This window comes from Homalodisca vitripennis, unplaced genomic scaffold (genome assembly GCF_021130785.1).
Source record: "Homalodisca vitripennis isolate AUS2020 unplaced genomic scaffold, UT_GWSS_2.1 ScUCBcl_1544;HRSCAF=5289, whole genome shotgun sequence".
NCBI lineage: Eukaryota > Metazoa > Arthropoda > Insecta > Hemiptera > Cicadellidae > Homalodisca > Homalodisca vitripennis.
In genome coordinates, this window is record NW_025777661.1 from 2342 (window position 1) to 74430 (window position 72089).

General features: G+C 34.5%; 2 protein-coding genes across 3 annotated transcripts; one reads left to right on the plus strand and one right to left on the minus strand.

Moving 5' to 3' along the window:
* Positions 1–5402: 5402 nt before the first annotated feature.
* LOC124371509 (U2 snRNP-associated SURP motif-containing protein-like) lies at positions 5403–41221 on the minus strand. Of its 2 annotated transcripts, XM_046829861.1 has the most exons (10): positions 40993–41221; positions 33857–33973; positions 28348–28441; positions 27119–27317; positions 22346–22413; positions 20565–20656; positions 19459–19788; positions 17687–17752; positions 9325–9368; positions 5403–5537 (listed from the first exon to the last, which is right to left on the minus strand). In XM_046829861.1, exons 1-10 carry the CDS (start codon positions 41014–41016, stop codon positions 5429–5431), a joined length of 1143 nt encoding a protein of 380 aa, XP_046685817.1. In that variant the 5' UTR covers positions 41017–41221; the 3' UTR covers positions 5403–5428. The 2 variants fall into 2 exon arrangements, with proteins under 2 accessions (XP_046685817.1, XP_046685818.1); XM_046829862.1 differs by lacking the exon at positions 9325–9368 and having other exon boundaries at positions 5406–5537.
* A 19282-nt stretch (positions 41222–60503) lies between these two features.
* On the plus strand, positions 60504–71028 carry LOC124371508. Its single transcript, XM_046829860.1, has 7 exons — positions 60504–60644; positions 61735–61880; positions 62839–63118; positions 67244–67345; positions 67750–68030; positions 69716–69981; positions 70869–71028. The coding sequence occupies exons 1-7, from the start codon at positions 60504–60506 to the stop codon at positions 71024–71026; spliced, it is 1374 nt and encodes a 457-aa protein (XP_046685816.1). The 3' UTR covers positions 71027–71028.
* The last annotated feature ends 1061 nt before the right edge of the window (positions 71029–72089 follow it).

Consider the following 72089-nt stretch of genomic DNA (forward strand, 5'->3'; position numbering starts at 1 on the left):
ATATAAACATGTATCCAACTAGCTTAGTATTAAGTTCATATACACATGAAAAGATCAGGCCTTTAGGTAAGGTTATGGTCAATGTACAACATAAAGGTAAAGAGAAACAATTAGCTTTATTACATCGTAGCTAAAGGGGCTAATCCCTTGTTAGGGCGTGATTGGATGCAAGCATTAGATTTTAACAGTTAGAGTGCCTAGTAATGTAAACAATGTACAGTCAGCTGATCGCACGAGCATGGTGGGGGTTGTGCCAACTGCAGGCGGCAGCGCGGCAGACGCATGCACGCCTGTCAGTGGAAGCCACAACACACCTGTAGAGGTAAACAAACAAACATCTGTCAATCCGTCTGTTGTCAACAACAACAAACAAGTAGAATTACTGTACAATGAGTTTTCCAAATGTATTTACGGATAAGTTGGGATGTTTCAAGGGTGCACCAGTTAAATTAAAGTTAAAAGAAAATGTAAGTACCAAAATACTTTAAAACCTAGGACGTTACCTTTTACACTTAAAGAAAAAGTAGAAGCCGAGCTGACTAGACTAGAACAAGAGAACGTTATTTCACCAGTAGATACCAGTGAATGGGGGACTCCCATTGTACCAATTATTAAGGCTAATGGGAAAATAAGGAATTTGTGGGGATTATAAAATAACTGTAAATCCTTTCTTGGAGGCCGTGTAGACCGACACCCGTTACCGAAAATTGAAGAAATATTTGCCAGCCTACAAAACGGAGAAAAATTCTCTAAAATAGATTTATCTTCAGCTTATCAGCAGCTTAAACTAGATGTAGATAGTCAAACGTATTGTACAATTAGCACACACAAAGGATTGTATGCTTACAATCGCCTATGTTTTGGTATCAGTTCAGCACCGGGAATATTCCAGAGAATAATAGAACGAACATTACAAGGTATCCCGGGGGTAACTGTATTTTTAGATGACATTCTAGTAACAGGTAAAAACAATGAGGAACACATGCATAGACTTAGACTAGTGTGTCAAAGACTTGAAGACAATGGGTTCACAGTGAGCAAGAACAAATGTAAATTTTTCTGTGACAGTTTAGAATATTTAGGTTTTGTTATCAGTAAACAAGGGTTGCATACCGCACCTAGTAAGGTTGAAGCAATTGTCAAGGCACCTGAACCTCAAAATGTGACACAGCTTAAAGCCTTCCTTGGTCTTGTTAATTACTATTCACGTTTCATTCCTAGGATATCCACTATTTTAACCCCAATGTATCAGTTGTTAAGAAAGGATACCGATTTTTGTATTTAATTTAGCATGTAAGAAGGCACTACAAGAGATGAAGCAAAAGTTAATCTCTGCTGAAGTTTTAGCGCATTATGATCCTGCATTACCACTAGTGGTAGCCAGTGATGCTAGTCCATATGGCATTGCATCAGTTTTGAGTCAGATTCAATACGACGGTACAGAAAGACCTATATCATTCGCAAGTAGAGTGTTAAATAGCGCTGAGAAAAACTATTCACAAATAGATAAGGAAGCATTAAGCATTGTATTTGGTGTTAAGAAATTTAGTCAATATTTATATGGTACACAGTTTTTGTTAAAGACTGATCATAAGCCTTTAGTGGCTATTTTTTGGACCAAAGAAAGGGTTACCTGCTTTCGCAGCCAGTAGGTTACAACGATACGCTTTGTTTTTAAGTGGTTTCCAATATGAGATTGTGTATGTTAAGTCCCAAAACCATGGCAATGCCGATGGTTTATCTAGATTACCTGTAAATAGTGAGATTAAAGATGAAATCTCGGATGATGACCTTAATATTAATGTCATAGGTACCTATTTGCAGTGTTTAGCTGAAAATGACATACCATTAAGCTATGTAGACATAAAAAGAGAATCAATGGTAGATAGTGAAATCAAAAAGGTAATATCCTATGTAGAATTAGGTTGGCCTATTGTAACTGAACCAGATCTAAAGCCATTTGAAATTAGACAGTCGGAATTAACCTTGGAGCAAGGAATCCTAATGTGGGGGTACAGGGTGGTAATACCTAAAAGGTTCAGAATAAACATTCTGAACGAATTGCATACTTCACACATAGGTATTGTTCGCATGAAGGCATTAGCCCGTGCTTATGTATGGTGGCCTAATATCGACCGGGACATAGAACAACTAGCTAACAGCTGTGCAGCCTGTTTGGAGGAACGAGCAAAACCGCCCAAGGCTTTCCTGCATCATTGGAATGTTCCGGAACGAGTTTGGTCTCGAATTCATATTGATTTTTTTGGACCTTTTCAGTCCAAGCTATTTTTGGTGGTAAAAGATGCGTACTCTAAGTGGCCAGAGGTGTTGCCCGTTGCTTCAACGGCAGCTGTTCACACGATTGTGAAATTAAGGGAATTATTTAGTAGGTATGGTATTGTAGACCACATAGTGTCCGACAACGGACCACCTTTTACCAGTCAAGAGTTTAAAGAATTTTTGATGTCAAATGGTATCAAACACACGTTTTTCACCACCATACCACCCAGAAACCAATGGTTTGGCAGAACGGTCAGTCAGAACTATTAAAAATAAATTGAAAACAGCTCTTCATAATTCCAAGGATTTAGAATTAGCTTTGAGTAACTTCCTGTTCACTTATAGAAATACAGTGCATTCTACTACCAATCTATCGCCAGCTCAATTAATGTTGGGCAGATCGCTAAAGTCTAGGTTAGATTTAATCCGCCCAAATGTTAAAGCAATAATGTCAGATAATCAAGAAAAACAACGATTGTTACTATAGGGGTAGTAAAACTAGACAGTTAGCTATTGGACAACCAATCATAGCCAGAGATTACAGAGGTAGAAATAAGTGGATACCAGGTGTGGTAGTTTCACGATTAGGACCAGTCACGTATTTAGTTGAACTGAATGACGGGCATGAGGTGGAAACGACAATATCGACCAGTTGGTAGGTTTACAGTGTAGTCCGGAAATGTCTGAGTTGACAACAATGCCTAGACTCCCAGACGCAAGCGTGGCAACAGAGCACACGCAGGAAACGATCGATATACAGTCGCGGGACAGAGCGAGCGCAAGTGTCGCCAGTACTTTTAGCAACGGACCTTGCCCCCCCCCTCTCCGCAAAACCATAACAATAACAGAAAACGCTCAGGGGCAAAGCCCCAAGCCCACGTACAAATGTAAACAATAACAGTTCCAGCGTTTCACCCAAACAAATGACACCTGTTAGACGATACCCACTAAGGGATCGTAAACCTTTAGTCAAAATGGACTTGTAAATACAACCCAATTGTGACTTGTATATTAATTAATATTGTTTAAGCATTATTATTATCGATTTGTTAATTGTGTTCATTCAATGTGTTATTAATTGCTATATTCTGATTTATTGGTTTTGATTGAAGTGTTTGTGATTTGTGTTAAATGATTATATTGAGTTTGTATTTTGTTCTCTATAATCTATACTTACAAAAATAAAAGAGTATAATGTCAATTTTCTTATTCATTTGTAATTGATTTATTTAAAATTGGAGAATTGTAAAACCAAATTGTAATTGATTAAATTTCTAAAATTGTAGGGGACTTATGTATTTAAGGGGGAGGATTGTAGTGTATTTAGTGTGAGAAGTTACTAAGTTGGTAGGTATCCATAGTGATATTTAATGTCTGCACCAGTGATGTTGGCAGTATGTATTGTCAGGCGATGTAACATCGATGTGGTCTAAAAGAATAAAGAATGCTCATAGGCTGCTCTCCTGTGACGTCAACATCACGCCACTACCCTACAACCAACGGTCCAAGCTGGCCAGCCAGCAGTCCACCCAGAGTCCACCACCAGACACCGTCATGTAACCTCCGCGTCCCGTCCGTTCCTTTACGAGCGGTCCTAGAGCAATGTTACTCTAAATGTGTAGTTTAATTATTCTTCCCCGACCCATAGAGAGTACAGTGTCGACCCGCATACATTACAGATAAACCCCATTATAATTGTAAAAACATCAAACATATGCACATTTAATTATTATTAATCCTTACAGTACATTTATAACTGTTCATTTCCTGGTAAAAAACTCAGTCAGCTTTGGTTGTGCCAATGTCGTCCTGCCGCTTGCATGCTGTGCGATCCCGCAGTCTCTTCAACATGAGCAATTCAGCCGGCGATGTTTCTGCCTGCTGCTCGAAATAAACCATTAGTTCGTTTAGTTTGGTCACTGCATCTCCATGACCTCCGGAGCGAGGTAGGAACGGTACTGAGGGGCCAGGCGTGGCGCGGTAGCGTGGGGAGAGGATTTAGGGAAATACGCGTCTGTTATTGTTTCCGAGAACTCCGGGGACAATGACCGCCACTCGGCCCGCCGTGTGTGCCATGGAGTCACACACTCACTGTCCTTACAGTCCCATCAAATACTGAGGCAAAATAGATTCACGGATACTATACCACTCAAACATATTACGTTTTTTATTATTGAAATGTTTATCTGATGTTTTTTTATTTTTTAATTGAAAATCGGTCCGGGTTAGCCGGACTTCCGGGTTAACGGGGGCCGACTTATCGGGGTTGTACTGTACTTGCTTCATATTTCATGGACCCCTTGTACTTGCTTCAGATTCATCTGATTAAAACTTATCAACAACTACACTGCTGTAGTAGCTGATTGGTAGTAATTGCTTCGCATTTGTGGTCGTTCATATGCGTTAGTGAGCATTGCCATGTCTCTGATAAACAATTAAATTGTTATGGTTTGAGGTAAAATATGTAAAAAAGTTTAATTGTTCAGTTTCTGCCTGAAAGTGATATCATAAGACACAAAAATGGAAATTTTTTATATGCAGTGGCCAATGCTGGATTAAAAGTTGAAGTAGAAGATGATGGAGTCCAAGATTTTTTTGGAGGATATTACACTTAACATTTTTGACTACTCAATAAGTTTTATAAAGACTGAGTATTCCGTAAAATAAGAACAAACAATGATCTGTTCAAATGAGTACCATAAGGCAGACATTACAGCTTCATTATTGGACCGAATCGTCAAAACGTGTTTTGAACAGTGCTTCTCATCGGCAAATGAATCTTACACGCTTATGTTATCGCAAGGGAGTCAGGAGTCCACAAAAAAAGAGCAATTACTGCAGAGTATTAGATTGTAATGACGTAACAATTATCTTCTGTTCCAGACTGTCCACAATAGCAACTACCTACTGATATCAACTGGTATGACTTTGTAGTAGCTGTGACTATTTTAACTTCTTTTTTATCCACTTCACCCATTTAAGCACTTGATGTAACTGCGGGTGTTGACTATTTGCATTAATACTTTAAATTTGTAAAGATGTGATGGTAATTATAATTCTAGAAACATCCAATCCTAATTTATCAGACACGGAAAATTACATTTTTAACAATAATTTACCACATTACAAAATTAAATTAATAGCTTATTTACCTGAACATAGGGTTGTTGAGTTCACGGTTCATTATCATAGCCTCGAACATGGGTCCCTCTCGTATGACAAACTCGATGGTGTGGTGGATCAACATTAGCAGATTCCTGTAAAGAAGACAACAATCAGGGACCCCTCCCCGCTTGGGCTTTGATCAATATTACTTTAATGAAAATACAAACTAATAAAAAAGGAAAGAGCCATTTGCATAAAAATGAATTTTGGTGTTTGAAGTTAAAAATTTGAAAAGCTATTGATCACAAGCCTAGAGGGTGAAATTATTTTATGATACAAATCACAAAATTATGAGACGTAAAAACACTAGTGTGACATTAAAAACTTCACAAAATAATTTCACACCTCTTAAAAAGACGAAAAATATGTTACTTTCCCTCCCATGTCAAAGTAGACAAAAAATAACAAATAACCAACTTTATGTATTATATATATGTTTACAGCAGTTGTAATTTATTACCATAATATATCTTGAGATATTGTAAGCTTGGTAAAATACAATCAACTTACTTATATAACATAACTTAACTAAAAATTAATGAATAATTCATTCTGTTAACTTCGTAACTTTATTCTATTTAGAGCAGCTACGAAATAAAGAATAGTTTTAAATCTTGCTATTATTAGTGTACTGCAATAACGATTTCTTTAGACTTGAATGTGTATTTGATTGATTTAGCTGGAATCAAATATAATAAATGTGATACATTTATGTTGATAGAAACAATAAAGATAAATAAGAAAGTGAAAATACAGTGTATTTTAAATTTATTGAGAGTAAGACACTAAATTAAATTTGAATATTTCTGTGCAGTATGAATTTCTTATGCAACATTTACCTGTTCTTACATTACATAATTAATAGGAAAAAGTGTTAAATTACTTAAATAATACATTGCACCTATAGAAGTTAAAACTGCCTGTATTATGATATTTTAAACAATTTATTTTTTTAAGACAGAACAATAAGTTTACTATATCGTGTAGAACCAAATTCGTAAAAGATAACTAGTTGCTAAATAAACAAGTAGATTAAAAAAACTCATTTATTTTTACTTATAACCTACTCACGTAACTTCTTATGGTTTAATTTACCATCAATTCTAAATTTTTGAATTTTATGATACTAAATTAAAGTAACGCATTCTCATCCAAAAAATATGTGACATAGAAAATCAAAACTTAATACAAAAATTAAACTGATATTACCAACTTTTAATTACTTACTTGGGAATTATAACTAAGCTTACACTGTAGGGAAAAACAAGATACAAATTAAATTTCAGGGCGTGAAAATGAACTTTTTTTATATGTCAATGTAAATAAATCTTCTCTTTTTATATCTAATTTGAAAAAATAAAATCTCTTTTGCACAATAATTACTAGTTGACAATGTAAAAGTTAAAGCCAAAACGAAGTAAAAAAGATAAATGAAATTTAAAATTAAGATGGGTTTACAGTGTTTGAATCGAAACCATTATTTAATATACATGGGGTCGTTCAGACAGTAAGTTGATGAGCCATCTAATTGTCAAATGGGGGAGGGGGGTGAGAGGGTTTAGTGGTGTGATCTGGATGGCACTCTGTAGCTACATTCAGCGTGCATTTGGTAGTGTCACAGTAAAATTTGATACACCATTCTACACTGCACTACAATAGTGTTCTTATAGTGTACTACCAACACCAACTCTCGTACTAACTGCGAAGTGTCTTTACATAGTTATTGAAAACTTGAACCTAGATACAATAAGTTCTAAAAAATTGAAAAAGGTAGCAATGTTGAAAAAATAGGTTTAAGAGTTATTGTTTAAAATGTTTAGAATAAAAACGCTGTAAAATTTAGTATTTGTAGTAAATTTTATTTATTAATAAGCAACTTACTTTCTGAACGATCCTTGTGCTAAGTATTTTGATATGATGGATTAGGAATATTTTGTACCAGAAACCTCGGGTCAACATTAAGTTATTGGCATTCCCACAATTGTAAGTTAATAATAATAATAATAAAAAAAAAAACAATACAACTGTAATATACCTGCCAATCTGTATAATAACCAGAGGAACCAATTTAGTTAACCAAAACAGAAATTAAAAATAAATAATATTCCACTAAAATCATGTAACTAAAATAATAAAAATAAATATCTAAGCCTTTTCTATAAAGCTCTTTACTTTAAAACAGGTAATAAACGTATTTTAATATGTAATAAATGTTTACCACAGCTAATAAATTCATTACTTCACAGTAACAGAACATAAGTTAGTTGTACAGACTCACTTTTGGCAACTCAACTATTACAAACAGTAACAAATATTTATTATAAAAAAATTACATGACTAAAATGTGTAATTATAATAATTACTTTTTAATGCCAGAATATTTATTTATTCGGTCAAAATAGACATAGAAATCTTCAAAAAAATGCATCTATAAAGACACTTACATCCCATACATAGCAACTGTAACTAATTAATATATTTCAAGCTACTTAAAAGTTAAAAATATAAATAAAATTTAAACAAGTAATTAAATTTTACTCTAAATATATGGTAGACTGTAACATTTGAAAAGTATTTCAAAGAGTATTAATATGAGGTAGTCAATAATAAATTGGTAGACTATTTTTCTATACATTCCAGTAATATTAAAGGAGACAACGTTAGTTAATAATGAATAAAAGATACAATGAACATCCTGAGTTTAAAATAAAAGAATTCAATATCTAGTTAAAATGTCGTGTTTGAAGTGCACAGTTTTGTTTTGGTACACATATTATCAAAGGATTGGTACAAAAATACCATTAATAATTTCCCTAAATAACGATCTGCTTAAATGTAAAGATTATAAATCTCAAAAGATTTTTATGACAGTGATCTAACCTTATCGATTCAAGGACAAATTCTTGAAAAGCTCCATAAATTGATTGAGAAGTCTTACCTCTTCAATATAAGATATTTGAACATTTGATTCTCATAGTTAAAAAAATACTGCTTTTAATAATTAAGTGGTACAATAAAATGTTCAGGGTTGAAGGAACACTTAAAGATAAGCTGGAAGCAATTGAGATAAAAACTCTTCGCAATTATTCAATCCTTCAAGGCTCGTAGTACGTTAAGCATGTGCTGGAATATAGTAAAGAGAAGGAAAGACGAGAGGACATTTACAATTGATAGCTCCTTGACACCACAAAAGAAGTACAAGTATAACTAAAGTTTCAGGATTCCTCAAGTTACTTTTATATATAATATGATATAGTTATCTGATTTCCAATATTCCCGAATAAATGTTATTCTTTTACAATTTATGCCAATGTTCGCTATAAACAAGTCATATTTAGCTTAGTGTAATAAAAAGCATTAAATGGCAAAAAGAAACCGGTAATCTGCAACTAAAGAGTACTTGTACATTTAAAGCCTTTAGTTTTTCATTTTTCGCTGGACATGCCTAAATGCTGAATGATCTCAATTCATAATGAGCGAATTGATTTTCCTCACATGATGATCATTTACAATAATTATTGATGTACGTTTATAACTATACAAAACATCATGCATTCTTTAAATAGTTTCTGGGAATTACTGTACTTAAAACTAAGTGTTAGAAATGAAGTACTTACAACCAGAAGTGAACGGACTTCTTACAACAATTTTAGCAAAATGTACTCATCCGACTAACTTTGTAAAAGTTCTGATACATGTCAGAATTAAAGAGGGTTTCAAAATGTTTTTAGATAGTTATAGTTAAAGTACGAGTAAGAAACCCAAAAGACAAGTCGAGTTGAGCGAGTCCGGCCCCGACGTGGCGAGAAGGACCTGCAAATAGACGAGTCAACGGCATGAGAGCAGGTGCTTACTCACCTGAGTGACATTGGTCATTACCTTTCTGTCGGGATAACCACTTTGACGAGAGCCTGGGGTAAAATCTGTGACAAAAGCAGCAGAATTCGTCAAACAATGGCATCGACAAGAAAAAAACATACACAAATAATATAAACACACATTAACACTGATCGAGTAACAGTTCTAAATTGAATAAGACTAGATAAAAGCTGGTTATTCTGAGAAATGGAACAGGCAAACATCAATGACAACAAGATAATTTTTACAGTTTTAAAGCTGTGAAATGTTTAGGCCTAATAATAAAAGTGACAATTTGTTAGTAAATGAACAGACCTTACTGAGAAGATAATAACTCCACAAAATATTTTTTGAATCTTGTTGTATTTTAACTATTTATATGGTCATACAATAAATATATAACATAATATTCTTTTGGTTCATAAGACATATAAAAATATACCCATAAAAAAACTTGTACTTTTTGACGTTTAGAGTCTACTACTTTATTTATTTACCATTTAACCTTCTGACTGATAATAAGAAACTCCCAGAATGATACAATGGTTTTTGTCTTCGTGCAGTATATTTTTCAGATATTTAAAAAAAATATGTGCTTAATGCTAAGTAATAAGTGTTATATATAAATGTTTTGTTAGAAACCAGAGAACACATTAAAATAACAAAAAATATGCACTAACTAGAGTATTATTATTTTTATTTGTACAAATTAAAAAATGTGTATTGTAAATGCTTTGTTTTCTAAGTTTCATTCCATGTAACTTTCACATGACTTGAGACAGTAAGATACTGTGAAAGTACAAAATATACACAGTTTTGTAGTGAACAAAAGGATTAAAACACTTATACACTTATTTACAACAAAAAAAGTTTTTTGATAAAAATGTGAAGTATGTACAACTTTTTTGGGCAGTACGCATCCATATTGGTGTTTGACGAATTCTTTGGACAAGAGGAATATCAGATTATGATGAATTGTTATTACTGTCATTAATTATCAATTTGTTCATAACCAAACTCACATTCCACCGATTTATAATCATCCAGACTACCTGAAAACAAATCTGACAAAGAAATATCATCATGCACTCTTGCCGATATATCACTTTCATCATCGGAACTAATATTTTCATCATCCAATAGTTCACGTATATCATTTGAACAACAAGGATTGCCCATTTCACAACATAACAACAAATTATAAACAATTAGCCTACATAATAACCTAGCAACAGTAACAACAAAAATCGTCAAGGCTGTGCAGCGCGTCACCAGCTGCATACTCTGTCAGCTGTATGCTGTGCGGTCTTTCGATCGATATCAGCTTACAGAGTAATATTACAAATATAAACTATATAAAATGAATTAATATTTATAAGTAGAGGATTCAACTGGTGCAAGTTATGTCTTTATAACTTAAATGGTTTTCGCATAACAATAGTGGAAAGTTGACCAACCAGCAGTGCCGTCGGTCATCAGTTGGAGGGTTAACTAGTTTTAATATTGTTTTTAATGTTTTGGAGATTAAAAAATACTGGTAAAAAGATGGATGTTTTATTTTTCATATCAATGTAAACATGTAGATGCAAAATAAATTCCTAATAATTGTTACAAATCCAAAACTCAATAGTAATAAAACATCGCAGTCTAGTAATAAAATACAGTTTATAACTTATGAGGTCTGTTCAAAAAGTAACTTTATTATTACATTTTCAGCTGTATTCGTTGCTTACGTTTTCATTGGCAGCAGCTAAGGTAAGACGTATTTTAAGAACTCAGCAATTTTTTTTGTTACAAAAAATGGATCAAAGAATTTGTACCAAATTTTGTGGGAAAAATTCAATAAAGTTGAACAAAGTGTTAATCAAGGCTCAATCATCCAAGTAGAGGCATTATAGATCACAAAGACTGAAAAAGGCTCGACAAGTGCAGTTGAACACGAAAGTTATGCAGACTGTGTTCTTCAATTTTAATGGCATAGTGCATCATGAATTCTTGCCACAAGGTCAAACCGTCAATAATGAATACTATGTACAAGTTCAACGAAATTTGCATGAAGCAATTCAAAAAAGCCAGGATTTGTAGCAAAAAATGCATGGCTTTTGCACCACGACAATGCACCTACTCATACTTTATTGTTTGTTCGTGAATTTTTTGCCAAAAATGTTACTGTAACAATGCCCCAATCTCCATACTCTCCAGACATGACTCCGTGTGACATTTTTAATAAAAAAAAATAAATAAAGAGAACCTTAAAGGGCCGTCGTTTTACAAGCATAGACAACATTAAAAATCACTGAAAGAGCTAAAGGCTATCCCAAAGATCGAGTTTGAGAAGAATTTCGAGGATTGGAAGAAGCGTTGTTACAAGTGTATAATATCTAATGGGGACTATTTTGAAGGGTGACAACATTAATGTAGAATATTTTTTTCAAAAAATTAAAATTCCTATTACTTTTTGAACATACCTTGTATAGTATCCATAATCCATCATCCATCTCCTACCACTAAATTTATTTTTATTGTTGGAAAAGTAAAATAAAGTCAATTGTGACAGGAACAATAGAGTGATAGATTTATAGAATGATTTGTCAAAAAATGTTGTTCTTGTGTTAGAAGTTGATGATTCAACAGTTGTTAATACTGAACTATGTATTTGTTGTTCTTGTGTTAGAAGTTGATGATTCAACAGTTGTTAATACTGAACTATGTATTTAATGCTAATTCTCTGTTACGTGTAACGTACATACTCAGTTTAACAGCTCATGTTTCCAAGCGATTTGTTACGTATGAATGAGCACTAAAATGCTATGTTAAAGTTTGAAATTTTAATTTTTCAAGTTCAAGATGCTTGTCAGTATGAGTGGTATTTACTGTTGTAGTGTGACACGACTACATACACATATCCACCAATCTGCTAATCAGTTAATAAGAGTAGGTTTATAAGACATTATTACAAAAAAGGCTGTGCCATACTCGGAATAGTAGATTCAATTAATATGTTCTCAATATTAATACATAAAATTTAAAGCAGTATTGGAATTTAATATCAAATCCACAATAGAATTCATGGACACAAAATGAAATTCGAATAAGAAACAATCTATGGAGAAAAATTCATGACTGGAAATGTAAAAAAATTGTCAAATCAAGGAGAAAACTTCTCATCAATGCTAAGAAATGTAATAAAGAGACAGCATTGCAAATGTCTTGGTATATATGTTCATGGACAAAAACTTTCATAAAATCTAAAACTATACTTTATTGTGATCTTACCAATTACAAGTTGACCACAAACTTCAAATTACTGACACCATTATCCAATATGTTGATCAACTTTATTTTTTCACATGGAAAACCTTGATTTTTTATTATCACTGATAGTAAAATTCATTTTAAAACTTTATACTTGACAAATGTTTGAAGAGCTCCAAGTGTTGAAGTCCTTTTAAATTTTTTAAAATAAGCGACCATTTAAAATTTTAATATTCTAAACTGGAGATTTCTCTTTGTTTTCACAATATTTGTAATTGAGTAAACAGGAAAGGAGATTAATTCTTTCTTAACCCATTGTACTCAGGCGGACAACATATCGTCCTCCGAAAACTACATGAAGTATACGGGTGGACACGTTATTGCTCATCAAGTTACTCGCCGAACGTACGGGTGGACAATATACTGTCCGCTGTTTCAATTTTTTGAAATAACGTATATTGGCTCAAGAAATATACAATATTTAATTGTGTTTATAGTATTTTGTGTTTTAATAATCAAGACAAACCACAATACCCTGAGTAGAAATTGGAAAACTAATTTTTCATACGAAATCATATCAAAATAAAGCAGTGTATATGCAGCAGTTTTAGACTTTCAAAAAGTGGCGTACCAGTTTTAAGAGACAATAATTATTTCTTCCGGATTAAAAGGGTTGTCTTGTAAATAATTTTACTTAAAACATTTATTTTCCTGGAAACAAACATTATAAATTGGAAATTGTCATATGTACTAATTACAGAAAACATTATTTTATTACAACAATTTCGAAAAATCTGCAAACTTTGTTGATTTAGTTTACATTGATACAAAATTACACAAATGTTGCACCTCACAGAGTACAATTATTGCTAGTCTAAACAGACACATGAGCACATATACTTGGTGTCTTGGCCAGTGTAAGATAGCTGTTCATGAAAACTCGAGAGCAGAGAAGGACAATCATCTTTCAAGTCTTTTGTATCCTAGCAACGGTTTTCTGCTAGCACTGTCGCATTATCAAGCAATGGGAGATTTTTTGCAAAAGTTTTATTTAAGTCAGTCAATAGGCTAGATGGTCGTGAATTGTTGGAATAATATACAATTCTTATTTATAAATAAAATTACGTTTATTTTATAAATTTATAGAATCCGTGTTAATTGTAGATACTCTTATGACTTCTATACCTGAAATGTAATTCAAGCAGAACTGGCAATGCCAAATGATAAGCCACCAGTCTAGTTTTAAAATACCAGCGAATGGTAGGACCAAAACATGGTATGATTTCGATAGAAACAGTTGACTGCTTTTTCACTTGTAAAATAAGGTCTAGCACTTCAGGTACACACTTTGATGAAACTTTCAGTGTTACACCCTTCTATTCTTATCTCAAAATGACCATAATCATAATAATGTTTCTCAGTGTTTAACATGAATATTATACTCTTTTAAACATGCTATTTGGGTACTGATTCTAAAGCCAAAAAAAAATTATATTGTTCTGACATGAACAATGAGTTTGGTTTCAAAGAAGGAAGAAAGAAACATGTTTTTTTACAAATTTTAAGACACAAAAAATATACTCAGCTCAAATGTCCTTTAGCACAAGCAGTTGTGAAAATCTGTGTCTGGTCGATACTTCCATACTGCCCTTATATAAGACTCTTGGACTTGCCAACCCTTCCATTCAGATAATCTTCAATTCTTAATCGTTTGTATTGATTTTCCAAAAGCTCTGCCCCACATTACACTTAACAATCACATTGAAAACCGTGTTAATAGTGAGGAATGACCTGTCGCCAAGGTCTACGTCCAGGATCAGATATTCCGAACAGAGATGAGATAGTGTTTGTCTACCAAGGCTTGTAATTTAGATTGACTAGCTCTGCTCTGCCCCTCATTACCCTTAAAAATCACATTGAAATCTGTGTTAATAGTGAGGAATGACCTGTCGCCAAGGTCTACGTCCAGGATCAGATATTCCGAACAGAGATGAGATAGTGTTTGTCTACCAAGGCTTGTAATTTAGATCGACTAGCTCAGCTCTGCCCCTCATTACCCTTAAAAATCACATTGAAATCCGTGTTAATAGTGAGGAATGACCTGTCACCAAGGTCTACGTCCATGATCAGATATTCCGAACAGAGATGAGATAGTGTTCGTCAACCAAGGCTTGTAATTTAGATTGACTAGCTCTGCTCTGCCCCTCATTACCCTTAACAATCACATTGAAATCGGTGTTAATAGTGAGGAATGACCTGTCACTAAGGTCTACGTCCAGGATCAGGTATTCCGAATGGTACAGCGAGTTTCCTGCACGGTCAACACAGTCAGCCTGCCACGTGACCACCCATCAGTTCCAACACTGCTTTTGATTCATCCCAGTGAATTGATACGTATCTCGGTGATTACACAAGGGAGAAATTGAAAATGATAGGTTCTAAAAAATTGTCAATTTTTCATCACAAGTTGGTGTTGGATAAAATCTTGATGTAAGAATTAAGATGAATATATATATTTCATAGGTTGTCTTTGCTTAAATGAGCATTATGTTTCTTATTGATTGAGAATGAGAATATGTTCCACAAATTAACATTCATATAAATGTTCAAATTGCTGGAGATTTTCATTTAAAATTCGTTCAAGTCATTGAAATCACTGTCGTGCATGTTCTGCATTAACTTCTACAACAACCAAGAATGGCAGTTGTGAAAGTACTCTTGCAACTTTTCCCACCCGTATGCGTAGACAAAGCTTTATTACTGAATTATAAATTTTAAAGTTCAGTGAGGTTTCTTTCTACATTATTTAATTTTATACACATCAATATTGTACAAACACAGACTTGTAATCAATAGCTAAAACCTTACAATCATTAAATAACTCATTAGCTCAAAAGCTAATAGAAATCTTAAGTTTTATTAAATTACGAGATTAATAAAATGACAATAAAGATAACACTTCAATATTATTAAAAAATTTAATTAAAATTAGTTTGCTGAATACCAAAACAATTGTACTTAAAACTTTTCATACATTTAAATGTATGAAATAATAACAATATATAAATAATTCAATGTTGTAATTTTTTAAAACCCACTTTAAAATAGTTTTGTTTACACCTGTTTCTAAAACTAATCGTAACCACCAAACTAGACAAAATACCAAATTCAACAGCACCTTGTCCAACAATGTACCTACCTTTAGCATAACTAGTTGATACTTACTTGAGTGGTTTTGTTGTATGGGTGTAGTAAATTAAATAAGTACGGTTTACAACACTTTCAACAATGCAGTAACTTTCTGTCACTTCTAGTTTGGTAACATAAGACTACAAAATTTTTTACCCCTGATACAACAAAATAAACTACAAAGCTTAAAGACAACCAACATGCAAAAAACAAATCCAAGAGCTGAATGAAATTAACCCTTCCCACGCCTTAGACGGGTGCATTAGAATGAAAGACTTAAAAAAAAAGTATATCTAAAAGTTTGGAAAGTTTTTTAGTTCACAAAAGGCTTTCGAAATGCCCTGTGCACGCTCCTTATCGCGGTTGCTCAGGAAGGATTTATAAATGACCTCCGCAGCAGGGTGAGGGGAGCATCCTTTGTCTAACTCTGATAATCTGTTCTTCAGTTCCGCGTCTCCTACAGAGCCATAACCAAACATATCCGTGGCGTGTAACTGCCTTCTCATTATTATTCTTCATCGTGCGGTAGTGTTGTGATTAGTTTGAAATATTTATCTTGTTTTATAGTAAAATGTAATTAAAATTTTCAGTTTAGTTACATTTTACAATGAAATTAAAATTTATTTCAAATTAGTTGAAATTGAACAGTTTTTTAAATAGTTCTTTTTTTATTTGCATCAATAAATATGCTGTTTGTGCCCAACTTTATACTTTTATTCCTTTTATCTTTTATAGTTTAGCTATAATAAAAATCAGCTTTGAACTTAAAAGAAACAAACTTTTTTTAATTCTTGGCGTTATAGAAAAGTAAATGGATTTATTAGTGGCGTGTGAAGGGTTAATATAGAGAAAACATAGTAGCAATTGTCTATTCTATTTACAAATTTCATAAAATTAAGCTCTCAAGACAACAATTGCAAGAAACATTATACAATTTTAGTACACACCGAGTCACATTATAATTGAGTAAAAAGGAGAAAGTTGATTTTAGTGGTAGAAGAAATAATGAAAAATAGAACAACTTAAAATATTTTGCCCAGAACAATACAAAAAGGTACTTTTCAGGTTAAGCTTGAAATATCAAATTGAAAATCCATCAATAGCTTTGAAGGTCTTTGCAAAACAAGTCTTTGATGACTGGCATGTGAATATTGGAACATTTTACTACCCTTAAAACAATTAAGCAATTATTTTACAGTAATGTCTATAAAATATAAAATTGTAAAACTAGTTAATTTTTAAAACTAGGGATCACACACCACATATAAATATTGTGTGTAGATATGAAACTCTCATTATTTAAAACAATTTAAATTAATTGTTTACATTGTGAAATAAATAAGATAAAACACGTTCATCAAATTAATATAAACAAGCTACAATATTAAAACCTTTAATCGAATAGATATGATTAACAAATTATTTTAGGATCATACCAGGTTTGGTTGCAATCAATTAGATTTCAAGACAGAAGAATATTTTAATTACCTTCGGAGATGAATCTGTTGTCTTCAATTTTATTGTCATCATGGGCTTTGTATAATTCGTGATGGAAAGATTTCTCATAATATTTAATCAAAACAATTACAATTATCAGACAAAAGATATTTGATGACATTTACAATCCAATAATTAAAACTTTCCTTAACCCCAAAATTAATCAGCGATTTCCAAGTAAAATTTTAACCAGAATTCTTATTAAAAATAATCGTTGAGAAGTCACACTTAGTGATTGTTTTTATAAAAAAAAAAAAAAAAAAAACATTACATTTTAATTACTTCTATTTTGTCTGTGTCTATAATGGTGAGAGTAAAAAAAACACTGAATCATTGAATGGTTGTGAACCGAACTATAATACTATGGTATTAAACTTACCTGGTATAGCTGATGAGGTAATAAAATAAAATTAGAAAGCTTATTAAGTGATTTGTTCAGTACCTTCTCCATCTTCTCCATGTCATCAGGGTCTACTGGGTAAGGGCCATCGGAACGCATGCGTGGTACCTGCAACAATTAATAAACTATAGTAGAATTTATTACCATCTTTCTTTTACGTGAAAGATAAAATTAATTTCTCAAAACATCATTAGCTTAACAGACTAAACAGAATATCCGATTAATTTGCTATTGAATTAATTGTACTGTAGGATGAGACTGTACCAACCAAGACTTAGGTTCCATTTTCATTACAGGGGTAGTCATATGGAGAATTTCGATCATTAAATTGGCTTGCCCGTTTATGTTAATTTTCTGGAGGTCAAATCTGGTGTGATTGTTGTAAACACAAACATACAACTTCTTATTATTCCCGAGAAGCTGTCCTTGATCCCTACCTTCCCTAAATCTTGGTGTGCCCTAAGTGCAATTATAGTAAGTTGATTTGAGTTTCAGGCGAGAGGATATCTGCTGAATTGTACACAAGCAGAGAGAGATGACACAATAGAACTGTTCAGTTTAAATTATTAAATAACGCCCTGTGACCTCTGATATTCATAAACATTTGAATTTAAAAGATTTTTGTGAAAACATAACTAACTCTTTCAAGAATGGCACATTTTATATTTTTAAATTGGTTTATTGCTATACTATTTTATTGAATTATGGTTTTCATTACGCAGAAGACTTTCAAAGAAATTATAAAAATAAATTTTAAACGTGTAAAATTAAAATTAAAATGCAAAGCTTTTAGCCATTTTATTTCAAGATTTTTTGAGTCAGGAATGTTTGTAAAATTACATTGTCTCATTTTTATTTAAATAATTTATCATTTAAATACATTTCTAAAATCTAGTTGTTACTGGACGTTCGATTAGTGTTGAAAAAATGAGACAGTTCAAAATTCAATTGTTTTGGGAATTTGACACGTTTAAATACAAGGAAACCTTTTAAACAAGAAGAATTTTTACTAAAATGTTCAATAATTTATTTTTTAAACTGGAGGAAACAATTTGTGTTTCAATTTTAAAAATACAAATGTTTTGTAAATAGAAAAGTATTGTATCTATATATGTGATCAATCTTAAGGTGCTCACATTTTACACATGGTATCTGCACCACAGTATCTTGCAGGATAGGACAGGAATTATTCATGAACTTGAAATTCTACAGGATTTCAAATTCAATTGTTATTATTTTAAATAGAAATTAAAAGATTAATATTTGATTTGACTGTTCAAGTCTATAGGTATTGTATTAACTATCCTCCCTGACTACACTACAAACAGAACAACTCTGGTGGTGAACATCTTTTGCAAAATCACCAAAAGCTTTAAGAAATTGTTCGCAAAATAGCAATTAGAGGTACAATATTTTATTTTATTATTATATGACAACCCATAACATGATGAGGAAAGTTCATTCTTGTCTCACTGGATACCACACAATAATTCGCAAGGGGACTTAGAATTGAGGTGGTAGCCGGTTGTCTCTCATATGGTGGTGAGACATAGCAACATAGCACCACTCTAATACTCAAAACTGCTTTGCTCTAAATGGCTAAACACCTAAGCCGCTTTCCTTATAACTCGGTTCAATCCTATTCTGATTACAATTCTACTATAATAATGCATTTTTAGCTTATAATTCTTGAATGTTTAGCAAGAAAAATAATTTCAATGATAAATGCAGGTTTCTTATATATCTATAACTTGAACTGAAATTGTAGAGATAGATTAGAAAGAATAATCTTTTTTTCATTAAGTTTAACATACCTTATGTCTATCTCTGGGCAGTGGCTGGGCATTGAACGGCAGACCCGAAGGTGGAGGGGGCATTGTCAACTCCAACATTGCCGGCGGGATATAGATCGGGTGTGGCGGGATCGGCACTCCTTTGCCCCAACCCAACTTCATCTCATAGCCCATCACATCCTTGCCATTGAGATATCGCAGCGCGCGTTCTCCATCCTTGCGGTTCATAAAGGCCACAAATCCACAGTTCCGAGCCCTTGCCTTCTCTTCGTCTGACCTAGGCCACATAATCTTGATGCTGGCTAACGGACCATACTTGCCAAACACTTCCATCAATTGCTGTTCTGTTATCTTTAAAAAGTTTGAAAACAATTTAGCAATACAAAATATGCACTCATACACATTAATAGAAAAAACATCCAATGTATTATGTCAAAATTAAAAACTATTAATACTGTATTGAAATGTGAAAAATACAGTACTAATAAGAAGGGTGGACATTTTTAGTACACCACTGAAGAATAGACTAAATATATTTTTGGTAGATAATTTGAGCAATATTGTGTACAGGTCTACAAGATGGCAGCTAAATATTGATAATGCTGGAAAATAATTTATTGTACAACAGAGACAATTTTGTCACAGTCATATAAAGTTTTGACACATGTTTTATCATCAGTTATTTTCCATATATTTAGGCTAATATTAGCTTTTGCCAACTGTTTACACATTTTTTGAACTGTACAAAAATCATTTTCACAAGAATTGGAAAGGGATCTTTAAACATTAATCAAATTATAACAAAAATAACAGTCCTAACACAACTTATTTTTTATACTAATAACAATTTCCCACTTTTAGTAATAGCTTTGGAAAAAAAAACCCCCAGATTTAAGGGGTGAATAAGAAAGTGATAAAAATATACCAAAACCATAAAAGATGTTAAGTAAGCATGTCTTTATACAATATTTTCAATGATTGTGACACATCTGATGAATAATTTTAATTGTGCCTTGTAATCTACTTAGGCCTAAACAGTTTTAGTTTATTAATGACTAAGAATGAAATATTCCAGGATAGGCAAACTCAAACCATGTATTTTTTATACCACTTGCAGATAATCATACCTTTGGATGAAGGTTTCCCAAATATAAATTAGTGGTAGTGGGGTCACCACAGTCAAATGAACCAATTTTGGATTCGTCAATGATGACACCACCTGAAAATACAAATTTCACAAAATCAAGATCACACAATATTGTTTACATTTTCTTCTTAGACCTGTACAATGAATGCCTTCACAGTTATTGCATGCCAATTTGAAATAAAACCATTATGAAGTGATCTGTTAATAAATTATCAATTAACACGAATATAAAATGTATATAATGATATATCACAACTAAATAATACTTTTTTTTTTTTATTGAATTGACATATTCATGCCGACCACAAGTTTAACCATTCCCATGCATATGACGGGACATCTTGTGTGGTTAAATTTGGGCAAACTACGTATGACGGAAAATCTTGTAATCCAAGTTTTTGTTTTCTGTTGTAAATTGCAGTTTGTAAAACCGGTGATAGAATGCAGTATTGACTGAACATCAGACTACAGCTGTGCTCTATTCATTGTCCTGTTATCAATCCGAAATTGGTTTTTGTAGCTACTGACCGCCACTTTGGACTTGTCGCTGACATGTTCGACGGGTACGAGAAGAGTGCTAGCTTGCAACTCTTGAATTTGGCGTGTAAGCTTTGTTCCTGTGCAATGTTGCGACTAATAGATGTATATTTCTTTGAAATAGTGATTGTATCTGTGTTCGCAGTGAATTCTTTGTAGTTTTATATGAAACTGAAATGGTTAACCCAGATGATGGAAGCTTCGATTAAATTGTCAATCACATTATAAAACATATACAAAAATCAGGTTTTATATTTTTCATTTTACAACGAATTCAGGAACCTAAATTTAAATAGAACTTGAAAACAAACAAACAGATTTTTTTTATTGTATTAGCTAGCTAGGGGAAGGTACAGAAATTTATATTCAGTGTACTAAGGGTTAAAAGTTTTATTATTACAGTTATATTTAAAATATTTAAACTGTCAAAAACCTACATGGATTTTATGATAAAAAATATGATATTTAGTGAGTTATTACATGTAGTGACACAATTTCATAGCAAAAACAAACATTTCAATAGATTTGTCGCGTTTTATACATTTTTTATCGTGGACCATAAATGGTCCATTCCAATTTGGTTGAATATGTATTATTCATAGCTATCGTGTTCCGTAAATGGCTCACACTGTTCCCCATCTAATCTGAGTTTCCAGCGTAATTCTATGTCATTCCTTCAACTGGGCAACAAATTCGCACATCACACTTCTTTTGCCAGTGTCTTTTAAAAATTACAAGACATCTTAAAATTTTTTGTGATTTTCCTAGTAAAAAAAGTTTAAGAACCTTAAAAATTGTTTTACAGGACTGTGTGGTTTTTAAAACATATTTACCAATATTCCGACATTGAAAAAAAATGTAGAAATATGAAATGTATGTGGCTCACTGGTGCCCATGACAGTATTTCTCAACTGGCCATGGGCCACTAGTGGCTCATGATGGCCATCTGTACAGACCACAAGGGCTATAAATGGCCCATATCGTCATAAATGTGTTCAATAACTAAAGTAAATTGAAGCAATTAATTAAAATATGTACTTGAGATAAATATGAATATTGATAGTAAGTGATTTATGATAGCAAAGTTTGAACTACAAAAAAAAGGTTGAACTGATTGTGTAACTTATGTAAGTTACAATTGTCACAAGTTATTGTTAAAGTAGAATTGTATTACACAGTTTTAGGATTGTTCCATATGTCAATAACTAATTCTGTCCTACTTACTTTCCGGATCATCCATCTGCTTTATAACGCCTTTGTATTTGTGTCGTTCTTCTCGCTCTTCTTGGATTCTACAAATAGCAAACGTATTAAATGAGGTTGTTTACACAAAAACCAAATTAAACTGAATTTTGATTAAATGAAACGGTTTCTTAGTAAAGGTGAATTAAGTATATTTACAATAAAGAGAATAAAGTATAGTTGAAATATGTTCTAAAATATTTACTCGGCAAACAAAAATGTTGTCCTTTTATAGTTTCAAACATTTATACTATTGAAAATTAAGAGGTCAAATAAAAAAGTAATCCATATCACTACTAAGATAAGAACAAAGTAGTCCAAATATGTTCAGACTTCACTGATCACCAATTTCGCTTAACCCATAGGACGACTTACAGAATGTTATCACTCTGAAAATACATACCAGATATTCTTGATCATGGAAGGTTTCTGTGATACAGCATAGCTTTAAATTCTAGTTTTCTCTCTCATAATGCAGCAATCTCCAATGTAGTTATTGATTTTCCAATACTTTACACAGCTTAGTATTCAAGTTTGCTTAAAGTCGGCTAAACCGTTGAGTTGAATTAATTTTAAACAAAACAGGAAATCAGCTGTGTAGTTTGAGATAGCGTTCAACTGTTAGATGGAGCATAAACCTTTGTTACGATCAAGTGAAATTGATCATTTTATTGTTATCTATTGGAATTATTGGGACAGTGAAGGAGATGTAGAATACCGTATAGGCTAACACCAGAACGATGACAGTCATTATAAATTTTCACTGACATCGCTTGTTGTTCAAAAAGGCGAAGAACAATACTGGTGGTCCACCAGGCAGTGTTATATTGTTGATGACATATCAGATATCATGGAATAAATTATAAGAGAAGAAATGAGATTTTCTCTCGACAATGTATTTGAGTGGTTAGATAAACTTAATAAACTCCACAATTTTCTTATATACATTTTTGCAAACTCTACGAAAACACTGAAATTAATAGGATCCAGGGGTATAGAACAGGTTGAGAATAGCTATGCCAATGGGTTAACTCAGAGTCGCAAGTATTGATGTGTCTTTTACATCCACTCTAGTGCTTTTTGTGAAATAATAAAAAAAAACAAGCTTTGGAAACTAAGTACAAATAAAACAGTGATATTTTTTCAGGCCTAATTTTAAAACAAGGTTGGATCACTATATCTGTCCAGCTGTCTCACATGTGACAGTCTACTGAACGATAAAAGGGTGCATACAAATTTGCATTCAGCACTTAATTGGATTTCAGGGAATCAAAGGAAGTGAGTTGGCTAATGCAATGGTCACACTGGGAACTCAAGAAACCTTCATAATCATAATCAGCCAGTGAAGTTAGTTAGTTACTCAGTAATCAGAACCATGGCAAACAACAAAAGACAGCAAACTATGAAAACAATATTCTGATAATACAACTCTTGCTTATAAAAAAACTGTCTTTAAAAATCCCATTTTCCAACCCTTCCTCCATTCAAGATTCAAGGTTTCTATTGTCGTTAGGCAATCCATAGAAATGCAATTGACAAAGTCATAGCTAATTATTTACAATGATCACAGCATATAAACCTTAAAAAATACACATTAGGCACACATTTTTCATGTAAGTCAATTGAATAAAAATGAAAGTCAATAAATAAACTAAACTATGTGCATAAATTATTTACTAAAGTTAATGTAAGGTTTTAAAGTTGAATCTACACACAGTTAAAATACAAACATACAAACAAGGCAGCGATGAATTAAGATGGCAGTTGGATTAAAATCAAATGGGCACTTTAACCCTGCAACTGGCTTTAAGCGATTATCGACGCATTAACTACAGTTTCAAAATGGCACTAAGCTATTTTCGACGCATTAACTATGTCGTAATATGATCTCTCACAGCAATTCTATTTTTACTTTGTTTGAAGTAAAACATACGTAAATCTAAAGATAAAGATCCAAGGTTTCATATTATATCATAAAACGTTCTATAGTTACGTTAAATCTTTCATTATAAAATTCTAAACTTGGATGTTCACATTTCCGATTGCCATTTGTTTGCGTAATTTCCGAACATGCTAAAATTGCCGTATGTTTGTCAAAATTCCCTATCGTGAGTTTACGTTCTACACGATCGTAAGTGTTGTCATCGAAAACAGTGTATTCTTGGCTTTCAGAAACATCTTTTCAATAGCCAGTAGGAAAATAAATGTTTATAAAATAAGCGTTTGAAAAGTACGTGTTTTGTAAAATCCCAAAATGCCTAATGCGTCGAAAATAGCTTCATTAAATTTTATTATTTTTGTTACTTTATCGTTGTCTGGAAATAGTGAAAATCATATCAAAACAAAGAAGAAGAATTGCTCTAAGCAACAGTATCGTCAACGAAGACTATAAACTAGTATTTTATTTTTATTCTGTTGCACAATCACCGACTCAGCCAGTAGAGAACAACGCATCGCTTGGTTGCCATGTTGATTTCTCTGTTGTTATTGCGCCAATGCCGGTATTAGTGTATTGCTTGCTATTTATTTGGATATTTTAAACTTTTCGTTGTTTAGTGTGTATAAATAAAAGTTTGTTTAGTGTTTTTTTTAATTTTTGAAGTGAAAAATTTAGAGGTTAGGTTAAGTTTTAGTGAATAGGTTGGATTTTTGTGAAACTGAAAGTAAGCCTATGTTTATGTAGGTTCAGTGTTTTATTACTTTGTAGGCAATTTTAATTAAATTTTGATTTAAATTTATGGAAAGTTATTTATTATAAAAGCATATTCATGTATTTTAGACATTTTTTTTTTACTTTTTCTGAAGGTATTAGCGTTTCATTTCTATGACCTTCGCTTGTTTTATTTTTTTAACAAAAAAATAATAGAGATAAAAATACATTGTTGTACATTTTTTTAAACTTCAATAAATGTGCTATCTATATAAATAATTTTTGGATGAAAAGAAAATTGTTAGCTAAAAAAGTTAGGCATTTATTTCACAATTTTGACTTTTGTAAAAATTAAAAAAAAAGTTTGTTGCCATATAAAAGATCTTATACAATGTATATTTCTATAAATATCATATTTTTCTCTTCTACATATATTATCTCTTAGAAAAAAATATTTTTTTCACCCAATAGATTCTAAAATGTCACAATGTTATACATAATAGTGCTATACAAACTTTTTTCAGATTTTGTAGTTTTTATCGATATATTATTCAAAAGTACCAATTAACTTCTTTTACCTAATTTTTTTTTGTAATTTGTAATATATATAAGCAAACTTTTGTATATTTTAGAATTATTGTAAAAAATGTCATACTACCTGAGAGGGTGTTATACATTTGAGAAAAATTTATTCTTTACTAATATTTTTATGTTAATCAGTAAAAAAATAAAAATACATTGAAATGATTCAATATTTAATATTATTTTGGGAAACTACATTTATTTCTAAAGACATAGATGTTTTTAAAATATTGTTATCTTAAAAAATAGATGAGCAGTGATTAAAATACAAAACCCTTACAAAATCATCAAAAAGTGCCTGCCATTTTGGGAAAAATGATGGCCAGTTCCAAGGTTAAGAAACATCTAAATACGATAGGACTGTATCTATGTGGGTAAACAGATAAACCTGTTGTACATTTCAATTCAGACAGTGGGAGGCCTTAAAGATGAATACTTTTCAAATTTCAAGAACTCCTTTCAGCCTGTTGTTTAAGGTGAGACAAGCATTGCCTTTTACCAACCTCTCGGTTTTGAATCTAGTTCAAGGCACAGACTGATCGCCAATGCTAAATTTAACCGGTTGATGAAATACTGATGATGGCTATAACTGTACGCCTGTCTAGAGTCTATTAGAGTAAGCAAGATTATCATCGATAGACTCCAGGGAGTAAAGAAAATTATTCAGTTGTAATTAGTTGAAACGTATTGAAACATTATAAAAGACTGAAATAATACATTATTTGTACCTTATAGTCATTAAAACTGTTTTTTAACAGAATTTTGGCAGAATAAGACACTTTTTTAAATACAGGAACATGCTACTGTAAATGATAAGATAATTGGTGAAAAAGCTTAGATTATTATTCTGTGGCCAGGAGCCAGCACCGTGCATTAATGATCAATGAATTGCAAGAACTGATATCTCTAAATGAACTAACCACAAGATAATGACAGTACATGTGGTGGCAAAGCTGTGATTACATATTCTGTCACTAGGAGCCAGTACATGGCAGCAAAAACTACTACAAACATTTCACAGTCAAAATTGTATGTGAGAACATCACTAGAGAACGTAAACAGTTGTAATACTCCTATTGTTATTTGAAGAAGGCTGTGATGGATGGTTAAAACGGTTTACTTTTTTGGGATCAAACGGCTATAACTGTCAGTACTCTTTTGGAACCACTGTCAGACACTCTTCAACAGGTTAAAAGGTCTTTTAAGTTTTAGGCCAATATATATTGGGAACTCAACAAGCAAAGTCCATGACCATTATTTGCCAGATTGTATTTGTGGATACTAGTACTACTTCTATCTATCTTTTCCTCATATTGCCACTGGCACAGCGACAATATTGTTAAAAATCATCTAGCATAAAATACATTCATTCAATAATGAACAGGTGCACTGTCAAAATAACTAAGAACTAGTTGAATGGTAAAATAAAATTCAAGTTGATAAATAAACATTAAGCTTAATAGTAAATTATTACAACTATATTTAATATTGTTAACCAATCACAACTTTAAGTATACACTTACAGCTTTAATTCTTCTTTAAACAACTCTAAATTACTCTTCTTTTTCTCCCGTTCTTTCCGCTTTCCCGGTCTGTCAGGTTTACGATCACTCAACAATCTTGCATACTCTTGAGCTCTTTCTGCCGAAGTCATTTTTTCAATCGATTCTGATAAACGGGATTGCGGCTTATAGAGTTTCCCTTTTTCTTTAGTATCCTCCTCTGAAACATAAAAAAATGTTTTTGTGTTGTCAGGAAATATTCAGAATACTAAAACCTTAAAAGTCATTGTATATTTAATTTTTTATAAAACATTTTTCTACACAGGATTTTTATTTAACTTTACTTCCTGTAGACATGGAAGACGTACAACTGTTAGACAACCGTTATAACACATTTACTAAAGTAATGAATGAGCTTTGTGAATTATTAGCTATACTCTATAAATGAATATACTTTATAATCGTTGTAATCATTATGTAACAAAAATACTGTGCGATGAAAACCAGTTCTGTGTAGCAATGCATACCTGAGGGAGACTTTTCAATCTTCAAACGAATTTATTTTAATGAATTAAGCTTGAATTAAATATAAATTTTGCTGTCAATGTAAGAGTTTGCTTGAAAAAAAAATAATAATATTTTCTAATATTAATATTTTTGTTGGTTGCAATAAGAAACAAATTTTCATTTCAAGAATAATTAGTAATAGCGTAAGGTAATTAGGTTACAAAAAGTATCTAGCGAAATGTAGTTTGTTTAGTATCAAGTTTTGTTTTGAAATTGATTAAAATAAAATTAAAGATGAAAATCGTTTGAGTCTTGCCCACAATACTGAATTGAATTGAATATTTTAAAGTGTTTGTACAATAAATATAATTGTTTTAAGGGAGCAAATAAATAATGCAGCACTAGCTTGCTATAGAACTATTATGATTCATTAATGGAATATTCTTTCTATTTTTATTTCTAAATTATTCATGTTTTAAGACTTAAGTTTTTAATTACTAGAGAGAAAACAACAGGGTTTTAAAGATTTTTCAGTCTTTAAAATAAAACAAAGGCTGTTTATTTAATTGCAATGAAATCAATCAAATTTTATAAAAAGAAAACTTAACACATTAATCAACATTACAGACTTAAAATGACATTTCGATTTTTACCTGCATCATACAATGTAGCCTATTTTATACAAATTTAAGTAGAAACAGTTTTTTATGGTACATATAAAATAAATAAAAAATTTGACTTACGCCTTTTTCCAGCATCGTATGTTCCAGCTTTTACCCACACTTTAGATGTTTTACTAGGAGCTTCTTGAAACGTTGCAACAAATTCTTCAAATGCCTAAAAATAAATTATTTATGAGTTTCTTATAAAGTTTACAATCTACAGACTGGGCAAAAAGTTCATACCCACTGACGCAAGCGTTTTTCCAGCACATCATAAGTTTTGTGAGTAAGTATCAAGTGGTAGTTGGGAGTAATTTGTGAATAAGTAACGAGTGGTAGTTGGGAGTAATTTGTGAATAAGTATCAAGTGGTAGTTGGGAGTAATTTGTGAGTAAGTATCAAGTGGTAGTTGGAAGTAATTTGTGAATAAGTATCAAGTGGTAGTTGGGAGTAATTTGTGAATAAGTATCAAGTGGTAGTTGGAAGTAATTTGTGAATAAGTATCAAGTGGTAGTTGGGAGTAATATTGATAGAAGGGAGGAATGTTGAGCAAGCAAGAGAGATGGAGAGAGGTTGACAGTTACAGTTAAACATTCCAAGGTCGACAATGAGAGATCACATTCGAAATTACTTAAAAATAAAATATTACCATCCAGTGTACCGACACTGAATTAAGTGAATCTGAGAATGCTGAACAAATGATTGTTAGAGCCAGATGATTAATAAATACCGTTACATTCCACAGGACTGCATTTTCCATTGACAGTTCGAGGTTGCCTTAAAAAGAAGTTTTTCTAAACCGCTGGGTTGGTTCAGGATTGGATAATGCCCCTGCCCTTGCCCTGTCCTCCAAGACTCACCACACCGGACAATGCACTCTGGGGTGTTATTAAAGACTAGGTGCGGAAACATCAATACACCACGAATGATCAGCTGAAGTAAGCAATTCTGGCAGGAAGGCCACAAGAGGAAGGAATGCCCAGAAGGGAAACGTAATGATTAGCTTTGTCCAACTAAATGGAATGAAGAGCCAAGCTGCAATAGATTTATTGCAAGCCACGGCCAGGAGGAAGAGGTTGGATGTCATCATGCTTAGTGAACCTAATATTGGGACAGCAAATGATCAATCTTGGTCTGTTGATGCTCGCCAAGGGTCCTGTGTAAAAAGCTTAAGTCAGGTTCATATGGTAAAAGGAAGAGGACACGGAAACAATTTTGCATGGATTGAATACGAGCGGTGTATCGTGTGTAGTTGCTACTTCCCTCCTGGCAAACCAATCATGGAGTTTGAAGAAAGCCTAGAAGAACTTGCGGCTTTTAGAAGGAACTGTAGAAAAGGAATAATCATTGGTGGTGATTTTAATGCCAAGGCTGAAGAATGGGGAGAAACGTGCTCAGGAAGAAGAGGAAGGTTAGTTGTTGACTGGGCTGCAGGAAACAACTTGGTCCTGCTAAATGAGGGGAAAGTGCCAACATTTAGAAGAGGAGAGTATCGCTCCATACTCGACCTTACTTTCGTTACAGAAGATTTGGCAGAGAAAGTAAGGTGCTGGCATGTCAGTGAGGAGGAAACCCTAAGCGACCATGAGCAGATATTTTTTGAGCTGTGCATGGACCATGAGGAGCAGACTGCACCGTTACTGCCAAAAGGGTGGAGAGTACGGCCGAGTGACATGGAACCTTTGGAGGAGGCTCTGAGGCGTCACCTTGATGAGATAGATGGCAGATCAGCGCATGAACTGACTCAAGCATTGGATGAAGTGTGTGGGGAAGTATTGCAACCAAGGAAGCCTGGTGCTAGGAGATCAGTATACTGGTGGACCGCGGAGGTGGCAGCCTTAAGATCATCATGTAAGTCTTTGCGGAGGCGACTTACCAGGGCGAGAGGAAGATCGCGACCAGATGCAGCTGAAGTGGATGTGTTGGTGGTGCTGCTCAGACAAGAACGCCAAAGATACAGGAAAGAGATCTTGGAAACCAAGAGACGCAAATGGCAGGACCTATGTGACCTACTTGAGGCAGATCCGTGGGGAAATGCCTACAAAATTGTCATGAAGAGATTTGGACGCAACCTACCAGTGCTAGATAGAGAAACAATTGAACAGTGCGTAGATGTACTTTTCCCTGAGCACCCACCTGTAGTGCATGAGGAAATTGTTGCTCTGGAGATTCCACCTTTCACCAAAAATGAGCTTATCGTGGCGGGAAAAAAGATCAAGTCTAACAAGAGCCCGGGACCTGATGGCATTCCCCCAGAGGTAGTAAAGGTGGCAGTGAGTGTAGTCCCAGACAAGGTCCTTAAAGTGTTAAATATGGCCCTGAGAGAGGAGAGCTTCCTTGCAGGCTGGAAGATGGCAAGACTGGTCCTCATCCCAAAATTGGGTAAGCCAGAAGGCAGACCAGACTCATACAGGCCACTGTGTCTGCTGAGTACTGTGGGGAAGCTGTTTGAGCAACTGCTGGTAGGAAGACTACAAGAAGAACTTGAGAAAACCAATGCTTTGTCTGACAACCAGTTTGGCTTTAGACCTGGACGCTCAACAGTAGATGCTGTGGACATGGTCATCAAGTTGGTACGACGTGCTGTGGGTGGAGGCCGACAATACCGGGAAATACCAGCGGTGGTCCTTTTGGATGTGAAAAATGCCTTCAATAGTGCTTCTTGGCAGAAGATATTGCAGCGGCTGAAAGCGATTGGAGTATCTCCATATCTTAGGCGCATGATTCAGGCGTATTTAGGGGAGAGAACACTGGACCTGGGAAATGGAATGAGGAGGCAAGTTACCAGTGGAGTTCCACAGGGATCAGTGCTTGGCCCAACCCTTTGGAATGTCCTGTACGACACTGTGTTTCGCTTGGCTCTCCCGCCTGGGGTACGAATTGTCGGGTATGCTGATGACTTGGCCCTGGTGGCCAAGGGAAGCACGGAACATGTGCTAATGGAGAGATCCAATGAAGCCATTGCACGAGTTGGGGATCATCTGCAGGAACTGGGACTTGAGCTGGCCCCACAAAAGACTGAGGCAATTATCATGGCTGGAAGGAGGAGACTTCGACCGATCACTTTTCGGGTACAGGGTACGACTGTCACACCGAAGACTAAGGTCAAGTACTTAGGCATTTGGCTGGATAAGTCAAGAACTTTCGTTCCCCATGTTATGGAAACAGCAAGAAAGGCCTCAGTAACGGCAATGGCAATAAGTGGGACTATGAAGAATGTTCGGGGCCCCAAGGAGTCAAAGAGGCGGCTGATTTTCTCAGCAACACAGTCCATACTCTTGTATGGTGCACCGGTGTGGGCGAGTGCAATGCAGTTTGGAAGAGCAAAGGAAGCTGCACTAAGGGTTCAATGGCTTGCTGCGATGAGAATCACATCAGCCTACAGGACGATATCTCTCGACGCTGTTTTGGTGCTCGCTAGGACTCCTCCTATCCATCTTCTGGTGAAAGAGAGAACTGACAGCTACCTGGGAGAACGAGACAGGGCGGAGCTGCAGGAAAGACTGAGGGATGCTTGGCAACGAGAGTGGGAGGTCTCAAGTAAGGGCTCCTGGACCAGAAGGCTCATACCAGACATTAGAGTATGGCTTCAAAGGACACATGGGGAGGTAAATTTCCATGTGACTCAGATCCTCTCAGGTCATGGGTGTTTCCGCCGTTACTTGGAGAGGATTGGCAGAAGTAACTCAAGTATATGCCACTACTGCAGAGAGGAAGATACTGCTGAGCACACTTTCTTTTTCTGTAAGAGGTGGACAGAGGAGAGAGCCAATTGCTGGGAAACAACCGGACAACTGATACCTGAGACTTTGGTCTCTCACATGGTGCAGTCGGAAGACATGTGGAACGCAGTCAGTAAGATGGCCTTTTCCATTATACGGAAGAAAATGGAAGATGAGCCGTGAGGACTTGAGGTGAAGAAGGAAAGCATTTAGTGCAAGACACTCACCCAGCTGAAGAAATGCTAAAAGTGGGGCTTGGTGGGCAGGAAGGACGAGGGTGGGGTTTAGCGGGTCGGCGATCTTTATAACGTAGTCAACCCCGCATGCACTGGAGTGAAGGGAAGAAGAGAGAACCCTCCATGTATCTGATTGCAGATTCCCCATCCTCAGCCCAAAAAAAAAAAAAAAAAAAAAAAAAAAGCAATTCTGGCTTCTTTTACAACAATCAACCAGATTTGCTTAAGTGACGAAAAAATAAACATGGTGCCAAATAAATCTGTGCGTTGAGTATGATGGGATGCACAAATAAGCTTTGGATGCCTTATCTTGTAAGTTGAATAACAATATTATTTGAATACCAAGCAAAGATTTTTATTTAACACCGGCAACTGTTTTACGTTTAACAAGCAGTGGGTATCAACTTTATGCCCACCCTGTATAAAGACCTATAAGTTAATATTTTGAATAACAAAAACTGTACATTTATCTTAACATAAGAAGAAATAATGTTGTTCGTTTTCTTGTATGTAGGCTATTGTATACATTTAAAACTAACACAATAACATTTTACTATGTTTAAAATTTTTGGACATTGAAATAAATGAACTGAAATGAAATGATTAGAACAGGTGTTAACTAGAAACAGAATTACCTTTTTCTGAGCTTTTAATAAAGACAAATAATTTAGAATTTGTGTTCTACATTTATTGCCTTTTGAACAACTTTACGTAAAACCTGTTATATCCAGCCCTTTGAGGCATGAAACTCTGCAAGCAAAGAATTGCCCATATAGCATTCCTCCTTATCTCATTTTTAGCTCAATCGCTTTATCTCCTTTGTTAGCTGGCAGGTGAGGACAGGAGGTGGAGATTGGAATGGGGCTTTGTTTCCCTTACGATGATATCATCAGTGCTAGTTTTTAAAAATAATGACCGTGGCGTAACTGAAGTGCTCTCCTGTCATTACTGAATGCCTCTTTATGGCAAAGTAAACTGGTATTTATACCATTTTGAACTGTATACTCTACACACATATGCAACTACAAAACCAAAAATATCCAATGGATTAGTATAGTTTTAAAAGGGTACTTTCTGATTAAACGGAGGCCACCTATTCAAAGCACGCTGCTGCTATTGTGGTTGCTTAATTATCGGTGGCCTCAGTTTAATCAGAAAGTAACTTAAAAAGTATCAAATATAACTTATATTTGATATGCCTTAAGTATATAAACAGTTCCGGCACAGTTAGTATGGTAATCATTTTCAAAAAGTTTACGTAGTGCCTTCAAGAAGTAAGCAGCAAAATCGCTGATTGATTTGAATAACTTACGTTCTTAATGTCACAATTCCATATCTGGCCGTCTTGTTACCACATTGGACAAGAAATGAAATGTTTACTGCATATCGATAATTTAAATGTATCTAACAGCTGATCAAGCATACAATTCAAACACAGGTCCTTGTGCACAAAAGCTTTAAAATATTATTTATAAATCAGATAAACAAATATGATTTAGGCCCGCCAACTGGTTGAGTATTGATCAAACAGTATTTTATGTTTAACATACTCAAGTTTAAAGAAACGTTATCAAATAATTTTAAATCAAAAGATGTACAAATATAATAAATTGTTAATAGTGAATAACTAACCTGAGCAGCCGCTTCTTCTTGCTCTTTTTTCCTTTGCTCCTCCATTTCCTTCTTTGACATGCTACGTTTCCCCATAGTTCCGACTGAAAACGCTTTGAGCTTCTGCTCTGCAATTTGCTAAAAACAGATAAACAAACGTTTAAACTATACAAAATTAAAACATTCAAAAAATCAAGTCAATTCAATATACTGGTGTTAGCTTTACTTAATTCAGGGAATCAGTAACCGAGATCAAGTTTTATCAGGCTGTAGGCTATTTTTTAACAAAGCTACTAAGGGCCGCCTCTTAAGTTACAATGTCCAAAGGGGGTGGGGAGAGGGTTTGACTCCATGTTATGTAAGTATTAAACCTCCAGAATTAATTAATTGAATTCGTTCACTAAATTTGCCTAGAACGATATTTTTTTATAGAAAGATTTTAAAGTTAGATTATATTTACCCCACCCCTAAAAGAAAATGAATCCTTTGATAATATTAAATTTTGCGAAACTGTCTCTTATAAATTCAAGTAGCAGGTGGTAACAAAATAATGACTCGGAGGTCCATCATTTTAGGAGACAGAAAGTAAGGCTGTATGGCTAATGACATTGTACAGATATAGACCTGTGACGACTGCCGCGACAAGCAAGCACACGCTGAATCCAAATCATATGTCAGTACGTGTACATTACACTTGAGTGTATGGGATAACTATACGGACCAAAATACTGTGATCGAAATAAACCATTCTGCCAAACCAAACTTGACATGACTATATGAACATTTGCACCGAATTTTGGCATGTCAAATTATGCAAATGTTTGTTATGCAGATGGAACACTCATCCATTTTGAGTCAGTATCGACCTGAACTCGTGGTTAAACCTGAACAGGTAACTTCAAACGAAACATAACATTAGGTTTAGCCTCGTGGTTCAATCCAAAACCGGCTGGAGCTGATTTGTACTAACGTTCTGCTAGAATTAGACTTGGCACGGGATATTCTGTTCATATAGAACACCCATAAGATAACATAGGTTGTGATAGTCAAGCATTTGTGCAGTAGTCTTTTGGTCCTTATAGTCAGGCCTTAAAAGAAAAATTTTGTATTACTACAAAACAAGTCAGAGGTCTTTTGATGAAGCTTTTGTACAAGCTCAAGAACGCCTACAGAAAATAGAAATGAAATTGTGTTGTATAAGTTGAGCTTAAATATTGTCAATGACGGTAGAAAATGTATTTAATTTGGAATATTTCAATTCAATGTTCAAATGAGGCAAAAATTTAATAGTGAGAAACTGTTAAAAAGATAATGACCTCTGGATAGTAAGAAAGTAGCATTATTAGATTTCTAGATATAAAAACATAGCGGAACCATAACTACTATAAATTTAAATACTTACAATGTTATTTGGTTTGACATTTTGGTTTTGTATTAGTACTTTATATAGTCATAAACGTATTGGTGGTGGTGTGTTAGTACTTCAGTACCAGTACCACATTTTCACATTTTTAGGTAGATATTTTCAATATGGTTATTATATTTCAAAACTTAATATTATATACCACTTGATGATAAATTTCACGATGAAAAATTTGATGTTACTTGATATAATCAAAATCAATAATAAAATACAAAATAACAAAATACTAGCGAAAAGTCAAAACTAGTTATAGAAATGCCACTAATCGTGTTTGCAATGGATGTCTTTCTTCGGACCAGAAAGTAATAAACAGATGTTTGACGGATGCTCTTATTATGGAAGAAATTCTGGTACTTTCTGTTTAAATGGAAGTCACCTATTCAAGGCACGCTGCAGCTGATGAGGTTAGGCAATTTAGGTTTACTAACCTAATCTAACCGTTAGTATTTATTATGTAACTGCCCACCCAAATTTGCTAAATCCTGTTGTCAAAAGTAGCATACAAAGTTTTGTTATTTTGAATCCTGTCAAAGTGGGCAAGCAGAAACAACAAATCAATGTTTTGTATTCTAGCTTCATAATTTTGGTGTTTACTTGTTACACATTATTATTCAATAAACAATATATTAAATTTAACTACCTATGTGAAACATCACAATTAATCTGATAGACAATTTGTCCTACTTAAATCTAGTTTTCCAATAGCTAGTTTGATTAATCCTTTTACAGCTGGACACTTTTTATGTAGTATGTTGAAAAATGGCAAACTTTATTTTTATTATTAACTTGCAAAAAAAAAAAAAAAAACATAGATTCATTATTTTCAATCATAAATTGATAAACTTGGTATATTTTTTTACAAGTTGTACTTTGCTGTACAAGCTTTTCTGGAATTAAACAAAAAATTATATCCTTAAACTATTTAAACTAAATATTAAACCTCCACCATATAATTATATTCACACAACGGGCAACATGCACAAATAAACACATCTGTAGTTTTCAAACTAGTTGTAATTTGCGCAACTACGTAAATAGCCTACACACATATATTTCAATTAAGTCTATTCTGGTTCTGATAACCTATCTTCCTATTCTGATAATTATTAAGTTGAATTTGGAGCCTAATCTATCAATAAGGGGCCACCATAACAATAGAATATTATCAATATACATAACTATCTGAACTACTAAAACCAAAATGCTAAATCAAATTACTTTATAGGTAGGCCTATTTTAATATATTTTTATAGTTCAGCTGTTTTAATATTTAAGAAAGTAATAATTTAATGATGCTTAAAAAAAACTATCTAGGCTATGTATATTTATAGGCTGCGGTATAATAAGCGGCCACCAAGATGCAAATATTGACTTAACATTTTTTTATAAACACTGAGCAATGTTTTAATTGGCTGCAAGTAAAGGGGCTAGCTCCTTAAGTTCGAAGTATCCTGTTTGTAGTGAGGAGATGTAAACTAGAATTAAAGGTAAAGAATCAAATAGTGTTTAGCCACAAGAAAAGTCAGCACAAACACAACATTGCAAAAAACGCACTTGAAGACTTTGTTGAAATCAAACAACTATAACATTTTAATCAATTAATGTTTTGGCGACATCAGTGTCTGCAGAAATACCATTTCAGATTGGCTAAAGTAATCGTCAGTACTACGCTGCTCAAACAGACTTTACATAAAGTTTAACTATTTTATGTAATTTGAAACAAATATATTTCTTAAAAGTATAGCTTCTCTATTAACATTTTAAAAGCCCAAAACGTAATTCAGCTCGACGTCATCGTTCACAATTTATTCAAAGTGAAATTGTGTTTGGAAATAAATTCAAAATTCAAATAGTGTGTTTTGTTAATGACTAATGGCGGCAAGAACAGTGACGTACGTGTCTTCTTTGTTTACACGCAGTCACGATTATCCTTGAAAATACTTAAGTTAGCCTAAGTAAATATTATTGTTTTGTTGTAATTATATATTATATTTTAATTTTTAAATTATATTAATATTTATACATTAATTTCTAAGATTGAAAACTAGCCAAACCATTTTGTTCTTTGAAATATCTATTACAGTACGTTGTTTAGTCCGACATTTTGCTTTCAGTCCTTTGCATGGTCATGAATATCGATGATTTCGTATCATTCAATAATCATCCGATTGTGTTAGTGGCCGCTTATTATAATGCAACCTAATATTGTTTAAAATTAATTCAAACAATGTAAAATAATTTTTTGTGGTAATTAGCTAATGACCGTAACTACAATGGTGATGACCTTTGTTATGTGTCACAAGCTGTCAGATACGCATTCTTTAAAATAATAAGTAAGTTGCTTTTTGTATACACATATATAGTGTGAGCCAACTTTGACAGAAGCAGATGTTGAGACAGACAAAACAGAAACATTACAAAATCTGCAAGTGTTTCAGCATGATCTCCAGATGACAGATATAAGAATAGCTTGTTGAAGGTGATGTTTTGGAAGTTAGAGCCAATGAAGATCTCAGCGATGACCAAATCATTGCTATTGTGCAGAACAAAGCTGAGGAAGAAGAAATTGACTCGGATGAAGAGGAAAACCATAATTGATAACATAGTGAGTCATTATGCTGTTAGATACGCCTTTGACGTTGCGCTGAAATACATTGAGCAAGATCCAAATGCGACCCGATGGATGTATTTTGGACAAATATAGAGGGGCACTTCCCTCATGGTCAAGATTGACAAAATTGAAACAAAAATCCATTACTCAATTCGGGTAGGGTACGATAAGCAGACCCGGTCTTTTATATTGAAGAATGTAATCATCGATACCTAATATTCGCATCTCAAATCCTAGACTATCAATCAATATATGAGTATCTAATCCTCAATAACAATCATTTGTTTTAAATTAAAATATGAATTTAATATTTACAGTGATCAAACAAATTATTATAACCAAAATTAGGAAAACTGAAGACGACCATATTTGCTCCTTCCAGTTACAGTTTGTTTTCTTTCCCACAAATTTCACATAATGGTACGAATCCAACATGTTGAAGTCACAAAAAACATGTCTTATCTTTCAAAGCAATGTCGTTTAGTTTTCTAAAATTGGCAGTCATTTTTAATAATAAAATGTTACTTATAAATAATTGAAATATTACGAGTATTATTTGAAAGTGTTTACAGCTGTTGATGTAGATTATTTGTTCAGTTAATGGTTCAAAATAATTAATTAGGTACTTTGGGATTATACCGACCACACCCAGACATGAATCGTTATTTCACATTTCGTTTCTACTGATTACTAGATTAGCGTAGAACAATATTTCGTCAATATAAAACAGGAATTGTCTTATCGCAAACCCCTCCCCATCCTCAGACAGAGGTCAAAGTCGAGCGTCTAGTAGATAACGTGATTGCAGAGTCTCGCCGCCCGTTCAGCTGGTGCATCGCTTTGTTGTACTTCCGTGTTTTACCTCTACATTTCTCCAAACACAAAAATTCAACAAAAACAAACATTTACCAAACTAAACTCTTTATTAAAAAAACACTAAAAACTTGTTTTTATTCTTGATCACATTCCGCCACCCAAAATGCGAGTGCCTCCGGCCATCAGCGCGGGCTTTGGCAGCACCTTCGGTGCTGCCCCGCGCTGATGTCGACGAAAGAAAAACATCCCTCGAGATAGTACCTATCAGTAAAATATCAAATTCTAGAGGGGCTAATCAGAAATATAAATTGAATTGTAATGGAAAGGCAATTATGTACCGTGCAAATCACGTGATGCCGCGCGGTCTGCCGTAATCAGGATTCTCGAGAAAGATAAGATAACAGCGACAACAATAACGATCACAATACCTGGAAATGCTTGTAAGTTTGTAATTTTGTAATTGAAGAGTTGTTTTTTCGTTCTATCATGTTTGTTTCTATAAATTTCTATTTTTGTGTTCTTCATACTAGTGTGGTCGGTATAATCCCAAAGTACCATTAATTAGTATCGATTGATTATAATGATGGTTATGATTAAGTAATATCGTTTGCCAATTTCGATATAAAAAACCGGGTCCGCTTATCGTACCCTACCCGCTATTTTTAATAATCAAATGTTACTTATATAAAATTGAAACATTACATTACGAGTATTATTTGAAAGTGTTTACAGCTGTTGGTATAGATTATTTAAGTTAATTGTTCTAAATAATTAATAAATATCGATTGATTATATCAATGGTTATGATTAAGTAATATCGTTTGCCAATTTTAATATAAAAAACCTGGTCCACTTATCACCACCTACTCCTGAATTCTTTAAATTTAATAAGGTAATATACATTCGCTTAGATTTATTCACATTTTCATTTAATTTAAAAACTGTAAATGTTTTAAGCAACATAAGAATGCTGGTATTTACAAGTACAATAAAATTGTTCGCTTATTGTAGGCCTAGTACACTGCATACATGTAGTTTTGGGTAGGGTCCAATAAGCGGACCCGGTTTTTTATATCGAAGAATATAATCATCGATACCTAATATTCGCATATCGAATCATAGACTATCAATCGATATAAAAGTAATAACAATCATATGTTTAAATTAAAATGTGAATTTAATGATAACAAATAATAAATGAACATAACCAAAATCAGGGAAACTCATAACTTTAACTAAATGAAACAGAACGAAAACGTTTTTACTAAAGTTGTGTCCACCATTACCTTCTTTTTTTGCATCTGAAGACGACCATGTTAGCTCCTCTGACAGTTACATTTGTTACCTTTCCACAAATATCACATAATGGATTCTTACGTACTAACCCAACATCCTGAAGCCATAAAAAACATATTTTATCGTCTTTTAAAGCAATTTCGTGAAGCTTCCTAAGATTGACGGCCATTTTAATACACAATGTTACGTGAAATTTAAAATATTATCTTGTATTATTTGAAAGTGTTTACAGCTGTTCATATAGATTATTTAAGTTGTTAAAAATAATTCATCAGTATCGATTGATTATATCGATGGTTATGATTAAGAAATATCGTTTGCCAATTTCGATATAAAAACCGGGTCCGCTTATTGGACCGTACCCGTAGTTTTTTCCACCTGGGAAAGGCGTTTTTTGCTCCTCCAGATATCCAACCCTTTGGCCGTTCCAACCATGGCTCGGTCACGTCATGGTCGGATATGAGAGGTTCTACTATATTACTATTTAGTTAAAAAAATAGCTGAACCATAGCATAATATAAAATACCTAAAACATAATTCGGTTGGTATGTAGTTTAGATTTAGTCAGAAATATCAATTATTCAATAGACGTGATATCATACTACAGCCCAATAAGTGACAACATCTAGGCTATTTAGAATGTTTGGTGTTCCCATGTGAACAGTAGACAGTCTATCTAATCTAGTGGTGCTAAATTAAGATGAACCTAGGCCTAGTAGGTAAAATGTTACCCGAATATACAAATGAAATGTAAATACTACTAGTAGGTCTAATACTTGTAACCTAACATTTAACATGCCAATAACTAAAAGTTGGTCAGCAAAGACCTAGGTACAGTTAAGATGATAATGCTCTAGCAAAGATCAAATCAATCGTAGGGTAATTTCACTTGAATTTACTTTAGGACACTTTGACAACTCTTGTAGCTTAAATATAACTTAACATTATGAAACACTATAAAATGAGTTAACCTGGTACTAATAAATTGTGAATAATATACAATAGAGTTACCTTCATTAGTGCTTTATCTCCCATATTTATAAGTAACAGAACAGTGGTTAATGTAAAATGATCAAACTTTATATGAAACTTCAATTATATTTGGCATTAACGATATTGAAAAGTTCACTAGTAACACTAAAACCGAAACATAACCGTCCATTTCATCCCTTTTTATACTAATTTATTCAATTCCAATTCCAACCGAGCAGTGAACACCGCAACACAAGCCAAGCAGAAAAGCATAGCTGAATGAGAGTGGGAGTTGGATAATCATATCATAGAGTATTAAAATATATCAACAAAGAGGAGGAAAAAGATTACTTGCTTTCTAAAAAGAGAGTACTATATTAGATACTACGTAAAATTTAGACAAAAACGTAAATATATACTTTATGTTACTTTACATTGTTGGTGACCAATGGTAAACAGTCCTTTCCACTATTTATATATCTTATATATTTTTAGTCCAGTACCATAAATATTACAACTGATTCTAAGGAATTACTTCTGACAGTCCAGAGATACCACTGGCGATACCGATTGTTCATGTAAAGAAAACCTTTGAATCATATGGAGCTGAATAATTATTCTTTATTGGACACAGATGTAATACTCGTGTAAGATAATACAGATGTAATTGGACCAGTAATACTCGTTTGGTATAAAACTAGGTTTAAAAGTTAGATTCACACTAGAAAAACCTAAACTTTAAAAAAATCAAGCTAATTAACAATTAAAGTAGAAAAATATACACGAAAAAAATGTTTTGAAGTTAAAGTTAGCTTTTTGTTTCGTTTTAATTAGGGTTTTTTTCTACATAAACTTATGTAGGAATGAGGGATGTTCCTTATATGAGTCGCAGAATGTTGAAACCTGTTTGGCATGTTTCTTAACAAGTACAAGTATTTTTGTAGCACACACTGCTCCGCCTTCCTTTTAGTCTGATTTTTAAGTTTTAAATAAGATTTTATTAGTTAATGTTGAGTAGTTTTCCTCAATTATAGTGTTTTTTTTTTATTTTTTCCAATGGTTTTACAATTTTACAGAAAATTATGACAACAAAGAAAGTAATTAAAGTCGATCATGGAATGTGATATTTTTGCTCCAGCCAGTTCCCAAATAAAACTTCCTCAGTTTTTTGTTTGTATACAATATACCAATACATTTACCACAGAAGTTCAATGTCAAACTTATGAAGCTATTTTAAGATTCACCGAAGAAGAGTAAAATGATTTGAAATTTGGTATTGTAATTTGTCTGGAGTCTCAAGAGCTCCAGAAGCTAATGACCCTAGCTTTCAACACATACACACCGTCACACGCGCAGTCCGTCCTGTCTGCCTCACCCGTCGATTCGATTACTTACGTACTAGAAACTTAGTCTGTAAAAGTACTAAGTTTTACATTTATGATATTAGGTTAATCTACACATGACTAGCTGGTAGCTATAGTGGAAAGTGTTGATTCAATATACATTTTGAATTTACCTCCAGTTCATCTTACTTTTAGTGCCTTAGCCTTCCTCCTGAAGTAGAAATGATGAAAAGAGTTCATTCTGACTTTTATTCCTGATGTAAGGGCTCATTTGTTCTTCATCGCCGACTTAAAAAAAATCTCATCAGACGAACATGATTCCAGATATAAGGAATAAAGTTTGTGACAGCGTCACACTTCAGACTCAGCAATAAAAGAGGAAAGTGAACTGGAGCTAAACTCAACATTCACATTTACGTTAATGTTCTTGTAATTTTTGGAGTTCTGCATTTTATTTCGTGAACATGAGTCCAACTCAAAATGACCACCAACAGGGATAGTAGGCAGGCTAGATTATGCAAGCGATGGTGTGAGCGCGTCCCGATGCATGGGTTACTCAATCTTCTGGGGTTCTTAAGGCTCCCAAAAGCATATGAACCAACTTCCTTACTATGCGATTGTAAATCAGAATCAATTTAGGTATCAAAATTGATTCCTTTTTCTATGCAAGAGATGTGTTATACTTAACACTGTTTATTGCTGTTTCCTGCTCATTTGCAACAGCTAGAGAGTAGAAAATATCTGAATTTCAAAGTTATATTTATGTTTTCCATCAAACTCTTCCACTGCTGAGTGTGCCCTCCTAAGTTCAGGCTGAGAGAATAATCACTGATTTTTGAACACAATATATACGGTACAACCTTGGCTTGATATTAGATGCTAGATTTCACATAGCTTTGTGTTTTATTGTAAAACCCAAGATTAAATAAAAGATTATTTAATGCTGATTTATGCACGTTTTAAACATTTCAATTCCAAATTCGGTTTTATCAGATATTAATCGCAATGGACAACTCTCTTTTATGTTTTATTGCAAACATTTTCTTAAAAAATTTGAAACCAAAAGCAAAACAAAATATCTCTTTTCCCCCAAAAGTTTAGGTACGCCATGTTGATGACGTTTTTGCCATATTTATTAATATTCTCAAAATGTTCTTAACAAATTAAATTTAATTGAAACAAAAATATTTTTGAAATATAAACAAATTCACCGTTACCATTTTTGAAAGCATTGGCAAAAAAGAATAATAGCGTCATAGAATACAAAATTTACAAAATACCCACTTAAAATAACAAATTCATATACAACACACGATTCAAAACATTTATCCTCTTAAGAAAGAGCTACTTTCTACACCCTGCAAGTAGGGGTTTTTTTTCTTCCCTAATTAAAATTACCTACAAGTCTGAAAAAACGATACACAAGTTATTACACGAACAAACTAAATAATATGAAACGTATAGCAGTTCTCAATGGATACTCCACCATATTAATTTGCAGTTTATTGTAACAATTAAAGAATGTTATCAAAAACTCAAAAACCGTTTAAAAAGTAACAGAGGAAAAACATATTTGGCAATACATGAATTATGTCAATGTTGAGTTTAGATTCAATTCACCTTCCTCTTAGTGTAACGTTTGAAATCTGATGAGAATGATTGCCCGCAGAACTGGAATATTTACAAATCCTGACGAGATAGAATTATTAGTAGTATATTTACAATCCTAACGCGATGCTGATGAAATATGATTACTAATAAAGGTAATATTCGTATATTTACAATTGTGAAACGAACTGACGAGATAGTATGAGTAGTAAAACTAGTGTGTTTATAATCCCGAAATTAGATTGCTTGGCGAGATAGAATTTTGCTAATGATGTAAATATGTTTCCAATTCATGGTACGATACAGACAAGATTAGATTTAGTACAAATCTCAATAAGCGTCAATTTCGTCACAACCAGTCAATAATTGGTATAGGATTATAAAATAAGTACTTTTCTATATTTATTTGTGATTAAATTTTACAAATTAATTAAACAAGTCGTATACTTATGAGTACATTATATCATTCTAGAAATTGTAGATCAACATAATAAGTAAAATAATGTAAACAGTTTTGACATACAAACATATCAAAATACATACTCTATAAAAATATCTTTATTTTATATTATATGGAAATTGTATACTCATTTTTGAATGTACACAACAAACTAACCGTGACACAAAGAGTAAATTGACAAATTGTTGTTCAAATAACTAACAGCATTGCAAACATATGGATATTGGGTTGAATGTAACATGTTATCAATAACTGTTCCTGTATTCAACGCTATTCACGAAACTGAAAACAGCATTATACCTGTAAATATTACGTTAAATGACGTTTAGATACCCCCAGTATTGAAACCTAATCGTCTTTGAAGAACCAGCATTTGACTTTCACGAACTGTAAGAAAGACAGTAACCATTTGCCACTTAGCTATCAGTACTGTCTTGTAAGATTAAAAGATGGGTCGTACCTCAATTAAAAGTGAAGTTTGTAATGTTATAGAGGACTATGCTCGAGTGAGCACTCTTCATGGAGTCAAGTATATGTTTAGGCGGGATTCCTCATTAAAAGACAGGTAAATACACACTAATAAAACAATTAAGTCATTAAAATGTTATTCCTTTTGTTTATATCTTAAAATTAATATTTTTAATGCTAGCAAATACTTAAGATGTACATCAATAATAACAATTTGATAAAGATAATAAATGTATAAAGAAGCCAAAGAGTAATATAATAAAGTTCCTTGCTTCTGAGGTCAAGACCTCTATCATCAACGTAGAGCATGTGTTCGTAACAATTAAACTTCCAGGACTAAACTTACTGATTGGTGCAGTTTATTTGCCCCCTAGCTCCCCTTCTAGCTTGTATACTAGTTTCTGCAATGCAGCTGAAGAGGCACACTTGTCAACTGGAAAGTATGATCTTACTATCATAGCTGGTGACTTCAACCTTCCCTCTGCAAACTGGAGCAATACCGCATGTACCCCCCCTTCTTCAGCTTTACGTCACTTACTGGATACTACACAATTCCTGCAAATGAAGCAAATTAACAATATTTCAAATGCCAGAGGTGTTATCCTTGATTTAGTGTTCTCATCAATGCATGACATTGAAGTAATGAACTGTGAAGATTCCTTGTTGCATCAAGAATGCACTCACCCTGCTCTAGTCTTTGAACTTCCTACTGGCCCCCAAACTAAGAGAAAGTGTCGGAATTTAATTTATAATCTCCGGAAATGTAACTTGACTGAAGTATTTAATTGGGTGCAAAGGCAAACGTACCCATCATTTTCTCCTTTGGATGATGTGGAAGATAACTTTATTGACTTCTGTAATAATTTTAGGGAGACAATTATTAAGAATTGCCCTTTGAAGAGAGAGGAACCGGATCTCTTCCCTAAATGGTTTTCCAAAGAACTGAAAGAACTTATCGTCCAAAAGAAGATACTTCACAGGGACTATAAGAACTCTTTAAATGAGGCTGCTTATGATAGGTTCAATAAGGTTCGAAACGATTGTAAAAAATTGGCCAGAGCTAACCACCAAAATTACCTTGCTGAAACTGATGACAGTCTAAGAAGTAACCCTAAAAGGTTTTGGAGTCTCTTACGTGAAGTCAGATCATCAACTTCTAGTCCAATAAGTCTTAGGTTTGGGGATGAACAAGCTGAGGAACCTCAAGCTGTGGCGGATCTCTTTGCGGACTTCTTTTCATCTGTGTATAGGAAGGAGACCGAACCACCGCCTGTCTACAAGTTTGGGGAGACCATTCATCTTTCCTCTATGCACATATCTGCTAATGAAGTCGAATTAAAACTTAAATCCTTGAATATCTCGAAGAGTCCCGGTCCAGATGAGATTCCTGCTGCTGTTTCAAAGTTTTGCAGTGAAGTACTAGCGCCTCATCTGTCTATCTATTTTAACTATCTGCTTGCCGGAGGAGTCTTTCCTTCAAATTTGAAAGCTGGATACCTCATACCAATACATAAGTCGGACGACAGATCATTAGCAAAGAATTATAGGCCTGTTGTTATTCAGTCTAGTTTAGCTAAGGTGTTCGAAAGCCTGGTCCTTGATAAACTTGCCTTCAGCTTCAGGGACGTCATTACTCCGCAACAACATGGCTTCCAGAAGGGCAGATCAACATCCACTAACTTAGTTGTCTTCATGAATAACATTCTAAACTCTTTTAAAAACCGGACGCAACTGGACTGCATTTACCTAGACTTTTCAAAGGCCTTCGATAGAATCCTTGTAATGTTTGCGGGTCGACACTGTACTCTCTATGGGTCGGGAAGAATAATTAAACTACACATTTAGAGTAACATTGCTCTAGGACCGCTCGTAAAGGAACGGACGGGACGCGGAGGTTACATGACGGTGTCTGGTGGTGGACTCCGGGTGGACTGCTGGCTGGCCAGCTTGGACCGTTGGTTGTAGGGTAGTGGCGTGATGTGACGTCACAGGAGAGCAGCCTATGAGCATTCTTTATTCTTTTAGACCACATCGTATGTTACATCGCCTGACAATACATACTGCCAACATCACTGGTGCAGACATTAAATATCACTATGGATACCTACCAACTTAGTACTTCTCACACTAAATACACTACAATCCTCCCCCTTAAATACATAAGTTCCCTACAATTTTAGAAATTTATCAATTACAATTTGTTTTACAATTCTCCAATTTTAAATCAATTACAATGAATAAGAAAATTGACATTATACTCTTTTATTTTTGTAAGTATAGATTATAGAGAACAAAATACAAACTCAATATAATCATTTAACACAAATCACAAACACTTCAATCAAAACCAATAAATCAGAATATAGCAATTAATAACACATTGAATGAACACAATTAACAAATCGATAATAATAATGCTTAAACAATATTAATTATATACAAGTCACAATTGGGTTGTATTTACAAGTCCATTTTGACTAAAGGTTTACGATCCCTTAGTGGGTATCGTCTAACAGGTGTCATTTGTTTGGGTGAAACGCTGGAACTGTTATTGTTTACATTTGTACGTGGGCTGGGGCTTTGCCCCTGAGCGTTTCTGTTATTGTAATGGTTTTGCGGAGAGGGGGGCAAGGTCGTTGCTAAAAGTACTGGCGACCTTGCGCTCGCTCTGTCCCGCGACTGTATATCGATCGTTTCCTGCGTGTGCTCTGTTGCCACGCTTGCGTCTGGGAGTCTAGGCATTGTTGTCAACTCAGACATTTCCGGACTACACTGTAAACCTACCAACTGGTCAATATGTCGTTTCCACCTCATGCCCGTATTCAGTTCAACTAAATACGTGACTGGTCCTAATCGTGAAACTACCACACCTGGTATCCACTTATTTCTACCTCTGTAATCTCTGGCTATGATTGGTTGTCCAATAGCTAACTGTCTAGTTTTACTACCCCTATAGTACAATCGTTGTTTTTCTTGATTATCTGACATTATTGCTTTAACATTTGGGCGAATTAAATCTAACCTAGACTTTAGCGATCTGCCCAACATTAATTGAGCTGGCGATAGATTGGTAGTAGAATGCACTGTATTTCTATAAGTGAACAGGAAGTTACTCAAAGCTAATTCTAAATCCTTGGAATTATGAAGAGCTGTTTTCAATTTATTTTTAATAGTTCTGACTGACCGTTCTGCCAAACCATTGGTTTCTGGGTGGTATGGTGGTGAAAACGTGTGTTTGATACCATTTGACATCAAAAATTCTTTAAACTCTTGACTGGTAAAAGGTGGTCCGTTGTCGGACACTATGTGGTCTACAATACCATACCTACTAAATAATTCCCTTAATTTCACAATCGTGTGAACAGCTGCCGTTGAAGCAACGGGCAACACCTCTGGCCACTTAGAGTACGCATCTTTTACCACCAAAAATAACTTGGACTGAAAAGGTCCAAAAAAATCAATATGAATTCGAGACCAAACTCGTTCCGGAACATTCCAATGATGCAGGAAAGCCTTGGGCGGTTTTGCTCGTTCCTCCAAACAGGCTGCACAGCTGTTAGCTAGTTGTTCTATGTCCCGGTCGATATTAGGCCACCATACATATGCACGGGCTAATGCCTTCATGCGAACAATACCTATGTGTGAAGTATGCAATTCGTTCAGAATGTTTATTCTGAACCTTTTAGGTATTACCACCCTGTACCCCCACATTAGGATTCCTTGCTCCAAGGTTAATTCCGACTGTCTAATTTCAAATGGCTTTAGATCTGGTTCAGTTACAATAGGCCAACCTAATTCTACATAGGATATTACCTTTTTGATTTCACTATCTACCATTGATTCTCTTTTTATGTCTACATAGCTTAATGGTATGTCATTTTCAGCTAAACACTGCAAATAGGTACCTATGACATTAATATTAAGGTCATCATCCGAGATTTCATCTTTAATCTCACTATTTACAGGTAATCTAGATAAACCATCGGCATTGCCATGGTTTTGGGACTTAACATACACAATCTCATATTGGAAACCACTTAAAAACAAAGCGTATCGTTGTAACCTACTGGCTGCGAAAGCAGGTAACCCTTTCTTTGGTCCAAAAATAGCCACTAAAGGCTTATGATCAGTCTTTAACAAAAACTGTGTACCATATAAATATTGACTAAATTTCTTAACACCAAATACAATGCTTAATGCTTCCTTATCTATTTGTGAATAGTTTTTTCTCAGCGCTATTTAACACTCTACTTGCGAATGATATAGGTCTTTCTGTACCGTCGTATTGAATCTGACTCAAAACTGATGCAATGCCATATGGACTAGCATCACTGGCTACCACTAGTGGTAATGCAGGATCATAATGCGCTAAAACTTCAGCAGAGATTAACTTTTGCTTAATCTCTTGTAGTGCCTTCTTACATGCTAAATTAAATACAAAATCGGTATCCTTTCTTAACAACTGATACATTGGGGTTAAAATAGTGGATATCCTAGGAATGAAACGTGAATAGTAATTAACAAGACCAAGGAAGGCTTTAAGCTGTGTCACATTTTGAGGTTCAGGTGCCTTGACAATTGCTTCAACCTTACTAGGTGCGGTATGCAACCCTTGTTTACTGATAACAAAACCTAAATATTCTAAACTGTCACAGAAAAATTTACATTTGTTCTTGCTCACTGTGAACCCATTGTCTTCAAGTCTTTGACACACTAGTCTAAGTCTATGCATGTGTTCCTCATTGTTTTTACCTGTTACTAGAATGTCATCTAAAAATACAGTTACCCCCGGGATACCTTGTAATGTTCGTTCTATTATTCTCTGGAATATTCCCGGTGCTGAACTGATACCAAAACATAGGCGATTGTAAGCATACAATCCTTTGTGTGTGCTAATTGTACAATACGTTTGACTATCTACATCTAGTTTAAGCTGCTGATAAGCTGAAGATAAATCTATTTTAGAGAATTTTTCTCCGTTTTGTAGGCTGGCAAATATTTCTTCAATTTTCGGTAACGGGTGTCGGTCTACCTCCAAGAAAGGATTTACAGTTATTTTATAATCCCCACAAATTCTTATTTTCCCATTAGCCTTAATAATTGGTACAATGGGAGTCCCCCATTCACTGGTATCTACTGGTGAAATAACGTTCTCTTGTTCTAGTCTAGTCAGCTCGGCTTCTACTTTTTCTTTAAGTGTAAAAGGTAACGTCCTAGGTTTAAAGTATTTTGGTACTACATTTTCTTTTAACTTTAATTTAACTGGTGCACCCTTGAAACATCCCAACTTATCCGTAAATACATTTGGAAACTCATTGTACAGTAATTCTACTTGTTTGTTGTTGTTGACAACAGACGGATTGACAGATGTTTGTTTGTTTACCTCTACAGGTGTGTTGTGGCTTCCACTGACAGGCGTGCATGCGTCTGCCGCGCTGCCGCCTGCAGTTGGCACAACCCCCACCATGCTCGTGCGATCAGCTGACTGTACATTGTTTACATTACTAGGCACTCTAACTGTTAAATCTAATGCTTGCATCCAATCACGCCCTAACAAGGGATTAGCCCCATTAGCTACGATGTATAAAGCTAATTGTTTCTCTTTACCTTTATGTTGTACATTGACCATAACCTTACCTAAAGGCCTGATCTTTTCATGTGTATATGAACTTAATACTAAGCTAGTTGGATACATGTTTATATTTCCTAACTTAGTCTTACAATCTTTTTCTGACATAACTGAAACACAAGCTCCACTATCGACTTCAAATACAATTTCCTTACTTTCCACTAATAACTGTACCGTTATTGGCTCAATTTTATTAATCTTAGTTTCTATTTCTTTAACCGTAAATAGATTGGAAATGTCATACACATCGTCATTGTCTTTATGTTTCCAGTGATTATCTGAACCGGACTCTGCTGATTCTTTACTTTCCTCTACATAGTGCTGCCTACCTTTATAAACATATTGCTTTTCATTGCTGTAAAACTGTTTCCCTTTAGCTGAAGGCTCCTTAGACCTATTTGTAAAAAACATTTGGTTTGTTCTCATTAGGTTTGTTAACATAATTTTTCGATCTACAAACTCTTTCAAGGTGTCCCTTCTTTTTACAATGATTACACGTGTACTCACGAAACCGACATTGCGATGCTGTGTGTGATCCTCGCTTGCCGCAACAATAGCAGGTGATGTCTCCCAGCGCCTTCCCGCCGTCCGATGACCGTCTCGCTGCGATGCTCGCCGCCTGTGTCCTTTTCGGTATCGACCCGCTGCTCTGCATCCGGTGAATACGTCCTCCTGCAGTTGTCATCTGGGCCGCCCCCTTCTCAGCAAATTCCATTGCAGTAGCTAGTTGCACGGCTTTTTCATAAGTGAGGTTCTCCTCCCCGAGAAGTCTTTTCTGTATCTGTTGGTCTCGCAGACCCGCGACTAATCTGTCCCTTAAGTAGTCTGGCAATTTATCACCAAATTCACAATACTTAGATAACTGTTTTAAATGCACAATATAATCGCTAACCGTTTCATGATCCAATTGATTCCGCCTACTAAATTTAAATCTTTCCGTGATAAAAGAAGGCTTGGGATGCAGATGATTCGCTATAGTGTCCACAATTTCCTTGTACGACTTGTCAGACGGTTTGTCTGGTGTAATTAAGTCTTTCAGTAACGTATAGGTCCTTACACCCATAACTGTCAACAAAGTGCTTAGTTTCTTTGAATTATCGATATCATTACAATCAATAAAAAACTCAAATCTCTCTATATAAGACTGCCACGATTCTTCCGCACTATCAAAATAACCCATAGACCCGATAGTTGCCATTTTGTTTTCTTGTACACTCCGTAATAACTGTTTAAAATGTCCCCGGTAAAAATAATCGTCTAACGGCATTAATTGCAACGATTAAAATCAGCTTGTGCGCTGCTTACACCAAGAATAGTTTATATCGATCGGCGTACCTTACTACTCCCGACCGTTGGAATGTCCGGAATGTCCTTGCACATTCGCGGTTATTTGCACGTGTTCATTACGCTTGTTGCCCTTCCGCACTAAATCACTGTAATTCACTGTTGCAGTTGTTTTCCTCGTCGCCACTGTAAGCGACGTTCCACTGTTGCAGTTGTTTTCCTCGTCGCCACTGTAATGTTTGCGGGTCGACACTGTACTCTCTATGGGTCGGGAAGAATAATTAAACTACACATTTAGAGTAACATTGCTCTAGGACCGCTCGTAAAGGAACGGACGGGACGCGGAGGTTACATGACGGTGTCTGGTGGTGGACTCCGGGTGGACTGCTGGCTGGCCAGCTTGGACCGTTGGTTGTAGGGTAGTGGCGTGATGTGACGTCACAGGAGAGCAGCCTATGAGCATTCTTTATTCTTTTAGACCACATCGTATGTTACATCGCCTGACAATACATACTGCCAACATCACTGGTGCAGACATTAAATATCACTATGGATACCTACCAACTTAGTACTTCTCACACTAAATACACTACAAAGCCAAAGAGTAATATAATAAAGTTCCTTGCTTCTGAGGTCAAGACCTCTATCATCAACGTAGAGCATGTGTTCGTAACAATTAAACTTCCAGGACTAAACTTACTGATTGGTGCAGTTTATTTGCCCCCTAGCTCCCCTTCTAGCTTGTATACTAGTTTCTGCAATGCAGCTGAAGAGGCACACTTGTCAACTGGAAAGTATGATCTTACTATCATAGCTGGTGACTTCAACCTTCCCTCTGCAAACTGGAGCAATACCGCATGTACCCCCCCTTCTTCAGCTTTACGTCACTTACTGGATACTACACAATTCCTGCAAATGAAGCAAATTAACAATATTTCAAATGCCAGAGGTGTTATCCTTGATTTAGTGTTCTCATCAATGCATGACATTGAAGTAATGAACTGTGAAGATTCCTTGTTGCATCAAGAATGCACTCACCCTGCTCTAGTCTTTGAACTTCCTACTGGCCCCCAAACTAAGAGAAAGTGTCGGAATTTAATTTATAATCTCCGGAAATGTAACTTGACTGAAGTATTTAATTGGGTGCAAAGGCAAACGTACCCATCATTTTCTCCTTTGGATGATGTGGAAGATAACTTTATTGACTTCTGTAATAATTTTAGGGAGACAATTATTAAGAATTGCCCTTTGAAGAGAGAGGAACCGGATCTCTTCCCTAAATGGTTTTCCAAAGAACTGAAAGAACTTATCGTCCAAAAGAAGATACTTCACAGGGACTATAAGAACTCTTTAAATGAGGCTGCTTATGATAGGTTCAATAAGGTTCGAAACGATTGTAAAAAATTGGCCAGAGCTAACCACCAAAATTACCTTGCTGAAACTGATGACAGTCTAAGAAGTAACCCTAAAAGGTTTTGGAGTCTCTTACGTGAAGTCAGATCATCAACTTCTAGTCCAATAAGTCTTAGGTTTGGGGATGAACAAGCTGAGGAACCTCAAGCTGTGGCGGATCTCTTTGCGGACTTCTTTTCATCTGTGTATAGGAAGGAGACCGAACCACCGCCTGTCTACAAGTTTGGGGAGACCATTCATCTTTCCTCTATGCACATATCTGCTAATGAAGTCGAATTAAAACTTAAATCCTTGAATATCTCGAAGAGTCCCGGTCCAGATGAGATTCCTGCTGCTGTTTCAAAGTTTTGCAGTGAAGTACTAGCGCCTCATCTGTCTATCTATTTTAACTATCTGCTTGCCGGAGGAGTCTTTCCTTCAAATTTGAAAGCTGGATACCTCATACCAATACATAAGTCGGACGACAGATCATTAGCAAAGAATTATAGGCCTGTTGTTATTCAGTCTAGTTTAGCTAAGGTGTTCGAAAGCCTGGTCCTTGATAAACTTGCCTTCAGCTTCAGGGACGTCATTACTCCGCAACAACATGGCTTCCAGAAGGGCAGATCAACATCCACTAACTTAGTTGTCTTCATGAATAACATTCTAAACTCTTTTAAAAACCGGACGCAACTGGACTGCATTTACCTAGACTTTTCAAAGGCCTTCGATAGAATCAGCCACGCTCACTTGGTCAGGAAAGTCGAAGCTCTTGGGCTCTCTGGATCTTTGTTATCCTGGCTTCACAGTTATCTTATAGGCCGCACTCTCCGAGTAAAATATGAGTCTGCCTTATCGAGGGAAATTGTAGTACCTTCTGGTGTCCCTCAAGGGTCCCATCTAGGACCATTCCTCTTTACTTTATTTGTAAACGATATTGGCATGAATCTTGAAGGAGATTTCCTTTTGTTTGCTGACGATGTAAAACTATTCGGGGAAGTGGCATCATATCAACAACTGGTTCGTCTACAAGAGGATCTCATGAAGATTGAGGAATGGTGTGTACTCAATGGCATGGACTTAAACCCTACTAAATGTCTGGTGATAACATTTTCAAAATCCAGACAGACTCATCAATTTAACTATATACTTCAAAATGTCACATTAAGAAGAGTTACGGAGGTTAAAGATCTGGGCATTCTTCTGACTGCAAATCTGGATTTTGGAGCTCATATATCAAATGTGTGTGGAAAAGCTCTTAAAACACTTGGGCTTGTCAATAGAATTTGTAGGCAGGGATTGTCTGCCTCTTCTCTCAAGACTCTTTATGTTGCTCTGGTCCGACCAATAATGGAGTATTCAGTTGTTGTATGGTCTCCTCATCAGATTGGACATTGTTCATCCTTGGATGCTGTGCAGAGACGATTTATTAGGATGATTGGAGTCAAGCTCGGATACAGATACATAGAGGTTGACATTCAAGCAATGGAGCGTTGTTTAAATTTACCAACTCTTTCATCAAGAAGAACGCTCATTGACTTGATGTTCCTTTACAAAATTCTTAATAACACCATTGATTGTTCCGAGATACTTCAAATGATTGATTTCCACGTTCCTCGGTCGGCGAGACATTTCCAGCTGTTTACCATCCATCATCTCTCGACAAACTACCTTTACCACAGCGCTATTCCAAGATTGATGAGGATTGGAAATGCAGTCTCTGCAGATCTGGATTTTTTTGGGATGCCCCTGTCATCATTTAAGAGGAGGGCAGCCAATATACTGCATGAGCTTCATTAGTTTATTGTTACATAGCCAGATGTCACTGTTATAAAAATTTATTCTTGTTAATTCTATTGTTGTTACATTTATACATAGTCTACTTACGTTTTCCCTTAAGAATATTATATATTTAATTGATCATTGTTGTTCTTGTTGTTTACTGTTAATTTGTTATTGTTTTAGCTGTTTTGTTTATCTGATTAATTTATAGTTATGATGTGGATGTAATTTTGTAAAACCAAATATTGTAAAAAGGTGTATTGCCGTTCATTGTAATAAATAAATAAATAAATAAATAAATAAATAAATAAATAAATAAATAAATAAATAAATAAATAAAGTGAACAGTAAATATCAAACTAAAATATATTTACTTTATAATAAAAAATACAGATAAATACTTTTTTTAAACTGTACAACTAAAACATTGCGCAGACTGTATTGTAATAATATTTAATCGTATTGGATAACATTTATAATATAAACAAAGTACCATCTGAACTTAACAACTAAACATTTTATAAAAATTAGATTGAATTAGAAATTACAATGAAATATTTTATTCTGAACTATAACACACTTGCGATCGACTTAGCATCGGATAAATATAATAAATTTGGAGCTCTTACACGATTTCGTACAATGGCTCAATGCTTAACATTTTATCTTCATGTAAATTTGAAATATCTTACAAAAATTATTGTTTGGAAATCATTTAATATCCGTGAGATATAAGCCGGTGTATTCACACTATATTTGGTATATTTCTATTTGATATATCGTCAATAGATAACAACACTGCTAACGAAGGTGATATATTCCTCTTTGATATTATGCTCATTAGATAGCAACACTACTAACGAAGGTAGTATATTCCTCTTTGATACTATCCTCATTAGATAGCAGCACTACTAACGACGAAGCTGGTATGTTTCTAATCCTGGCACGATGTGACGCAGCGTTTTCTCAATACCGACATGAGTTTGATGATATGGAATTACGGGTACCTATAGTTAATGACTACCGTATTGAGTCTGACGAGAAAATTTGTCAGCTGTTTTAAAATAGTAGACTTACAGTATAAGTAGTTGTGACACAAGTGTCCTGAATTTTTCAATGAAAATGATGATATAGGATCGCTGATAAAACTCGTGTATTTGTAGTATTACCAGGAAGAATTGCATATTTGATTAAGTATATTATAACGCCAACCTAGTAATGATACTTCATTTAGCACACAATAATAAATGATTCGTCTGGTAAGAAAATGAGCTATTGAAGAAAAGCAAAGTACCTAATTCGTTGAAGCAGAAATGGTAAAATAAAATGGTCTAGTAGTATGTTTCTTATTGATTATGAGTGTGAGAATATATTGAAATATTTGCATAGTTTTTGACATACTGTATGAATGGTAAAAGTCTGGGATGTAGTAAATTCCTATGCTGACCGCTATTCTAATATTTTAACAGATTGATCTGGTCGATGGCAGTGTTAATATGTGTGATTTTTGCGATTGGAGTTGGTCTTCACTCTTGGGGCCGATACCGCGCAGTGCCCACCGTCATTGATGTGAAGGAGACTCACCATCCCTTGTTCTTATTCCCTTTCCCGACCGTCACAGTCTGCTCGGGCACCAGAGTGAAGAGGGGGCCGGCCAGAGAGATACTTAGCGGGTATGGCTATAGTGTTAGCAAATAGTGACTGCGGCTAGAGGCCAGGTAGTTTTACATAAACACACACGCAGATAGGACTCCTCCCCACTCACACACAAGTCCAGGGGGTTAGGACCGGCCGCACGTCCGTCCTTTAAGTTACCTAGTGCACCTCCAAAATCAAACACAGATTTTTCTATCCGTAATTTTATCTTAATGTGATATATATATATATCACACACACACACACACACACACACACACACACACACACACACACACACACACACACACACACACACACACACACACATATATATATATATATATATATATATATATAATATGGTTATTTAAACACATATGTGAAAGAAGCGGCCGAATACAAAATAATTTAATCGTAAAAAGTGAGGGCTCTGTGGTGTAATGGTAGCACATTCACCCGGCAAGTGAGAGATCCGGGTTCGAGTCCCGGCGGAGCAAGTACTTTTTGCGATTCAATATTTATTGAAATTATATATATATATATATATATACACACACGAGTATATTATATATATATATATACATACATACATACATACATATATTGAATTTGAATTGAATTGAATTGCGTTTATTCAAGAAATTATACATTTCTGAGGCCCCGCTAAGTACAATACTTGTCAGCGGGAACCTATATAACTATATTTAACTACAGTTGAGATACATAATTACATTTAATTATCTTTCAGGTCCTTAACGTAGTATTTTTAATTTAATTGTGGTGAACATTGGTATATAATATACATACAACAGTGAAATTATTAATTTGGAGTGATTAAAAAATATTGTCTGATTATTACTATAAGTTAATACAATACATCATTCCCATAACACTATTAAATATTTAGAACATTCTGTTGAATAAGCTTTTAGATAAACTGAAAAGTTGAAGAAAAGTAAATAAATTGGGTGAATAGGTCGATGGTATTGACCGTGGCGAATAGTCATAAGACTCGGTCAACTAAGTAACTCATTAGTCTTATCAGTTATTACCCATTCCTATCCATTTGTGTAATAACCATTAAAGATATTGGGTTATCGGAAGAGGTAGACAAATATTACGTACAATTCAAACATGTTTTCAAAAACGATTAATTTCCGTGCATTGGGCAAGAACCAACAGTCATGTCGTGTAGCCTACATACAGACGGATCGAGGTGAATTAATATGATATAAATGTGGTTCTTACAACTGTTACAGCTATTCTAATTGATTTATTTTATAGAAATTATGTATATCAAATTTATTCATTCTTACTTGATAACTTTTCTTCGCATACAAGTATTTGAACATATGCTGGCGTACTGTGTGTCGGTTATGTCTTTGTTAAATGTTGTGTAAAGTGTGATTGAAATTATTCAACTGTGTAAGTGGAAATTTGGATATTCTATTTTCCAGGTAAATAACATTATCTTGATAACTATGATATTGCCCCTAATAACTTACATTTATTACTAGATTTAATATAAATTATTTTGTTATATATTAAAGCTACACTCTTAGTTATATTTACATTCAGTGCATAGAATCAATAAAAATTCAAGCAACTCTCAATCTGGCAGGTCTTAGCAAACTTTCTATATTAGTCGTTTATAACAACAGATAGTAACCGAGTACATAAATTCATTTCTAATATAAGCTCAAATAATTAAACACAACTAGTAATTGTTATATCCTTTAGTAGACATAGTGTACCAGAAACACTACATACAGCACAATGGAGATTACCTCTAGAACCATTAAAATATGCATTCCTTATTAAATTGGTAAGCAACGGTTGAGTACTTTACCGGTTGATTTACTTGATGTATTATCAAAGCGCTATACTGTGCAGTATTAATGGAACACCAGTGGCAAATTGCAATCATCAGTTTTACGTAAAGTTCAGATTACCTTATACCTAGTCGATTATTCAATATGTTCATTAAAGTGTGAAATAAGCAAAAATATATTATTTAAGTTTTAAACAGAAAAAAAAACAATAATGAAAATCCATCCCTGAGGATAACAGAAGTCTAGAGAGATATACTTGAATTAATTAGTAAACAAATAAAGATATCTTATTAAACTGTACACATAACAATAAAAGAAAGCAAAACACTTCTCTGACAGATATATAATCAAACACTTGTAGATAGGTCTTGTCTTTTATAGATATTATTTGTAATGAGTAAAATTATATATAAATAATACTTAGTAAACATGACAATAATAATATATATATGTATGTATGTATATATATATACCCGTGCAACAAACCATGTGTGGTTCTTGCAAAATTACGAAAAACTCTAAGGAATTCAAAAGTAGCGTTACTAGTTTAACATATCCCATCATTGGCAAAGTAAACTGTGACTCTAAAAATGTAATTTATCAAAGTAATTGTAAATTCTATAAACACGTGTACATTGGGCAAACAGCTAACCACATTAGAGTCAGAATAACAGGGCACAGATTTAATATTTTCATAAAGGCAAGGAGAAGCCATTGGCTCAACATGGTTTTTTATAGTATTATTTTACTTTCTGAAGATCTGGGTATAGAATCCCATGAAATTTAGAAGCTTTTTATCTTTGTTTTTATTTCAATAAGTGAATTTATATACATGGGGGTACACAATAGGTGCTGGGCTGACGCGTGCGTGTGCGTGCGTGCGCGCGCGCGCGTTTGTGTATGTGAGTGTGTGTTAGGCAAATATAATAATAATCTCTTTATTGCATTCTTTTAATAATTTTTACATCGTATCGCACTCGTCAATATTTTAAGCCAATTTACACGATTTCATCTACACATTCACACAACCTCATACTCACGATTCATACAATCATTCATACAATCGCATTGACCTCAGATCCAGCAATGTCAAAACTACCTGGCCTATCAACCGCAATCCCAAATTGCTAATACTAAAATATTAATACTTGATTTACTATTTAGTTAGCCTTTGTAATATTTTAACATTGCTCGAGTTTTTCTCTAAATAAAGATGGAAATACAGCCCAGTGTACATTTAGTAATGAAAAGAGAATTACTGTACAAAATAGGCTAGCAATAAGTTAAATAACTTATCAAACATTGAGTACCAGGTGTGTGGTGCCGGAAGTGAATTATCATACTTATATCATTTACCAGTCAAGAAACTAGTATATCGAAGTTAATAATTATTTATATCGTGCGCCATCCAAATACGTGAAAATTGAGAGTGAATCTTTCATAGAACTAAAATATTGAGTTATTATCAATACAGTATACAATAAAACTGATATCTTTGTTTAAGGCTTATTATTGACGATGCATACTTCAAAAGGATTTACAAGATTTCGAAAATTTTCAATCGTGACATTTTACAAACATATCAATGTTTTGAGATCTGGAATCTGTCCCCATCTTCAGCTGTCAAAACCTAAGATATAAGGTCGAGCACGAAAAAAAATATTAAAAAATCAACAACACCTGGTAAAGAACTCACCAAAGACAGCAAAAATTATAAAACTTAAATAAGAAATTCCAGCTCCAGCCAGGAGAATCACAAACTGTACGATTGCAAAACATAAGCGTATCGCAAAACAAATTGAATGGAGACAAGAAAAAAAATTAATATAGGCACATCACCTAGCGACACAGCACTTGAAGTAAACAAAAATGGGAAATGTTGTGAGAAGGGGAAAATGAGGTATAAATATAAGTCTGCTTTAAAAAGTCCGAATGCTGACGATAATTATTGACGATACGATGGAAAGAGGAGGGAATTCTATAAGTGACATGCTATAAGAGAGTTGGTTGGACTGTAATGTACAGGTTTCCAATACCATATAGGGAAAATCTTATGTACATTTTCATTTTAAAGGTATCTCCCCTCTGAAATTCCACTAAAAAATAAAGAAAACATGTTGTCGTACGTGATGAGTATGCTGTCACTTCTCCAGTTTCCGAGTTACCATCTGATAAAACCTTACTTGAGAACACAAGAAACTTCGCAGTTTCTGCAAGAGTTTGTAGACCTCAACATAACAGAGTTCATGTTACAGGTTAGTAAACTAATGTCTAAATATATGATTCGTTAAGTATTAATCACTCAAAGCTACACAGTTATGTCACACGGTAGAACAAACCAGTTCTCAATAATAACTACTAGGTTATAAACTGTTCATGTCCGCAATCAGTGCCATGAATTCCATGGCGAGTGATGGGACACTGGTTATAAGAAATTATGAGATAATGAGGAATGTGGGAATTGGGATTTGTGGAACCTGAGATAGAAGTCTGAAAATTCATATCAAAATATGTTTGTAGTTCGTTGCATTTTTGCACTATTCTAGATTTTGTGAGGGCATTATCGTGGGAAATTTGCTAAATAAATATTGATTTCATAGACAAAAAGGTTCTAAATTTACAAATACGATCTCATCCCTTCGTAACAGGATGGGAAAAGGATCAAACAAAATACCATAATTATTGTTTGTGAAAGATTTATTAACAATCCTAAAGTTGCTTTTTTATATTTTATAAACATTTTCTGAAAATAGTTGTTTTAATCAATCAATATTGAAGCTTTTACTGTTCGGTATGAAATATATTAAGGTGTTTCACCCGTCACTGATTCATACGCACATTCCAACTAAAAAATATAGGAACAGTAAAACCAAAACCAATAAAACTTATAACCCTTAACAGAACAGGTATAATAATTATAAACTTGATATAATCGCCATATGGTAGATGACGAATTATAGTACCTCACATATTCAATGAGCTAGGGTTTTTCATTCTCTACTCTACTGTATACCTTACGTTGAATCTTTACCAGATCATCACTCCATATGGTGACAAAAATACTCGCATGTACGTTAATCGCAGGCTCATCTCAATGATATTCGTATATTGTCAATGAAACATGTTGTTGGTCCCTTCATGTCCGCATTCTGTTTCTTCTCATGAGACTAAATAAATTGCTATGTTAATGAATTTATTTATTCAAGTTCTTAAACAGTTTCCGCTTCATACACACCCGACTTCCTCTTTAGGTGGACGCCGTAGTAAGCAATAAAAAGGTTTAATTTACAATAGTCAGACCAGTTAAATGCAACACTACTTACCTTTGATGTTTTAACTGCATAGGTAATGCCAACTTGCGCAGAAATATTCTACGAGTGTCAATGGCACGGTAGCAATGTGAACTGTTGCGAGATATTCGAACTGCAGAGGACGGAGCAAGGATACTGTTGGTCTTTCAATTCATTGACATCAGAAGCTACGTCACACTGGTTAGTACTTTGATGTACTGTTAATTTGTTGTGATGTAAGTAACAGTTTCGAGATTGTGAAAAAATAGTGTTAAGGGAAACTGAAAATTGGAAGTATGGTTTAATGTGAATGTTGAGTTAAGCTCTATTTCACCTACCGCTTAGCGCAGCTCTGAAAATGGTACTTGTAGAGGTTGACTCCTGGAATCGAAAGTCAACGTATGTCTGAAGAGATCCGTGAAAATTCGGTGACGAAGACTTTTAAAATAAACTTTATTCATCGTTTTGCCATCAGAACCCAGGCTACAGAGGAGCTTAGTGTAATTGCTCAGCAGGTATCCAATGTAATCTGTATGAAGAGGTATTCTCATTGTCTCATCAGGTGCACAATTGAATGATGCATTAGACACGATCACATAACACGGTCTAGCAACATCACGTAGCTATGGTGGGAAGGGTTGATTTAATGCTAATGATGAGTTAAGTTTTATTTCATATTCCGATAAGTGGAGTATCTGAAATCTGTCACTGGTACAGACTGACTCCTGGAATTAGGAGTATACGTCTGTCTGCATAGATTCATAAAATTTGGTGTTGAAGATTTTCAAGATCCTTGGATCGTTTGACGTCACAGACATCATAGGCTACAAATGAGTTTAGTCTGGTTGACCAGCGTATTCCTTGCATGGTTTCACCATTAGATACGTCTAACATGTTACGACAGGTTTCATTGAACGATTCATTGTATGACGTATCCCTGCCTTGTCATAGATAACGCTATTGAAGTTCATCATTCAGGGCATATTAATATAAAACTGTGTTCAGCTACTTATCAAAAATATTTTCTAATCACGAGAATCAAATTCCCGGTGTGCTAAATGGCCAAATTAAATACGGCAAATGTTAAATCTACCAATATATAAGAATAACAATGAAGGCTGATATTACTGAACAATTGTACTAATTAATTGTGTTACAGTCCACTATCCGAAGTGTTGGAGAACGAAGGTATGGTGGAGGAGGACGATGATGAGCGGCTGGAGTGTGAACTGAGACGAACCACCGGTATCAGCGGTGGCTCTGGACTGCAGATCTACTTGCGGCCTACGGACCCTCGACACAACATCGGCTATAGGGCGCAGCGGGTCGTCAATGGTGTCTCAGTTACGTCCATTTCATACTTCAATTCTGTAGACGTTTATGTTGATGAGCATGACCATTTGTGGATAAGCTGGTCCTCCTTCCTCTTTTCCAAGAACGTAGCTAGGAAATAGTTGGGAGGGGGTCCAAACAACTTATATTTTCCCGTAGTGGACAGAGAGGCCTCCATTTTGTTCCATAGAAAGTTCTTGACCTGTTTCTCTGTTGAGAACGATCTTTCAGCAGTACATTTCAGTAATTAAAAAAAATTGAAAAGTTGGGGGGAGGATCAGGATCCCTTGGACCCCCTCGCTACCTACGTCTTCTTTCGATTGGACGTGCGGGAAATAAGTGATCTAGATTTGATGATTAAAATATATTGTTAAATAGGACGTGCACAAATGATCATACTTACAAGGAATTTGGGAAATTACGGGGAATTACAACTCTTCATTCTATTTCTGTGGTTAGTGAGATTTTATTTTTAATACTGAATATTTATCGGGATAAATGTACGTTTTCCCACAAATATAGGTTCATAAATCATTTGCATAAAAGACAGTTTTAGTTTCATTATCACTCATTTCCAATCTGAGAATCTTGTGTCATTGACATGGGGTTCATATAGCAAAACGTTTTTTCATGTTTGTACCAAGGTCTTGTCGATTATAGTACTAGTCCTAGCCGTTGGATCACGCTGTGAGGAGTTGCTATAATGAGACTTCCGCTTTTTATCTCTATGTTTCTATTTTGACTTCATTGGATAGACGTATTTGGATAACATATAAACATTCGATTACCCAATTAAGAATTATCCATGAATTTTCTAAATTACAGATGGATTTTGACTCAGAAATTTCGATATTGTTAACTATTTCTAAGGCAAATATTCGTATTTTTCAACCCACAGGAAATACAGAAATAGCGAAAAAACATATTGATTGGATTTGTTCCGTAATCGAGTTTCTTACTATTAAATAATTTATACCACATCATCTTCGGTAGCACCGATAAGTTCATGGTGGAAGGTGCCAATTTGATACATTTACGATCTTAGATCCAAAAGATCTATCGAACAAACTTTTTCACTGCTCTTATCTAGACTATGTTTAGAAGAGTAGACTAAACCTATCGAATTACCCTTGCACTTCAGAATCTCAACATTTATGGTTAGTGATGTGCCGCTCCTGGACATCCATAAGGTTACCCAGATTTAAGTGGCAATACGGTTTTTGCTGTGCCCAGTGGTGGGTTCAACTGGAAGGTATAAACCAGCCAGAAGTGATCCCTGCTGGGAGATGACTGTTGGAGTTGGTGAGGTTCGTTCTCTAAATATCAGAGGTTCTTGCTAGCCTCAAAAAGGGCTACCACCCCCTGCCTGCTTTGACTGGAGGGGCTGTTTCAGAGTTAGCCTCCCCTTCTTCCGGGGGGACATGACTGAGATTAGTGCCCTAATTCTTCCTCATGAGTAGAATAGGGGTTCAATAGGCGGTTCCTATCTCCTAATCTTTCCCATTCTGAATATCCTGTCACTCTGGAAGCAGCGCTAAGGTTCTTATAGGACTAAGTGGAATATTATACAGGGTGGTTATAAATTATTGTACACATTTTAAGATTGAATAAATAAATAACCAATCAACTTAAAAACATGGGAATTGTTTTATTAAATTGTAAATTTAAAACAGTTTTATATACTGACTGAAAATTAATAATTGTACACATTACAATAATTATAAAAAGTAGTTATAAAAAGAAAGTAAAAATGTCACTTAAACTGTGGGTGTAAGGTATGATTCTTCTTAATGACTTGTGTTGTGACATAGTCAGCTGGTCAACAATGGATCTTTCCACACCAGCTGTTAATTACAGTTGACTAAACAAACACTAAACTAACCTCAGTATCAAAATGGCTAGTGTGCAAGAAAAAGCAAGGTGTGTTCTTTGGTTTCATGAAAGCAGATCTGTAATAACTGTTCAAAGAAGGTTTCGTTTAGAGTATGGCCGCAATCCTCCGAGTAACAATTCTATAAAACGCTGGTATAGGCAGTTTGAACAGACGGGAAGTGTCCAACATAGAAAAGGTGCTGGTAGACCTCCAGTTTCTGAAGCTATTGTTGATCAAGTAAGAGAATTGTTTACGAGGAGCCCTGGCAAGTCTACTCGGCGTGCAAGTTTGGAATTAGGATTACCTCGATCAACAGTCTTAAAAATTTTGCACAAACACCTTAAGCTCCATCCATACAAAATTCAGTTATTACATGAACTAAAACCTAACGATAAACCTCGACGCTACGATTTTGCTGTTAGATTACTTGACCTCGAAGAACAAACAATAAACATTGGAGAAAGCAATTTCTTGAAAAAAGTAATTTTTTTCTGATGAAGCAACCTTTCATGTTTCTGGTAAGGTGAATAGACACAATTGTAGGATTTGGGGTACTGAAAATCATCATAATGTTCGAGAACAAGAAAGAGACAGCCCTAAAATAAACGTTTGGTGTGCATTGGCTATAGATGAAGTGATAGGACCCTTTTTCTTCGCAGAACCGACAGTCACTCTTTAGGTATACCTCGACATGCATGAACTTTTTGCAATACCGCAAATTGAGCATAGACAACCAAATGTTTACTGGCAGCAAGATGGTGCCCCTCCACATTGGGGTAAGATAGTACGTGACTACCTAAATGTATTCTCAGCCTTGTTAGGTTTAAAAAAAGTGTTTTAAAATGTTTGTCTAGGTAAATTTTAGTTATTTTGATTTGTAAATGTATTAAATTTTCTAATTTTAATATCCTGAATTTGTATATTTAACAGGAGTTGTCATGAAAAGCAAAGTTGCAACTTTGATGAACGCTTGCCAAATAAAGACATTATTTATTTTTATTTATTTATTTATAAATGACACGTTTCCTGGTCGTTGGATTGGACGGGATGGTCCAATTCCTTGGCCTCCACGTTCCCCAGACATTACACACTTAGTCTTTTTTTGTGGGGCTATGTCAAGGACAGAATATTCACCAAAAAAGTTCAAGATATTGAGGAACTCAAGAATAGAGTTCGAGAGGGTATTGGAAGCATAACTCCAGCAATGCTCAGAAACACATGGTATGAGGTTGAATTTGGACTACAAACTTTGCGTGCATACCTCGGAGAGCACGTGGGATTAGTTTAGTTTCCTTGTAAAAGTATGAGTAACAGTAATCTTTTTGTCCTTCATTGGTAATAAAACTGATTTAAATTTGCTATTTAATAAAACAATTTCCATGTTTTAAGTTGATTGGTTATTTATTTATTCAATCTTAAAATGTGTACAATAATTTATAACCACCCTGTATATATATATATATATATATATATATAATATATATATTATATAAATATATATATAATTGACCTAAGAGAACTGTACCGAATAGACGAAACACATGAGGTTGGATACAGCTGAGGTCGTAGTAATAAAGACACGATATGCAAAGTTTCCTTAAGTTATATGTAAAGCACCACTTCCAGATGTTAAAAATAAATAATGTATTGACACGTTGCCGCCAAATAGAGTTATATTGAACTAAATGACGACATAGGGGTGGGCCTAATGGTCTCAATGTTCTACGGAAATTTTGCATACGAGCTTAATAATAATACAACTTTAAAATTAACATCTCTTCACGTCGATGTCGACTCACAAGCGCGGGCGTCAGCACCTTAGCTCGACATTGCATTTGTAGTAGGAAAAAGTGAAGATTAGTAAAATAGAAGTCTTAGCCATTTATCGAGACAACTTAAGATTCATGACAACGTGGTCTCGTCAGAAGGACATCACCATACTATTATCAATATTAATCTGCCAAATAAAACATCAGCCAAGGTTAGTTACTTTACTATTAACAACTTTATATTACATTTAAAATTAGATGTATCGGATGAAAGGGCTAATTTATAATACGGAAATATAAATTTTACTTACGGACACGGGCCGCGAGATATTTCTCGGCAGCAGGATGGTTTACAAAGTTCCCGAAAGAAAATATTAATACGCGTGCCAATTAGGATATTAATCCGCCAAGAATCTAGTTCCAAGAACATCGGATGTAACTTATATTGACCAGTAACGAGTAACAGGGTTGCGAAAATATGTATTATATAAAATACAACTAAATAACGGACAGAAAAAAAAATGCTTAGTAGAGCGTAAAACCCTTTTTGTTGCAATAATGCCATAATAATATTGATATTTCTGTGACAGATCCTGGTACACATCTCGTACGAGTTACCTCTCGCGGGAACAGGAGTGTTCGCTTCCACAGCGAAGGGCGCACGCATAACTCTTGAAAAACAGAGACAAACGGTAATAATATTGATATTTCTGTGATAGATCCTGATACACACCTCGTACGAGTTACCTCTCGCGGGAACAGGCGTGTTCGATTCCACAGCGCACGCATAAGTTTTGAAAATATAGAAAAACGGTAATAATATTGATATTTCTGTGACAGATCCTGATACACACCTCGTACGAGTTACCTCTCGCGGGAACAGGAGTGTTCGCTTCCACAGCGAAGGGCGCACGCATAACTCTTGAAAATAGAGAAAAACGGTAATAATATTGATATTTCTGTGATAGATCCTGATACACACCTCGTACGAGTTACCTCTCGCGGGAACAGGCGTGTTCGCTTTCACAGCGAAGGGCGCGCGCATAAGTCTTGATAATAGAGAGAAACGGTAATAATATTGATATTTCTGTGACAGATCCTGATACACACCTCGTACGAGTTACCTCTCGCGGGAACAGGCGTGTTCGCTTCCACAGCGAAGGGCGCGCGCATAAGTCTGGGCATAGCCGCGGAGATAACTACGAGCAGTGACGGTATCCGCTCTCTCCCTGTGGACGACCGACACTGTCTCTTCCCCGACGAGGAGAAGCTGCACATCCGACACCATGTACACCCACAGCACATGTCTGGCCGAGTGTCGGTACAAGTACATCATGCTCATGTGCCGCTGCAAACTGTACTTCTTCGTCCTTCAAGGTTAGTTATTTTTTTAATTTGACTTAACTGACCCCCAAATTTGGGAGAGGGGGGGGGGATAAAAAATGTCATGCATAAAAAACTCTTAGTAAATCATTCTATCTTGTTTTAAATAGCTAACTATTTTCGTAATCCATGGTACACAGTAAAATCTCTTAAAACCAACAGAAATAGCACGAATTCCAAAGTACGAATCCATCAATGGAAAAGTGTTGTTTGGACTTTGTTTTGCAACAGTGATACAAATTTGATATATTGATAAACAAACTGTATCAGATTCCCTTAAAATAAATAACACGGTAGTTAGTTAAATGAAATGGTGGTATCAAAATGCTAAAGGTCATTTACAGCAAAATTTGATAATTGAAATTTATTTTTTGAAATCCAAAAATCTTTTCTGGAGTATAGAGGTCTTTTATCGAACTCATTTAGGTGCTAATACTTTTTTGAATAAAACCTAATAGTTTGTAGTTAAATGGTGGCTGACAATTTTTATCAGCACTATAATCAAATTTATGTAAAATTCCAGTAAAATTCTTACTGCTGAGGGACTAAATAAAATATTATCATAAATATAAAAATAGTAAGATTTTCTAAGCAATGTTTATAATTTCAGAGATGCACCTACCAGAATGTGGAGTACTCCATTTGACATGCATTGCAAAACACTCCAGTAAGTAAACTGTTAATTATCATTAGTTTATGCAAATATTGAGAAACGAATTTATGTCTTCACTTGAGATTTCTTCTAATAATAGTTGAAAATGTTTTCTCACAAAATATCCGTTTAATTTATTAAAAATATAGTAGATTCTCAATTTCAGTACAGTAATAATATTAAAATAGAGAATCTAATGTAATGTGATTGGAAAAATAAAGTTTGTAATGTACGGACGTTACTGTACTGCTTTGAAATCAGAATGGCATTCAGGGATTTATCCAGCAAAGAGCACCCTTAAATGGAACGAGTTTCACCTTCGAAGAGCATTTGGAATCATTGAAAACACGTTGAAAAACTTATGATTGGATGTACCATAAATTCTGAAACCTTCTTTAAAATTAAAATGAACAGTTTTATTATAATGAATCTTTGTTTGTGATTGATGTAATGAACCTATAATGATTGCTTACCTAAATTACATTGTTACTGATTAAGAATATTTTAATGATTAGAATTATTATCTAAATTTTGGAATGTATAATTAAAATATTTTGTATTTTTATTCATCATACATTCTGTCAATTACAGTTTTCTACTGACGCCTCATTTGATCATGTCTCTAAAACACATCAGAGTGGAATGAAGACTGTTATATAGATTTTTAATTGATAGTGTTGAAAATAATTTTGAAATTTAATATATTACTGGACGCCAATCTCTTAAGTACGGGACTTCCACTTTGCCCATTGCCAGCAATATAACAAAAACTTAGGATACAAGTACAAAACAGTAATACTCACATTACTGATAAGGATGCATACTCTAAGGTACGTAACGACAGATTTCCTTGCTGCTGCGGTTTTGCCGAAGTGTAATCAGCTGATTAACAAACATCAACACCGCAACAGGTCAACGCTCAACAGGTTGTCTTCGTTGTCTTCTTGCAGGCAAGTTCCGGTTCTACCGGCCGCCTCCTGACACTCCTGGAATTACTGACCGAGAGCTCATGGAGTCTCTGAACTGCAATTGTCTCGCTTCTTGCAGGCAAGTTCCGGTTCTACCGGCCGCCTCCTGACACTCCTGGAATTACTGACCGAGAGCTCATGGAGTCTCTGAACTGCAACTGTCTCGCTACCTGCTTCGACACAGTGTACGACATTCACCTGCAGCGCTCCATCCCTGAGGACCCAGCCAACCAGACAGCCTTCTCCCATGTAGACATCTACTACAGCAAGACAGGCTTTGTCCGATACCAGCGACACATCGTGTTCGAGTTCTACCAACTTATAGGTAGTAGGAAGTATGAAATTATAATGAAGTAGGGACTTATAGGGTAGTTGGAAGTAGGAAATTATAGGGTAGTAGGAACTAGGAACTTGTAGCGTAGTAGGAAGCAGAACTTATAGGGTAATAGGAAGCAGGAACTTATAGGATAGTATGAATTAGGAACTTATATGGTAGTAGGAAGTAGAAACTTAAAGTAGTAGGAAGTAGGAACTTAATAGGATAATAGTAAGTAAGAACTTATAGGGTAGTAGGAAGCAGGAACTTATAGAGTTGGTAGGAAGTAGGAACGTATAGGTAGTAAGAAGTAGGAACTATAGGGTAGTAGGAAGTAGGAACTTATAGGGTAGTAGGAAGTAAGAACTTATAGGATAATAAGAAGTAGGAACTTATAGATTAGTAGGAAGTAGGAACTTAAAGAGTAGTAAGAAGTAGGAACTTAAAGAGTAGTAAGAAGTAGGAACTTATAGGATAATAAGAAGTAGGAACTTATAGATTAGTAGGAAGTAGGAACTTAAAGAGCAGTAAGAAGTAGGAACTTATAGGATAATAGGAAGTAGGAACTTATAGGGTAGTAGGAAGTAGAAACTTATAGAGTAGTAGGAATTAGGGTGTGACTCAATGAAAACGGTTCGTCAACTTCAGCCCACTGTACCACAAAAATGGTTGGGTTTAATGATAACGTTTTAGTTTATCAATATCTAAAAAAATGTAAATTTAAGAATTTTAGAACTACTCCAGATTACACATAGGTTTAGTTACTAAAAAGTTATGATGTTATCTGTATAAATAATTTAAAACAATTTAAACACAATATTCATATTACTACTTAATATTATCTGCACTAATAATTAAATGTTTTGTTATTATTTAATTTATAATGCTATGTCCAGTTTCCCTTGGAGGAGTGGCTAACCTGTTTCTGGGATGCAGTCTTCTGAGCCTAATCGAGACCATTTACTGGATGTTGAAGATATTAGCAGTGACTCTTAAGACTAGTAGTGTAAAGAGTAAACTCATCAAAGTTCAACCTCTTAATTATTTAGAATAAGCTGCGCCATTTCTAATTGTAAAAATATTAAGTCAAAGTTTGAATAAAAAGTGCAGTTAATTGTCCAGTATGTTTATTTGCTTTCTGTTATCATTCGCCCTATTCTACCGTACAAGAGGACTGCAAGTAGATGAAATTAAGTTTTCTGTCTGTAAAAGTTATTACATATTAAATGTTTCAGCTTTTAATATGGTAATAATGAAATGTTTGAACAGGACGTTCTTTTAATTTTATACTATTAACATGAATAAAATAAAACAATTAACTGTTATAGTTAAATTAACCCGTACCAACCAGTGTAGCCATATTATTACAATAGTATCAGAGAACAACAATAGAATGTCTTGTTGGTCTGTAATGGTATGAACAGTATTTGTTCAAAATCCAGATTTCCCAGATTTTATACATGAGTCTGATAGTATATGGGCAGTAAGTAGCCAATGGTACTCCTACTTTTAAATAGTAGGATGAATAGTGAACACTGTATTGCCTGCTTGTCGGAGAGACAGTCATACAGGTAAGAAATTTCACCCAGCAGATTGAGAAACTGTACCTGACATTGATAAGGCTTCAATGGTGCTTAGCCAAATCTCACAGATTGGCATGCACCATCATAGAACCCATTCTTGACTATGAAGACTGGAAATTTAATTCAAAGTTTAAAGTGTACGACGCATCTTTCTCGAGGAATTTTACGGATATTCGTTAAGTCTCGGCCAAATACCATGGAGTGACATTCAGCATCATCTAACTTGACGAATTAGAATTAAAAACAAATTTTAAAGTTTATAGGTCAATGCGTTCTCTAAATATCGTGCGGAGGGACAAAGAGATTTTGAATTGTTCCAGCCCCTTCGCTAACGCTCAGCCAAATTATACTTTGTGAACAAAGTACAGCCTCTTATAAACATTTCGTTAACGCTATCTTCATCGTAAGGGGGTGCCGAGACAGAACAAGAATCACAGAGATGCCGAAAAGTGGGAAGAGAAGATTCCACGATCTACCACGTTTACCCATGCTTTTTGTGTGGTCGATAAATTTAACATCTATCAGATGCAAGAC

What these genes read in the sequence shown, in the direction of transcription:
- LOC124371509 (XM_046829861.1), bottom strand. Translation starts at nt 41,016, where the DNA reads ATGGGAGATAAAGCACTAATGAAG. An exon ending in TGGGAAACCTTCATCCAAAG is followed by an intron (nt 19,789 to 20,564) that starts GTATGATTATCT and finishes AACTTTTTAAAG; the next exon opens with ATAACAGAACAGCAATTGAT. An exon ending in ACATGGAGAAGATGGAGAAG is followed by an intron (nt 9,369 to 17,686) that starts GTACTGAACAAA and finishes CTTTTGTCACAG; the next exon opens with ATTTTACCCCAGGCTCTCGT.
- LOC124371508 (XM_046829860.1), top strand. Translation starts at nt 60,504, where the DNA reads ATGTTGTCGTACGTGATGAGTATGCTGTCACTTCTCCAGTTTCCGAGT. An exon ending in GTACTTCTTCGTCCTTCAAG is followed by an intron (nt 68,031 to 69,715) that starts GTTAGTTATTTT and finishes TCTCTGAACTGC; the next exon opens with AATTGTCTCGCTTCTTGCAG. An exon ending in CGAGTTCTACCAACTTATAG is followed by an intron (nt 69,982 to 70,868) that starts GTAGTAGGAAGT and finishes TGCTATGTCCAG; the next exon opens with TTTCCCTTGGAGGAGTGGCT.